The 72,089-nt window shown below is 37.4% G+C and overlaps 1 protein-coding gene across 1 annotated transcript; it reads left to right on the forward strand.

The window, feature by feature from the left end:
* Window positions 1-5,617: 5,617 nt before the first annotated feature.
* On the forward strand, window positions 5,618-32,347 carry CALCRL (calcitonin receptor like receptor; the record flags this gene model as incomplete). The annotated part of the gene is made up of 12 exons (XM_082001414.1): window positions 5,618-5,668; window positions 6,693-6,837; window positions 7,984-8,094; window positions 9,045-9,157; window positions 12,151-12,242; window positions 17,646-17,772; window positions 19,378-19,531; window positions 20,774-20,834; window positions 20,960-21,026; window positions 25,570-25,788; window positions 26,156-26,197; window positions 32,126-32,347. 12 exons carry the CDS (start codon window positions 5,618-5,620, stop codon window positions 32,345-32,347), a joined length of 1,404 nt encoding a protein of 467 aa, XP_081857540.1.
* Between the last annotated feature and the right edge of the window lie 39,742 nt (window positions 32,348-72,089).

A 72,089-nucleotide genomic window follows, 5' to 3' on the forward strand; every position in this document is an offset into this window, starting at 1 on the left:
TTGTGGAGGTCTTTATGCGCCTTATAAGCCTCTTTGTTCTGCAGCACAAGAAGGGATCTCAGTTGATCCTTTTGTAGGGCACCACATTTCTCAGACAAGCTCTTTACAGTGTTCTGTCTTTATGATCCTGCTTGCTACGAGTTGGTAATACACCCAACAATATATCATAGTACTCCTAATGAGTTCAAAATAGTATTAGGAGCATTTTATTAATTTCTGTCACTCTGTTTTTTCCTGACGTGTGCCCCATCTGATTAGAAAAGAGGACGTCACACTGAGGGTTTGAAAGAATAACTGCAATGAGGATAGCAATGCCTTCTTATAGCAGTTTGATTAGCATCACAATTGAATTGCACCAGTGTTTTAAACCGGTATAGCAAGTTAAATTTTCTTTATTGTAAAATCCAGCAACATACAGATCTGACATATTTGGGTAATATATCAGTTCCTTCAAGTGAAGGAGAATACATTTGTAAAAAACCAAGCCCTGTCACTAACTGAATGAAGAGGATAGTGTAATGAAATCTGTTGGAAGATGCGAAGAGCTTATGCTTCTGTACTGTAAAAATTGTCTCAGGGAGGATCAAACCCTTTTGATCTCTGGTCTCACCTGTTTTAGAAGTCTGTAACTGCTGATGCCTGGGTCTTAATTAAGGGTGGCGGTGAGTAGGGAATTCTAGTGGTATGAAACTGTGCTACCCAGAGTTCATTAGATTTGTTCCATAGCTATTATTTTTGAGCCTTCTTAATTCCATAAGTTTTAGGAGGATGGAGTAATTCCACACGTACAGCTGTGAGCTGTTGTGTGTGTGATACCATCAGAGGAGTTTGGTCCAAATCCCAGCAAAAGTGGTTCCCTCAGAAATGAGGGCATTTTACCCAATTAGGAAGATTTCCAGATTGCCCTCCATTGCTCTCTAAGATAAGTGGGGAGATCCACTTTCAGGAGTAAATGGATCTGGTGTGTATTAATGTTTGGCTGGTACTGCCCACTTGCAAAGCCTTTTTAGTCAGAAGAGAATCTGCCCCTCTGTGGGCAGAGTATTTCCCAGAATGTTTATGTGAGTGGAAATGTAAGTGAAGGCCCTATCTGTCATTCTGTTCGGGACTACTTTTTTTTTCTAATGGTATACTACAGGAATTCAAATTAGGGACGCCTCAAAAGGGTTGGGCATTTTCCAACTTGTTGCTTTTGCCTGTGTCTTGGGCTGAAACAACCAAACATTGCCTGGGGTTTTAAATACTTCAAGTTGTATGCCTCCCTCTAAAAAGAACTGGAAATAACAAAATGGAATGTATAGCTATTTCTGAGAGATATTGCTACAAAACAAAATCAGGGAGTGCTAGAACAACAGCAAGGGGGCGGGGCTGGCCAAGAATATAGCCATTCTGACCCTCATTTTCAGTCAGAGAGGAAGGCTATACATCTATATTTGCACATGTTCAACTTCAGTGTTTCAAGATTACAGCACACTGCAAGATGTGTCATTTATTCTGAAAATGTTTTGCGTTTTTGTGTCTGATTTTTTGTTTGTTTGTTTTGTTGTTGTGGTTTTTTTTTTCTTTTCCTGAGAAAATCAAAGCTTACCACTTAGTGTAAAATGTTTGTGTATGTGTATGAATGTACATGCAATGGTATAAGTAGAATCTCCCTCCTATCCCACTCCTACAGAGTTGCATTCTGACTTAAAGTCAGACTTAAGGACAACTGCTTAAAACAGAAGCTGCCTGTGTTTTTTCTTTTGTACTAAATACAGTCAGGTGATTGAGGTTCAAAAAATTATTTTTCTTGCTGACTAGTTTTTTTTAACCCTTTTGCTGTATTGTTGAAATGGGAAGTGCCTGGAGCTCAGCAAGGATGACATTTATTCTTGGGAGGATGGGAAAAGGTTAAAAGTAGAAACAGCTGATGAGGCAGGATGGCTCTGTAGAGAAAGCAGGAGGAAGAGAAATGTGAACATCTGTTAAAGCTATACCAGTGACTATTTTGGCTAAGTTCAGCTTGCAGTTCCTTTTGAATTCCATCTTCTTCAGTAGATATCACTGCTATCGGTGACAAACATGATACAGGCCTTTGGAGTATCATTAATTTGGGTAACAGAGAATGTAATAAAGAAGAAAAACAGGCAGCTGTTATGCCAGTCTTCACTACAACATGCAGTAAATATAAAAATGAGGTTTTGAAGATCTAATTTGCTATTGCAATTCCCCATTCTCTTCCCACTTAAGTTCCCTTTTCAGTAAAAGAAAAATACTTAAGCCAGAGGTAGTTGTGGTGTTGTGTCCGCTGACTTACAGTGTCATCCAATACCTATCATGTAAATCATGGTCCTGTTGGCTTCTGTTCAGATCCCCACTGCCACAGAGTGGAGTCAGGGGATTCTGTCTAAGCTTCAACCATTTTTTCCCTCAAGGTAACATTCAATACACTCAAATTAATCTCAGCCCAATACAGTTGTCCTTTCTTCCCCACAGTATTGGGGAATATACCCATAAATTGTCCAAGATGTTTAATAGCAGAACAATTTGGGAAGCATGATTATTTAAAGAAACCTAAGAAGGGGTCTCTGTCATTACTAATTTCTTTTCCTCGTGTGTCTAATACCTCCCAGCTCTGAGAGGGAGAGAACTTTCTGTGAATTATATTTGGTTCGCATCTCATCAGAACAGATGATTAATAAAAGCAGCCTGACTTTCTCAGCAGTAGTGGCTTCCTATCTCAATCAATGGACTATATTGCTGCCCATTCTTAAGAAAGTTTTTAATCTTCCTGTGAAAGTTCTTGTCCAAACTAACTGGAATAAATGCTGAGTGAACGAATTCATGTAGTGATGCAAGAAATGCTTTCCTGAAGCCCAATCAGGCATCTGAATGATCTTCATGCTGTATTTTGTAACTAAGTCCAGAAATAGTGATGTTTAGAAACATGATTTTTTTTCCTCTATATATAATTTTTTTGCAGTTTGTGAGAAATGAGTGGAAGACATAGAGCGAATTATAGACTTAATCTCTTACCTCCTGGGAATAGTTAATAATTTAGCACTGAATACTGGAACAGTTCATAGGAAATATCTACAAAACCACTAGATATGAAAAGATTTGGACCAGTAAAGGAACTAAGCTACGGAGTGAGTTTTGGTATTGTGAAACAGAAATAATCATGGACTATGAATCAAAGCAGATAAATTCTGCCTTTTTTTATACGATATTGTATCTTTTAGATAAACAAAAATTTGTAGGGCTATGTGAGGGCAATATTTGAATATGCATTTAAAAGTTGCCATCCAGCATTTGTTCTAACAAAAGAATTTTTGGAACTATTGTGGAGAAAATAATTTTGAACTCTTGTATACATCTACAGAAAAACATAACTAAATTATGGTTGCTATGTTCTACTTGATTGGTCTCTTTGCTTGTCCTGCGTACATCATTAATGGGTTTTATACCTGTGCAGATGTGCTTTAGTATACTTTGGAGAAAGAAAATTCCTCAATTACTTTACAACCAAGTAGTTAATTCCTTTTTCTTTAGAAGGCCAGTGGGTTTTCCCCTTCTTAGGTGAACGGATACAACTATATATGAATTAAACTTCTAAAAGCTTTGAACTAATCTCCCTTGCCCCCAATTACCACGCATAATTGAAATCACATTGCCTTTTTGCTAATTTATGTTTCTCCATTTATATTTGGTTGTCAATCAATCTTTAGTCATTATACATAATATTTAGATTTTTCTTTAGTTAAAAGATAGTGATTTTAGAAATATCTACTCACTGTAGTTCTCAGCATGGTTGGAATTTCCAGAGAAGTATTAGCTCAAACTGAGAATATATTTCATGTATGCTAATTGATCTTCCTGTTAGTGTTTTAAGAGCCTTCAGAACAGCATATTTCAATTTCAGTGTCTGGCTGAATTATCTGTGCAATTTCCAGCAATCACTGTTAGAGGATTGCATGCCAGTGGTCAAAATAGGGGGAGATTACTGATACAGTTTTAGTCTGGGTTAAACAGGCACAACAGTAACTGATTCTACAACACATTACTTATGTTTGCAGAAGTACTTCTGTACAATGAACAGCAGTGATCTCCCATTTTGTAGTCAGTATATTCTACAAAATGCTGTTTATTGTATTATAGTTGTGTTAAGAGGACCCAGTCTCAGTGTAAAAGCAGAAAAGAAGTAGATATAGAATGCCTGCTTTTTGTGAATAAGACAGATTTTTTTTTTTAAAGGATGGGCTTTTTGTAAAACTACCTCTGCTGGCCAATGTACTATCAGCTGTTTGTCATCCATCAGTCTCTTGTAGGACGTGACTGCTGGATAAGAAAAACTTCCAAAGACAGGAACAAGTGTGATCCAAGGGAGAACGTGGCTTGGGTCAGGAGGCAGATTTGTGTGTAGGCACTCTGCTCCCAACAGCCCTCTTGAGTTGATAGCAGTGGGATCTTTATGCTAGGTATATGAGGGACCTTTGGGGTATGTGAGTTTGGTATCTTAAGTAGCAGCGTATTATTTGTACTTAATTAATCTGTATGAGGGAGCTAAACTGTGGTTCCCTTTATTTTGGCTGATAATATCTTCATTAATGCTTGTACAGCGAGATACTTAGAATTTGAAGGGTTGTTTAGTTGTAATAACTTAATCTAATTTTGGAGAGGTCTTTTTCTACTATGCGAGCAGAAGAGAAGCCCTTATCTCAATTGGAGGCTCAGCCTTGTGGTCTTCTCAGGATACTTCAGGACACGGTGAAATACTGCGTAAGTCTCTGACACGTTTCCCTTCCTTTTGAGGGAGTTGTCAGAACAGGATTATGCTTAATAGATGGTCTAGGTCCTTAATAAATAATTCTGTATATTTTATGTGTTAGGTGCATTTTACACTTCAAGAATCAATTGCAAGAATAGTCTGCACTGCAAGACAATTATAGTTGGTTTGAGTAGTTCTGTTTTCTTCAAACTACAGATACAGTAACTAGTTTACAGCTACTGCAAATACACAATTTTACAGCTCACAATTAATTCTTGTGTTGCCCTTGTCATCCTTGCAAAGTTGTAACTTCAAGGTAAAGTGGCTACTTACCAGATCAGTTTTTCCAGAAATGGCAAAATCAAGTGTTAGCTGGCATGAAGAGAACAGGAAATAATTGTGTGTTTGTGAAAGCCTAAGTCTACTTTAGAGGAAACTGCACTGCTGTTTGCTGTGGTTGCCCAAAGGCAGATATGTCAAGGAGTCAACTCGTATCTTAGGGACAATTGCTGCATATCTGTTAGAGTTGATACCAGCTACCTGGCTGAGGCAAACCCTCTGGAGAATTGGTGTTAGTGGAGGCAATGGACGCAGCAGTGCAGGAAGAAACCTGCTGCTGGAATTCACTGCTGGTGAATTGAGTGGAGCTTTTTCATGTCATATTGTACATCTACATGTATATCACATGGCATCAATATGCACGAATAAAAATTGAGAGGACCTCCATTGATTTGTTTTAATTCAGAAAGAAAATATGAAGTCTTTCATCAGTTTTGTCTTTCATGAATCACTAAATTTCTTCGTACTTTTCTTTCCATTGCAGTCTGAGTTCATTGCACCACAACAGAATTCATTGCACCAGATATAAAAATGACAAAAAATTGGATTGTATTTTTGCTGCTGTTCTTATCGATGACTATGGTGAGTCTTATGAATTTTTTTCACCACTTCCTGTTTTAACAAGTGTGTACAGCATACTATAGAAATTATTAATATGGAAAGGGAGAAACAACTAATCTTGTGTTCAGATGTAGTTTCTGCACAGGGGGATCTTTATCTATCTTCTGTTCTCCTTTTAATTCCTGTGGTAAAGGAACAGAAATAGTATTTACCTCTGCTGAACCCAGCATATCCTTTGCTAGCAGAGAACTTTACAGTAACAGTTGAAAAGTGTTGTACAAGCAGTACTATGCAGACCCTAGGAAGAACGGAGGAGGCATCCAGCTCAGATTCAGAGGACATCCTCGGAACTTGTCATTTCACCCCTTGTACGACAGTGGTACAGTATTTCAATTTGCAGCTTTGTTTTTCTATGAAGTTTAGTGGCTTCCTATAAAATAATTAACTTCTTTTAAAAATGCAGTTAAAAGGTTAGGTTTTGATCAAGATCCACTTTATAAAGTTGTTTGGTTGGGTTATTTTTAGATTTTAATAACCATAAAAGTGGATGTCATCTCTTTTGAATACCTTTTTGTATTCTGACGGTTCACTTTATGGTTCACAAGACTATAGAGAAAACAAATAGCTCTGAAGAAGCCAAAAGCTTCTGTGCATACGGTATAAGCAAAGTCTCTTTTCATAAAGGGTCATTTTGGGCCTCACTCAAATGCCTTTTAGACTAATGTAACATTGATATTTTTTACTGGATTTTGCAGAAACTGTTTATATGCTTTTGACTGTCTCAGTGCTTTCTACGCATTTTTCTCTTATTATTTATAAATCTTGCTGATTCGTACTCCCCCAGGCTCATTCAGGAGGTATTTGTCAAGATTCAGTAGTAAGAAGAATTGCCAAATTAACCAGAAAACCACAAAATCATATTGTCAGTAATAAGATTTGAAGATCATTTTCCTTCAACAAAATAATACCAAAAATATAATATTTAAAAAGATAAACATTTAAGAAGTTTATATTGACTTGCTAAAAGTAGTCTTTTTCCTCTTAGTTTTTTGCCACTGCTATACCATCTGAAGGGCATCAGAACATGACAGAGGACTTCAGCCAACTGAGCGTTACACGGAATAAAATTATGACAGCACAGTATGAATGCTACCAGAAAATTATGCAAGATCCTATTCATAGGAAAGAAGGTAGAGATTATTTTCTTATAAGGTTTTACAAAGGCAAATGGTCAACAGATATGATCACAGTAAATCAGGATCCTTTACTTGTATTAATTTCTTGCCTTGGTAGCAATCATTTTTCAGGCTGTAACTGTTATTCGCATAATTTTTTTGCAACCATCGCTTTGGGATTCGTGAAGATAACATAACCTCTGTATTACCTGCCCCCAGTAATCTGCTGTATTACATGCCCATAGCACCACTGCTTATATAACACAAAGCACTTATTTCTGATGAGATTAGAAAATGTTAATTTAAATAGATTTAAGTAGGAAAATGAGTTCTTCAGATGAGAAGAGGAGGAATTACATGATGTTTGAAAAATGCAAAATGCAGCCAGCCTTGGACATGGTGGGGGCATTATTAAGTCTTAAAAAGAAAACTGAAGGAAGATGCTACAAACGTCTTCAGATTTGTAGAGAGGGTCAGTCATTCTGCCTGCCTCATGGAAAAAGATTTTTTATAAAACTCCAGTTCATTCTCAAGGGAGATTTATTTTAGATGTTAAAATTTGTATGAGTGCAGTGAGGCATTGAAACAGGCTCTTGAGGGACACTGGGTTCACTGTCCCTGGAGTGCTTGGAGAAGTGTCTGTCCACAGTGACTGCTGCAGGCTCAGCTCTCCCTGAGGCAGAGGAGCTGTGGCTGCCCCCCAGCCAGGCTTTCTAATGGCTTCTAGGATACCACTGTGTTTTCAACGAACCAGTCAACGTGTGTATAGGCTTGGTATACATCCAAAATGTAAATAAATTCAGTAAAATGGTATTTGCAAACTTAAGGCTCTTTGTTAAAAAGTGCATTAATTGGTCTGAAGTGATCTAGGCTTTTTTGCCTACTGTGCTTTAGATCTGTGGTTTGTAAATTGTAGACGTAGACAATTTCAAGGGGAATGATGATGGATTTTAAAAATCTGTTTGAGGAAATGTACATATAGGGAACTATTTCTATTAGTGGAGTTTTAAATAACTATTGCTAAATCTTATGTTTCTGTTTTCTTTTTTTCTCATTGCTGCAAGTGAGAAACTTACCTTAGATAGTCTTACATTTTGCTTTTGAAAGACTATTTTGAAAGAAGGGTGGTTGTTTTATTATCAGGTCTCTACTTGTTTGCAGGTCCTTACTGTAATAGGACATGGGATGGCTGGTTGTGCTGGAGTGATGTTGCTGCTGGAACTGTGTCAGTACAGCGTTGTCCTGACTACTTTCAGGATTTCAACCCATCAGGTAAGTGTGCATGAGCTTCTATATCAGCATATTTCTTAATAAAATGAGGTTTTGGGTGCCTGGTGCCTCCTGTTTGCCCCACTCAAATCACTAATGCTCAAGAATTTCAGTAACTCCAAACCCATTATTTGCATTTTCCCTTTTTCACGTAGAAAACTAAGTTACTTATTTTCTTTTCTGAAATATGTCCTTGAGGGACTCTGTAGACTAGGAAATACAAATTGAAGTTAGATCACATTTTTTTCCTCTTGGAGATGAGCTTTTCACTCTGACAAACAAGCAGAAATATGACTTACTCTTTTACCTCAATTTAGCAGTTGAAGTCCACACGAGTTTCTCCAACAAGTGAATCTTTTCCTGTTTCGGTAGGCTACGCTTGGCATCTGTGAGCATATGGAAAATGTCATAGACTTCTACTCTTGTCTCTTTCTGCTGCATTTGGTATTTCCCAGGGTCCTTTCATGCCTCTTTCTATTTGACAATAGAAATCACGTGGTCCCAGAAATCTTCCAGTTTGGTTCTTGAGCAGTTTCTCTATTGATATTTTTTTGCCTCTCTAATCCTTATTTACAGTGGTAGGATGTTAGACTTCAGTTTGCATCTTGTGTGTTAAACAAGTCATTTAAACATTCTTGTCACTTTGTTTGGTAGTTCTCTAACACTTAGTTTGATAGGTTTTGATACTTACTGGATTGGAGGAGGGAAATGTATTTGTATTCTTAAGAAAATCACATTATCAGTTGCTCTTGCCAAGCAAAAGCAATGCCCTCTGGTTTCTCAGAATTCATAGTAACAAGCAATGTCTCTCTAGTCATATTAATAAAGCTGTCATTTGTTTGCCAATATTTTTTTCATTAAATACTAGGCATCAGAAAGTAGAACTTCAGTGTTGACTGTTGTGGTTTTCTTTTTTTCTTTTTTGTTTTTCTTTCCATCTACTTTGACTGTAGAAAAAGTTACAAAGATCTGTGATCCGAGTGGGAATTGGTTTAGACACCCAGAAAGCAACAGGACGTGGACAAACTACACCCAGTGTAATATCTATACGCATGAAAAAGTGAAGGTAGGAAAGGAATGAATGCATGTTACCAGTGTCAAGAAACTGATCTGAAAAATTTCACAAGCTTCAGAACTCAAATGGCAGCAGAGTTGATGCCACATCAAAATGCAAAAAGAAGAAAACATGTTGAATAAAAAGGATGAATTGTGCAAAACAGACTTGAAAAACCCCAACCCACCTGCTTTGCCTTTTACAGCTGATTTCAACTGCTTGAATAACACGATCGTATTTTGGTTTATGGGTATTTTAAATGTGTAGGTACTAGTACTTGGCTAGGGCATCCACAGTCATTTACTGGTAAGCAAAGTGTATGCCTTATTAAAGCACACCTTTACGTTTTGATCTGTCATTTTGAAGTGGGGTCCAAGTTTAGCAGAACTGCAGGAGGTTTGCACATCTCAGGAAGACGTGCTGAGTGCATGGGTTTATCCAATTAACTCATAGTGACAGATTTTCAGCAGGTGCACAACCAAAGTTTTACTTGGGATTAATACATATCCAAGGCAGCTTTAAGTAGGGTTTGGATGTTTTGTTTGGTGGGTTTTTTTCCCCAGTGTGAAAAGCAGAGCTAATCTTTCCTTTTTTAAAAAAGTGTAGGCAAGCTGTAGTTGAGTGGATTCACCACAGGATCTTTGGAGGCTCAAGGGAAGTAGATGATGAGAAGTGTTAGATAGGGTTTGTTTCCCCTTGTGAACATTTCCTTATGTATATCATGTGTCCTGTCTCCCAAGAGCTATTTTTTCACTTTCTGAGATACTAAGCTGCTCACATAAATGGAAAACCTATACTTTGAGTTTAATTAAGTGAAATTTTATGAGCGTCCAAAATCATCTAAGGCCAGGCAGCAAAATGCTTTGAGAGAGGTATTATCTGTATATCAAAGGTAGACTCTACGCACACACACCATGTCCATGTGGGTATATGTATAGATGGTATTTTTAAAGACTTCAGTTTATCTTGAAGATGCCCATCCATTGACAGATTTACAAAAATAAAGTAAAAAAATCTCGTAAACCTCCAAATGCCCTCTTTATGAGATACTCTGTGATATGTGAGGATATAATGGGCAAAATTGCCTGTTTTGGAAGCAGTAAATGGAAACTGTAAATGCCCAAGAACTAAGAATATAAAATGCAGATCAGGTTAGACTGTAAATTAATTTGGACCTCATGGAAAAGAGCTCAGTAATGGCAGATTGTATCAAGAATACTGATACCTATTAGAGATCTTAACTGCCTGCATCATTGCTGTCAAGATTGCTTTAGGGTTATTACCTAGAAACCATGTTGAGAAAAGATGGTAATAGGTGGTAAGGCGCTTTTGTATTGCTTTTTCTCAAATCATGAGACACGGAATACAATAATGGCAGTTTAGTTCTACTAGCAGAGATGCTAGAATTCATTGATTCTTGCTAATATTTGGAAACTGCAAGAATATTATTCAGACAGGAGCAGACTCATGCGGGTCCTTCTTTATGAATAATGAGCTAGTTTCCCTCAGGCTGTTTTCCCAGCATATTTCAACTCTGTCATGCATCAGAAGCTACTGTTTAAATGGAATAACAGCTCCAAAGAAAGACTTACCGCTTGCTACAGTTCTCTGTGTTGTTATATGAAACAACGTTATCTTTCCGCTTTGTTCAGAAGGCAGGTTGGATAATGCACAATAAATGTGACTTCTGTCCATTGTTTAATTCTTAGTGTTACTGCCCTCACCAGAAGTCCCTGCTGTACCACTGTACCAGTGCTAAATTGTGCAGAAAGCTTCTAAATCCTTAGCGTGCTCCTTTGCCTACATCAGTCACTGAGTGAGGTGAGGATACGGGATACGGATCTGTCACAGAAAGGCTGTCCTGTATACGTAGACGAGCTTTAGCATTTCAGGGGTAACCCTTGTTTTCTCTCACTCCCAAATTTTTATGCGAGTTTCACTTAAACCTATTGTATTTCTTCTTTTTTTTTTTTTTTTTTAAAGCTATCTAATTTTTAAAAATTATGATAACTTGGAGAATTCTAGCACGGACAAAGAGGTACCCTTGTCTCATCTTATAACCTTCATAAAGCTTTTACCTGGAATATTTTTATCTTATTTCTAAAGTCAATATATGTAGCAGGCTGCACTTAGACTATCTTAAATTGGAATAATAAGTTCAGAGGATACATACAGTTTGGCGTACGTGAGTATTTGTATGTATGCTCTAAGGCTTCTTACGGAAACCAGATAGTTATGCTTTATTGTGACAGTATAAGGTTCAACCTGAAATATGTCACATGAGAAATTTTGTGAGGCAGATTCCATGCCTGAAACCAGGGATTTGTTACTAGTGGAATTTAATATACTTAGTAATACAAAGAATTAACAGTAACATGTTGTATATATTCCAAATATTATTTTACTAGTTCCTCATTTTTACCTTTTGTATCTACCCAGCTTTTCACAATTCTGTAATTTGGCTGTAGGCTTATTTAACAAGACTGTTTAGTCTTCACTATTTTTGAGTGATTGTTAATTTTTTTTCTCCCTTTCCTTAAATGCCAAATGAAAGCTAAATTTCCAATATCATAATCACAGCTTGCTTTGAAGGAAGTCACTTTAAATTATAAGAAAAAAAACTATGACGAAAAAATACATAAATTCATCTAGGAAGCACGTATTTCACTTAAGAGTTGTGTTAATAGATGAATCAAGCCTCAGGCAGGAATGCACCCAGTGCAGTAGCATAAATAGCCAGTTTTTTGTAAATACTCAGGAGAAAAATAACGGTATACAATATAAACCTAACGTTTTAACTGGTAAGAGGTAAGTTCTAGTAATGATTTCCGTTAGTAAGATGTTGATTTGCAGAATTCTGGACTTGATTCATCACTATCCATTATGTTTTTATTTTCTTAATCCTCGCATAGTCATTTTCTACGCAGAAGAGATGTAAAAGTATGTGCTTTATCAACAGTAGTTCTGTATGCATCACAGGTGCTTGGTTTGTTCTTGTATTGCAGACTGCTCTGAATTTGTATTATTTGGCCATCATCGGACATGGTCTTTCAATTGCATCACTTCTGATTTCTCTTGGCATATTCTTTTATTTTAAGTAAGTATATTTAAAATCCTTTACCTAAGTATCAGTGTTTGCAAACAATTGTAGTTCCAATACTTTGAAACACCAGCATACCAATGGAATTAGATGGAGCAAGAAAGTCAGTTTATTGGTTTGGCATTGAACATTATATTCCAGTAAAATTTTAGGTTTCTTTTCTCAGAAACCTAAAATCCTAAATCTGCAAAGCAAAAACTGTAGGGTATATTGAAAATAGGACAAATTTTGTTTGTTTGTTTGTTTGTTTGTTTTGGATTTTTGGTTGTGGTTTTGTTTTTTTTTTTAAATAATAAGCTACAGTGTGGCTATGCCAAGCATCAGCCAAACTAAAGAGCAAATGGAAACCAAAATACTGATGACATGTGATAGATGCAGTAACATTACAAAGTAGGTTGCCAGAAAATATGATAAACTGTAAAGAAAGTAAGGCTAAGAGCTACAGTAGGAATGGGAATAACAAAAATCTTTTTTTATTCACTGTATTATGTCTATGATAGTTATGTCATATCCACTAACAGCTGTTATGTTACCTTTTTGAAAGAAAGTTTGAGCAGTGTATCACCACTGTCACAACTTGTAATATAATGTACAGGTCTTTTAAAATTAGTCTTCTTATTACTTCACTTACTTTTCTTCCCTGTGACAGACTTTTTTTTTTAAGAATTTGAGACTTAGTAGAAAGGTGAAACCAGGAGTGTTGCCGTATGAGCAGAGCTGAGAGAGACGAGTTGTTATCTCCACCAAATGCTGCACTGTACAGCGTTGGCTTTCCTTGTTAGCTGGCACTAGTTTAATCATTTCTGCATACTTTTTCATTGGATAATACAGATCTGCTCTACTGTCTTACCTATTTCTTACCACTATACCCTACTGTCTCACTCCATCTTTTATTTTTTCCTAACACTTAAATACGAATAGCACATGCACCAGAAACTGTGGGGCTAGCTCAGATTTTGCTTTTCTCATGACTGGGACTTTGATTAGGTAGGGGTAGCAGGTATGTGATTAAAAATTACCTTTTTTGGACACATCTGGCTGAATATAGTGTTTCCAATTATTGTCCCAGGTTCTGGACCAACATTTCCCAAATCCCCAACAAACCAGTGTGTTTCAACTTTGTTGCCTCTCTTTATGAAATCTAATATTCAAGATGACTTTTCATCTTTTCCTGACTTCTTTTCATGAGGACAAACCAAAACATTTGTGTTTTTTAATCAATTTATTTGCATATGACTTGTAAAAACAATGCTTACCATTTCCATATTCACTTTCCCTCCACAAAATCAACATGTGAAATGGCTCTGAGGCCTTATAAGAAGCTTGGTTATGCATAAAAAAGGGCCATGCTGTTGCTTTAATTGTCACAAAATTTTAACAGACTAAATAACTAATGTGATCGGAAAAATGCTTTGACCTAGACTTCTCAGCAGAAAACAAAAAGATTTGGAATACAACATGGTTTTAAAAGTTCAGAGACAGTACAGCGGGATTTTTCTATACTATAATACGAAAACCAAGCCAATTTCATCCCGGCTTGTAGCATTTACTGCAAAAGCAGGTGATCTGCTTTGCTACCATTGTAACTATGTCATGTTTGTTTAACCCTCCAGGAATTTTTTTCTTCCTCTGGTAGAAGGATCATCTCTCCTTGGACAACCACATGGAATTAATCCAGACCCACAAACCACAATTTCTAGAATGTGGTTATGTTGGGATATAAAAGGAAATTACAAAATTTAAAGGAAGCTAAAGAAAGTCCTCTACAAGTTCTTCTCTTGGGATGTACAGTTCCTCTAAAGTATTTTTAGTACCAGAAGGGTATTTAAGGATCTAGATTAATACCAGGATGTATTATGTATCGGCTGAAGCTTGTATAATTATTCATAGCTTTAACAGGTGTACCTTTTTTTTTTTTTTTGCTATTGTGTGGGGGTGCCTTTGAATTCATCATCTTTCCAAAGAATTTATTCTGTTAGTTGATCGATAGTTTCCAGATGACGTTTGCTGCATTGCTGACCATTAGAATATCTTTAGGTTTGCCTAGGAAGGTGTTACTTCTCTCCATTTTTTTCCAAATGTCTCCTTTTTTTTTTTTTTTAAGTATCTTCAACTTTTCATGATTAAAATGTTTTTGTGCATTCTATTTTTTCATTTGAAATTCTTTTTTTTCTTCAGAAAATTGGAAATACTTGTCCAGTTTGTGTCTTGTGTTCCCCAAGTGGATTGGAGTTCTTGGTTTAATAGCATAAAATGGGCTATAAACTTGGAACTCCCATCTTCCTCTCTGAAAAGTCATCTATGACACATGGAAGTAACTTCTTGCAGTTGCTCTGCTTTCTCTCATTCTGCTACATAGTCTAAGTCATGCATGTGTTTATTATAAATCTTCTGTTAAAATAGTTGTACGGTTTTCATAAAGAAAAACAAGGCAAGAAAAAACTTAAAAGAACAGTGAATTCTGAGAAAGAGGAGCTATAATTTGGAAGATGCACCTCAACTCCAAACAAAAACATCCCCCACCTGAAATAAAGAGGTTGTTGATGAAGCATCATGTCAAATCACACGACAGCACTCACAGAGGATGGCACTATGCTTAAAGAGTGGGCAAACAACTGGTTGATAGATTGATAGAGAGATAGGAGGCTCCTAAATAGCTTTAAGTGAATTTCAGCTGAATAGATAATTCCCCTTAGATACATATATGCATCTCACTGGTTGAATTTTGCAGTATTTAATACCTTAAAAGATTAGATGCCAAACACATCTGGGGTCTTTTGAAAATGTTACCTTTTTTCTTTTTGAGATATATTGGAGAAATGAGTTTTTCCCCTAATGCGCAAGACATACAGGAGTCAAAATAGGAAGGGAAATAGGTAATTTAGCAGGAAGTCTGTTTTTATTTTACTGCATATGGTTTAATCCAGGGTAGGTCATTCAAATGTTCTTAGATCATAATTATGAGAATTAAGCGATTAAAGGATATTATGTCATTAAGAAAAACAGTCAGAAAAAGGAATAAAGGAAGGGTAACAGAAGCGGGAGGGTGGGGAGGCTTAGGAAAAAATCCTTTTATTGCCAAAAGCAGTCTTCATTTTTAAATGTCATCAGTCGTGCTTTCTTGTTTCTTGTCTGGTGATCCCTGCAATGCTTTTATGCATGGATGGAGGTGGGTGTGGATGGGTGTGTTGAATATTCAACAGGAACAGCTGCTGGATGACCCTGAGAGATGGCCCCATTAGCTGAACGTGCTCTTCCTTGCCTGTGCATTGAATCTTAACAATAAGCAGACAAAATTCCAGAGTTCTTCAGGGCTTGTTTACACAAAGCCCCTAGCAGGAATGTATTGTTGCTTCTCTTTTCATATATAAACTATCCAGGAAAAAAAACCAACAGCCATATTCAAAGAACATAGAAAGGCATATTATAATAATCAAAGCTTTATATGTTTTGGGCATTAAAGACAAAAATAAAATAATTTTCAAAGGCCTAATGGAATATACTTTAACACTTTTGATTCATATCCAAAGTTGTGGTCTGTGTTTTGGACACTTGCTCTTTTCTATGTTCTTAAGGCAAATAACACTTGGCAACCAGAGGTTCACGTAGGGTAGTTCCTTGTGCTGCATGGCAGCACTGGTTTCTAGAGTGGTTTTCTTCCCTCATATTTAGTGACATGAGGCTTAGAATGGAGCTCAGGGCTCCAAGGCTTGAACTGGAGAAACTCTGCCCGATTCCTGGAATTGCTCTATGCATATCTGAGCCTATTAACTTATTCCATGTATCTGTGGGATGCTTCATACGCTCTTCTTGTGATAGTTGCAAAGAATGCAACCAAGAAGTGCAGTCTCCTCTGTAACCAATCTTTTTTGATGGTCTCTGATGTTCAGTGGGCTCATTTCGTTTCTTGTTTCATCTATCGCATTCTCCACAGATTTCAATATACTCCTCCAGCTTTTGTGACTATTCCATATCTGCATTTCTGTGTTAATATATGAAGTTCTTCTCTTTCCTGCCCTCTCAAATTAAAAATTCATCAACAACGCCCATACTTTATCTTTTCTTCCAGGCATGCTATTTTAAAGGGCTAGAAAACTTGATTTTTTCCACCTGTGTGACAATCTAGGCTTGTCCCCCGCTGACCTTGTCAATATATTTCTGATTTCTTTAACAGTGAAGAGCGGTTGCATGTGTAAGTGATAGATTTTCCTCCTCCAGTTAGTGATTTCATTTTGTCAATCAACTGCACTCCATATTGCTGGCTATGAAATGGAGGTAGGTAGGTGTGGTTATAAAACACAGACTCTTTATAGCACAGGCTTCAGTAGATGCTTTCTCTGAACTAAGCAAAGAGCGTTTCCAGAGAGTGACCACAGTACCACAGTCTTTATCACATCTCTCTGCGTGTGGGAAATGTTTCTCTGAGCAATGCTCACCCTGCAAAACCGGGCTCTGTTCCTGACTGCAGGCACTGATGTGCTGTATGACTGATCGGGTCAGTTTTTACCCGACTTTGTGAACTGATCATCTGCTTTTATAATAAAATGGATGTTACTTGCTCTTTCAGGAATTTTGAGCATTAAGCCTCAATATCCCAATGATCTGAATTGTTTATATATTCAACAAGCTTTCTGTCGTCTTTTGTGTTTGTCTGTAAAGCTGCATTTCTTTGGAAAAACTTGAATGATAAGCAGTCCTGCCTCTTAGAACGGCACTAAGTTAGACCTGCTTTCTCTAGCGTGGCAGAAAAACAGAAATTTGCTGTGACTACGTTCAGCTTCTAGTATTATTTAGTATTATTGAATCTCTGATTAAAAGCAAACCTTGACAATTAACACAATAAAATGCAGTTATATATTGCATTTTATAATTGTATTCTATATACTGTTTATAACTTAGTTGTATACAAAAGTCAAGACTTGTGGTTTTTTACTTATTTGGGTATTTCTCTAGCTATAGCATTAAGGAAGAAAAATGACAAGAATATGAGTAAAAGAGAATTACACTCAAAAAATTTTAGCAGGTTTAGGTAAATGGAAACATAGGCTAAGAACTTCTCCAAGCTCAGGTATGATAGCTAATTGGGAAATACTTAAGGTACTAACAAAAACAAAGGTTATATTATTGCTATTCAAACCTTTTAAATAGTTTTTTACAAACCAGGTCTTTCACTGTAAACATATTGGAACTGAATGTACTTGCTTTGCCTCCTGTTGGCCTTGAAGGGAAGGTGTTACCTTTCACATCATTCTATTAAATCTGGACTGGAGCTGAAGAAAGGGTTGATGTAAGAATTCTTAATAAAATAAAGAGCTCTAGTATTTCAAAATTTCAGAGTTGTCCCCAAGTACATGCAATTGTCCCCCCGTGTATTCATTTGTTCTTGTTTCTCTTCTCTAGGAGCCTGAGTTGCCAAAGGATTACTCTGCATAAAAATCTATTTTTCTCTTTTGTTTGCAACTCTGTTGTAACAATAATTTCACTGACTGCAGTTGCCAACAATCAGGAACTAGTTGCAACTAATCCAGTAAGTGAAAGTATATTTGGTGGCTTCATTGATTTGTATGTGAAAAATTTCATCAACGCAGAAGAGACATGCAACATGAATAGTAGTTGATAAGTTGTATGTAGCGAGGTTAAAATGTTCAGTAATGACGTCTCCATGTTAGGTATTAAAACAGATGTCTACCAACAATTTGGGCATTTCATAGCTGAGGTTTCGAAATTGCAAAAACATTCTAAGAGACAGAGCATGCTGAACTGCTCTTGTACAAATCACTTTTGCACTGAAACAACTGCGAGAAAGTAGCCTGTTCTAGATGATGTCAGTGAGGTTAAGACACTTGAATTCACCAAGGAAGGGCAGCAAATGAAGCTCTGGAGTGTGTTTTGGACGTCAGCTACTTTCCTCTGGCTTTAACTTTGTCATCTTCAGTTGAAATAAGAAGAATTGATATTTTTTTTTTTTTTTTTTGTGAAGGGTGATAAAGCTGACACTTATATTCCAAAAGTAAAAAGCTGTCCATTTGGGTCTGATTTTTTTCTCTTTCTCATTTCCTGATAATACTGGGGTAAGTGTGAATCACTAAGTGTGAAAGCTTCTCCCCAAAGGCTAGGAGTTATAGCAACAGAAGAGCCTAAAAATGAAAGACATAAACAAACAAATCCCTAACTATGGCTTTATTTTTATTGAGACCTGGAAGATAAATTTAAATTCTGTGAAAGTTAGGGCAAAACTCCAGAGGCTGAATCACGTAAAAAGATAAATCCTTTTTCTCCTGTAAAAGCTCATCAAAGTGCTGGAAAATAGGCTTGAGATAGCTGCTGGTAATCATTACCAAGTGAGTTAGGTAGCAGAACATGGTAAAAAAATATTGATTTTTCAGTTTGTTTTAAGTCAAGTGCCAGAAATCGATCAATCACACAGCAATCTCGGGAGGAAAAAAAAAATAATCTACTCCGCCCAAAGTTACCTATTGCTCCTTTTTCACAGCCTCACATTTTAGCCTGGACTGTTATATTAGTTACAATATAACATTTCAACTGAAGAATATCTTTTGAATGAAGCCAAGTAAAAATATATGCCAACAAGAGAGCTTCCTTCCAGAACCTACTATGCAAGTTCTCAGCTGGCCCTAAATGCATTTATGACTAGGCTGAAATTGGAGGTATTGTAAGCATTTTAAAAACATAAATCGTTCCCTGGAGTAGTTATATGTTGTGACTAGTAGAACTGAGAGGGGATTACCCTCATCAAAGTACATTTTCTTGTGTGGTTACTATCAGATAATTTAAGGATTCCCTATGGATTGGAGTGGTCAAATGTGTCAGTGTTTGCAGTAAGGGAAAATATCATTACAGCTTTGTGCTATCATGTCTGAGGATCTCGAGGGCCTCATGTTTGAATAATAAAAATACAGAGTCAGTTACCAACTTTTTGGTAATCCAAATTGCCATCAAGTATGGCATTGTAATTCCACGAAAATTCCAGTTTAAAAAAATCTGTAACTGTACTGAAAAATGGAATAAACATTAACATTTGCCTCGAGCAGTACTTTTTTCCATTTTGCAAGTAAAGCTCTGAGATTTTTGCAACTTAAAAATTTATATTGTACTCTGCTTTTTTCTACAGGTTAGTTGCAAAGTGTCACAGTTCATCTATCTGTACCTAATGGGTTGCAACTACTTTTGGATGCTGTGTGAAGGCATTTACCTGCATACTCTCATTGTGGTGGCTGTTTTTGCTGAGAAACAACACTTGATGTGGTATTACCTTCTTGGCTGGGGTATGCAGTTTCACATTCTGTATTTTCAGGCCAATGCAATCTCTTACTTCTTTCCATGAGAATTTGAACATCTGTTCCTTTGCCTCTCTGAGCTGGTAGCTTTGAACAACGATGACACACCCCTCTTCTTTGTCTGTAGTGTTTTATCAGGCTTAGAAATATTAATGTAGGAAGTTGTATGTACCTCTATCTTTGCTGAAAGAGAGATTATGCACTTCTGGAGTCAGGAAGCGACTCCTCCTTTGTATAGAGAAAATAGTCTCCTATTATAAAAAAAGACATTAAGAAGTAATTATTCATTGTTCCTCATCTCAAAGATGTTTATTCAGGAATGAATGTTTGTTTTCAGAGAAGTCTCGCCATGTCTAGGGTGGAGGGTCAGAACTGAGTTAGAGATGGCCAAGGATTTATTTTTCCAGGAGTTCCATTTGACCTGTATTGTTCGCTAAGCAAATAGAGAGTAGCTGTAGCTGAAGATCTCAATATCAGTATCAAAACTAAGGAGCCAAAGCTGGGCATTTCAGATAATGCACTATAGCATATTCATAAAGTGCAAGTGAGGGCTTTCTCCTCAGCTTCAGTGTATTGGCCCACTCGGCTATAACATGACTTGGTACCCGGGTCGCCAGCTGACCCCTACAGACACAGCTGAAGATGTGGTTAAAGATCACAGGTGCTCAGCTGCTTCTGAAAATTAGGTACCACCAGAGTGTCAAGAACCCCAGATACCTAATTTGCTTATTCTTTTTAAATTTTTACTTCAGCCTGATTTCCAGAATCTGATTTCAAATTTGTTTTGCAGGTGACCTTGTTTTCTGAATACCCAGCAAGTATCAGTGAGGACAGGATCAACATTGTTAATCATACTGTTAAAGCTATGGTTATATATACAATTACCTTTTTAATATTACTAACCTATTTGGTGTTAGTGCACATTGCAGTCTGAAAAACACTTATGTCAATGAAGATTGACTGTTGCGTTCTAAAAAGTCATAATTTGATTTGCTGTTTCTTTCTGTGTGTTGGTATGGATTTCCTGGCAAGACAGTGGGAATAAGGTTTCATACACCCCCAAAAAGAAATCTGAGAAAACAGAAACAAATTTTTCCCTGTAACTTTATTTGCTCTGCAGGTATATAGTTTGGATGAGGTAAAAACACAGAAGATTCCTGCAAGAGATGCAGCTTTCCTTTGTTATTAGCTAGGTTTACATATGAAGAAAACATTGGTTTTTCTTCACAGGTTTTCCACTGATCCCTGCCTGCATACATGCTGTTGCTAGAAGTTTATATTATAATGACAAGTAAGTAGCATCTCAACTTGCTTTGCAAAACTTTTATACTTTCTTTAAGGGGAAAAAAAAGGAATACAAGAGATAATAAAATGCCAAATGTTTTTTTTTTTTCTTTTCCTGTTTGTTTTCTCTAGTTGTTGGATCAGCTCTGATACTCATCTGCTGTACATCATCCATGGCCCCATTTGTGCTGCTCTCTTGGTAAGCATTTTTCAGATAATAATTTGTTTCTGTTTTCAGTATCTGATCTGCCTGAACTTCCTCTTCTGTTAAATTGTTAAAGAATATTTGCAGAGGGCATTCTGTGTGTGGAGAATTCTCTCTGAAGACCGTTGCATAAATCCTCAAGTTCTTGTGATTTCCATTTTCATTCACAGTGAAATTAGCTGGTGAGCTGAGATTTTGAAGACTGTTGATACTGTGATGCGCCTGAGGACCTCTGCATGGGAAGCCAGAGGCAGTCCCCACGAAATTGTTGAGATCCATGGCCCTTGGGGTGTGATTTATTACTGATAATCCCTTGTCCTGTTAGTCAGGTCTGCTGTAGAGGTTCATGATAAGACACTTGAACTAATGCTCTAATCTGTAAACTTAAAACCCGTTCTAAATCATTGCAACTTTTCTTCTCTCTGACCTAATTTTAGAATGAAAGATCATTTTTTCCTTCCCAGCAGTGGCCTCCACAAAGTCACACTGAAAACAGTGGCAAGACTGGTTTCAGCTGTACTGGATCAGTCCCAAACTGTCAAGTGTCCTTTCCATTCAAGGCAACACTGAGAATGTCCTTTGATTTTACCAGAGGCACAATAATCACCTCTGTGGGATTGGTTTGGGCAGAATCTTTGTCCATTCTCCTTGCAATTTACAGATATGTATACCTTTGATATTTCTATATTTTTCATGAGCTGACTGAAGGTGTTCCTCTCACATTTTTCTTGCCGCAGTACAATCAGTAAATCTATTTGAAAACCATGTAGGAATAACAAAGATTAAACACAACTACATGTCTTGCCTGTGATGTGGAAGTACCTTAAAGGAGTTGCTTTCCTTTCTGGTACCAAAAAAAAAGGTAATATGTAAATTTAGAAAAGACAAGGCAGCGATAAAGACATTAGATGAAATGCATGTGTTTAGGCTTTGTGAACAGAACCCTCATTTGCTTAAGCAGCTTGCTTGCCAGATACAATTTTCACACTTTACTAAGCATGACCTGCTTTAGTAGATGTTTAAGCAACAATATTAAACTGCAAATTAGATAACAAGGGAGAAGACACTGTTTCTACTTGCAGGAGCGAGATCTCAAAGAACATGAAGTGGACTGTCAAGTGGGTGCCAGGGAGAACTGGCAGAAGCCAATGGGAATGTAACTTGTACATCACTGAAAAATCCTACAATTACATGAAGTTAACAATAACGCTGCTTTTATGGTCCCTGTTATTACATAACTGTGGTCAGATTCCTGCCAAAGAAACTGGGAATGGGAGCAGACATAGGTTGCATTTTGATTGGGATTGTATTCAGTTGACCGTTTAATTACAACAGTTTGCCTAAGCAACCACAATTAAAGAAATAGTGCAGGAATGAAACAGTGGAGGGTGATGTTGGTTTTTACACTAGACAAATATGGATCAAAATGGAGCGGGGGTGAAAAAGCAATGGGCTTGAACTTCAGTGAAAGCAGCAGTGACTTCAGTGTAGATTTCAGATGTGCCAGCGCACTTGCGATTTTGCACTGGTGCCACTGGAAGAGCAGATTTTGATTTAGTTTTGCCATTATTTATATGAATAATACTACAGGGATGTTTATTTTGCCGTATAATAATGTTAGGTATCGGTGTCTTAGACTGACAGCCTATGCAAATTCTTTTAGCAGAAGTTCGTGCACTCAGTGAACATGTTCTAGAAGGAATTTCAGGAGCTTCTAGCTTTGTCACTGACCTATTTACTGCCTTTAAGCTGGACTCAGTACAAGACTTAGGAGTTTAAAAGTTGACTGCTTAGCATTCATATACCCAGACTTGGAAATGTCCATGGGCCAGGTATAAAACATGTCTTTCTGAGCACAAACAGGTGTTCTGCCCAAGCAAGCCAGGCTCAAGCAGGCTAAGACCTGAAGCTGCATAGCTATTAAAAGCCAAGCAATGGTTGTATCTAGTATCTAAGAATACCAGAGTTTCCTGAGCTGAGAACGGTTTGTTTATATCATTCTATGGAGGAATTTAAACAAACATACTAATAATGGTCACCACACTGCTTAGCACAAACTCAGCCCGGAGAGAAAGTAGAAATATCAGGGACCTGAGGAGAGTTTAATTCAAGAACTGCAGTACCTATTGACTTACAAGCTCAGCTAAGTTCACAGCCGCTCTTAAGGCAGAACTTAAATTCTACTAAGTTCCCGGTATAGGTACCAACATTTCTTTTTACTTAGGATTTCCTTCTCTGCCTTTGTTTCTATTTTTTTTTCATTCGCCCAGTTCAATTTTCAGGTCACTGTGGAGCTGCCGGTACTTTACTAAGCATTCATACTGCAGCTAGCACAACAGGACTCCTTTGGGGCTTTCCAAACCATCGCGGTCAATTTGATGATAATATCTATGCGAGTAGTTCCACTGGCCTACTTTTGCTTAAATGTAAAAATCTCCTCACTACCTTGCTAAAATCAAGACCTGTTTTCATCACTTTAATTAAGAATTCAGTTCATCTTGATTTCACCGTATTTTCCGTCAGAAGAGATATTCATCAAAAATTGGTGCTGCAGAATTCTACTGACACTCATGCTGTTCTTCTGAACTCTGTCCTCTGCTTTGCCTTATTCATCTTTTCAGTTTGGCCTAGTAGCTATTTGCAAACTCTTTGCATGCTTGTTTTTGTGCTTTTTGATTTTGGTGGGTAAGTGGAACAATTAGAAAAATTCTGTGCATTTCAGCATGTTGTAAATGAAATAGTTGGCTGGGTGGTATTCTATTCCCGGCTGCTGCAACTTTCATCAAATTTAGAAATGGAGGAAGGACTTATTGCCTATGTGTACTCTAGGAATTTGGATGGGGATCGTGGACTGCATAAAATCTAGATAAATCCCTTGAGAAAGAATCAGAAGACCTTGGTTGCTTAAACAAAGCTTAAAGGTAGCTGTAGACTTCCAGGAGAAATTCATGCAGTAGTTTCCTATGTAAAACAATTTCCTGTTAAAATGATTTAAATAGCATGTAAGCAGAATATAAATAACACCACATATCTGTCAAGGGCCATGTTGCTATAACAATACATAGCTGTTTATTGTGAAAACCTTAGCTGCCATGAAAGAATTCTGCCGGGGTTGTGCAGGACCTGGTAACACATGTGGTCTGAAATGGCTTCCCTGTTTGCACTAGTCCTGCAGGAAGACAGATGCCTGTCTTGCTGTAGAAGATGCCTCTCTTCCTAGAGCAAGAGTTCCTGGTCTTTTGAGAAGGGAGTTGTCTGTCTGTCTGTCTGCTGGTTTCTTCCCCCGCCCCACGCTTTTGCCTCTAGGTAGCTGTTGACAAGGACAGGCAGTTATCTGGAAGAAGAGAAAAGAGGACCAGACTCTAGGTCTCTCCCTTCCGTGGTGGGTTCCCCAAGCAGCATTGTCTTGCCTCTGTGCCCTTGGGCAAGGTGACGGGACCGGCTCAGCTCTCAAGGTCTCTTCTAGCTCTAAGGGGCTGCCATTATTGCACAATAAGTGAAAACACGGTGTAATCATCCCTAACATCGCAGTTGCTTTGGCTACTCACATCCTTGGGCTGTTGGGGGCGTGGAGGTCTGTGTGTGCACACTCATGCACATACAGGTTTGTGTGTGTGTGTGTACACACGCATACACAAAGGTCCCTTCCCACCCAAAGATTCTGTGATTCTATGATATACGTACACGTGTGTGTGTATATATACATATATATACACACATACATATGCGTGTGTATCAGTTTTGTGGTTGCTTACAATGAGTGCTCACATGTTGAGAGATCCAGTCTGTATAGTTGTGATTTCAGGTTTTTTGGGGTTTTTTTCGTGAAACTGAACGAGTAGATATATGCCACCATTAACAAGAAAAGCCTTAATAGCTACGGAAATAATCAAGTTTGGTGTGTATGGTATGATGTAGAGCATCATCTCAGTGCTTGCCTCGTTCGGAGTTCCGCTGAATGATTCAAAAATCAACCATTGGCCACCGTGAGAATGTTAAATCTGATATTTGTCTACAGGAGTATACAGTTCCCTGTTAGCAGCATTTTGCCTGCTATTTTATTTCTTTTAATTTTTAAAATTTTTTAAGTGGTATTTTTTTCTTCTCCATAAACTTTTCAAATTCATATTTAAAAAATTAAAAAGCAGCTTTTTGAAAGAACATATTTAAATACAATGAGGGAAGAGTGTCATCCTCTTTCCTGACCTACCGAAGAAGACATAATAATTTTTAAAAAACTAATCACTCACCTGTGTGCTGTTATGGTGATAGTACAGAGGAAGATGCGTAGACTGGTAACGCTGGGAGACCAACGGTTACCTGCATGGACACTCGCTTAGTAAGTTAGAGGAATGGATGTGGATATTGGATGTTGGAGCCCCATCTCAGTTAATTAAAGGTGTTTTTAAAGAGTTTTAATTGTACAATCACACTGCAATCCATGTAGTGTGAGTTTTCTTGAGTTGTCTGGTTTTTAGTGTCACAAAACAGTGTGTGGGATTATTTTTCAGAGCAGTGTCATTTTCTTCTCTGACAGGTGAATCTTTTCTTCCTGCTAAATATCGTTCGTGTTCTCATAACCAAGCTGAAGGACACCCACAAGGCAGAATCCAACCTGTACATGAAAGCAGTGAGAGCTACCCTGATTCTTGTTCCACTACTTGGCATCGAATTTGTGCTGTTTCCATGGCGACCAGAAGGACGGATCGCTGAGGAGGTCTATGACTATGTGATGCACATCCTTATGCACTACCAGGTAGGAAGCGTTAAACAGTTTTTTGCTTACTTGAGCTAGATAGTAGTTGGCATGTGAAGCAAATAAAGGAGAAATGATTGTGTTATTTTAATTTTTCATGAACTTCATGCAATTTTCTTAGAAGTTACTTCAACTTTCTCATTATACTGAATTTTCATTTCTTAAAGGAAAGAAACATCATGGTAGATAGCTGGCCTAATACTCTTTAGTAAAGTATTTTTAGAAATAATTCACCAAGTTTAGGTTTGTACTACATTTTCTTTGTTATCTATATCTGAATTTTACCAGGAACCTCTAATTGTCTCAAACCTGGAAAAATCCATAAGCATGTGAAATAAAGCAGAATCTTTTCCTTTTGGTTTTACAGGGTCTACTGGTGGCTACAATTTTCTGCTTCTTTAATGGAGAGGTAGAGTAACAGTTTTTAATATCTTTATAATACTTTTCCTACCTTATATATTTTTCCTTTTTTTCAGCAATTGAAGAGACAGTAATTTTAAAATAATTAAAAAAAATTCAAAATATAAATTTGTCAGGTAAAAAAATAATTTGAAAAAAATGTCTTGCTGCCAAGAGCAGGGCAATATACATGTCACTTGATTATGTAAGGAACTGAAAATATTTGTCGCTTTGATATAAATTCTTAATAGATATCATATAACAGTAAAATGTAACTCAATATCCAGAAGGTATATTTGTCTATATTAGAAGCTGTATAGCATCTGTTATCCTGGAGAATCACTGTATTTGGTCTTTCTGAGGCAGGAACGGAGCATATCACATACGTGTTGCTGTGCTGGGGTACTGCTGTGTTACGACAGCAGTTTGGGAAAATTTTAGGCTGAAGCTTGGAAAACGTTTTTTTAGCACTGCTGAAAAATATCATTCCAAAAAACAGAACTTAATAGCTTATTCTGCTTGGGTCAGAAATATGTGTTGAATAATGTCATCTGTCAATTCCAAGAACTTCTTTATTTTTATGTCAGAAGATTGTGCCGTATTTCAGTATTGACCCTGTTGAAGCTAACAAGCTTTGATGTTCCCTTGCATAGATCGAAGCCCCATACCTCTGGAGTGCACACAGTGACTTTTGTCTAGAGACTGTGGCGCCCAAGCTGCGGAGAGTACAGTTCCAGGGCCTTACAGTGTCAGAGATCGAAGTGGTAGAAAGGCTAAAAAGTATATATGCAAAATAGTTAATATGGCTCTTGCTTGCAAAAAAGCCCAACAACCCCAAAACAAATCAACAAAAACACACCGCCAAAAAACTAGCTGGTAGTTTTCCAAGACTTTTGGCAGAAAAACAATTACAATCCTACACTTATTCCTACACATCTGTTTGTTCTACATTTAGTGCAGTTGCAGTATATGGCTGTAAGCAGATGTGTGGGAGTAGCCAGATGTTTTCATGTGACTGACCCCTTGGTCTCTTGTATCTGATGTTATCAGATTCTATCACTGTGCTTACATAATGTTACTGGACCATGATATTTATTTACAGGTAAATGTTTGGCTAATACTAGGGTAGATTCATGCAGATCGCCCTTTCTCCTCTTCCTAAGTCCAAAAGCTGACCGAACGGCACTGAAACTACCACGGAGTTTCAAGGTTTTACCGCCCTAAATTTGTGAGTCTCAATTATTTTTTTGCCAAGGAGGCAGAAAAGATGAAGATAGGCTCTCTCACAGTTTAGGGGGCATGGAGCAGTGGATTTGATCTGAGTTTAACATAAAGTAGATCCAGGCTCCAGTCCCTGCTTTTATATATTTGATTCAAAGCAGAACACATCATTAAGCATTCTGGATCCGATTTGATCCCTTGTCCACATTCAGCATTGATATTTCACACACTCTTTACTTTCTAAATTTTATACTTCAGAATGCCTTTTAAAAACAGATATTTGGAAAAAATCAAATAGATAATTCGTTCTGCTCCAGTGCAAAATGGGTCGGGGGGAACCTTGGAATCTCCGCAGTTTCTATGAAACAACATCGTCCACTGCTCAGCTCTGCCTTTTAATCCTTGTGGATCTTCTGAGGCTACTTTATTACTTAAACAATTTGAAACCCTAATTTTAAAACATGACATAATCAGTAAGAATTCTATCCGTTTGTATTCCATTGTTACAAACTCCTATTTTTTTACACGTTCTCTTCTGCTGTGTAAGGAAAGCAAACCGGCGTCATCCCACTGATTCAGTATCCAAATTCACCACGGGCTCATCAGTGGTAAAAGATGAGCTCTTCCACAACTCCTACAAATGGTGACAGATGAATCACTTCTGGAACATCTGCTGGCAGGATAATGTTAAAAGGAGGACTTGGGCATTTTAACATTTATTAATTTAGGCATTTAATTTGTAGACCCTATGCCTTGACTTTGTCAGTGAAACACACTGGTCTGTGTTTGCTCTCTCTAGAGTGGGACCAGTTTTGGGTTCAGTGCTTCAGTGACTAGTATTCACCTTTTCTTTTTTTCATTGCACCTTGTTCAAGAAGGGACCTACCGCTTTATAAACTACTGTATCAGTAAGGGAATCCATGGGGAGAATGACAGGGTGGTTAGGAAAAAATGTCTGCACAGAAAAAAAAGTGTTTCTTTTGCCTAGTAAAAGATTCTGCTTCTGGCATGCGAGCCTGCAGGCACATGTGCATTCTCTTGCCATTATAGTCTCTTGCTGTCACAACAATGCCTGAACAAAGCCTGTGACTGCGGCTTAGCTGTTGCGTACAAGATGCTTCTTGATCATCACCTGTCACAGCAACCCCTCGTTAGAGACTGTAGAAATGAGAGGCACCAGAGAGCGGTGTCGACGCTTGTCTGCAGCAGGTCAGTGGTTTACAGGTGAATGCAGATACTGGAATCGACACGTTGAGTGATAATGGGGCAAAGGTTTTCCAGTAGGATATCAGCAACTAAAAATACTAAAAGCACTGATTTTTTTCTGTCTAAATCTTAGCATCTCCCAACTGCTACTGTACCTTTTAATGTTTTCTATGCCAAATATCAGGAACCAAACTCTGTGCGAGTAGTGACTCACAGGCCACCTCTGTCCAAAAAGGGAATAAGTGGCCTGCTAGCAGAGAGTTCTGGTGAAAAGAAACTAAGAAATGTCAGAAAAATAGCTGGTGTGTCATGCTGACTGTAGCCAAGGAGTATCTCCAAACTTCTTGAGCAGCACAGCCAGGGATGTCCTGTCAAATCCAGTTCTAACATACACCGCAGCCGCTTGTCACAAACCTCCTACAGACAAGGGCATACATGCAAACCCTTCGCCTTTTATCTTCTGTGGCAGGGCTTCCCTAAGGACACTCACGCTCTGCTTCCATCCCGGCATTGCACACAGTAAGATGCTTCTTGACTGCCTCATCATGTTTTCCAGTTTGAGTTGGCCTAGAGTGGCCTTTGGGGTGACACAGGCTCCAGTCAGAGGACGAGCTTGTCCCAGACCGCTGACAGATCAGTAGCAAGATTCCTACTGAGCTGTTAATAACAGGTGATAGTAATGGCCTACATTACCCATGTAAGGTTTGTGAGCTTTGGGTTTTTTCCTTCACTTCCACTGGTCTGTAGGAATGTCACAGTAAAGATTAGTCTCAGGTCTATACAGTCAGGATTATACAGTCTCTCTCTCAGTAGGCGAGATTGTCTTGTGGGGTTTTTTTGGGTTTTTTTTTTTTTACCTTGTTGGCTACTGAGCTGTTTCATTTGTGCTATATTGAACATCAAGCCACTAGTATGTTCAAGAGCTCACTGGAAGCCCTTCAGGAAAACTCATCAAAGCAACTCATTACTGACTAATAAGGTAAGAAAGCAAGAATCTTCCAGCTGGAACTGGCATCTCTGTTAATGACTGAGAAACACACTTATATTTATTACATTACTTTCTCTCACTAAATGCGTTGCTTAATATCCTTTCTTATAATGAAGTAATGAAGTGCTGAACTTACAGCTGTGTGCAACTGCTCATTGCTGAGGACAGTGGTAAAAGTTCTGTTTTCACTTCATGGGTGGACACATGTTGTTAAACAGAGTATAATTAGTGGTGAAAATTAGTTGTCTCATGGATTTTTCACAGCCCCTTCTAAAAGTGATTGATTGGACAGTTTAGAGAAGACTGAAAGACAGTAATAATAAATGAAAGGATGTAATGTCCTACAAGAATAGACATGTAGTAGGACAGAGGTGAAACACTGATTCAGCAGTAACAGAGAGGCTTTGGGAAGAATGCCAGAAACACATGGCTTGGTTAGAAATACACCGAGAGCGGCGGGCGGGCACAGAGGAAACACTGTTTGCCCATACAGGAAACATGAGTTACAGCAATCTGTCGCTGGCCAGCAAGCAAGCTAAACAGCTGGTGCTCTCCCTAGAAGTAGCCCGAAGGCACTTCTCTTGCAGGGATACTGTTGGCTCTCTTGAGCTACGGGGGCTGGTATCCTTTAAGACTGGTTTACAGGTACTATTAACAACTATTAACAAACAAGTGTTACTGAAGCAACCAGGAGGAAGTGGGGAAAGGTCCTGGGTGTAAGGCTTTTTGGCAACTTGGCAAGTCTAGTTTATTCCCCAGCTCTGCCGACAGAATTCTTTGGCCTTGGTTAAGCCATTTAGTTGCTGTTGCTGATGTTTTCCCATCTCATGCCTGTTGCCTGTCTTGTCTAAGGTGAAAATTGCTCAGCCTGTAATTTTCTGAGCGTGTGACTACAGTAAAACACTAATCTTATTGAGGAAATGGACCATGGAAAGGAGAACAAATGGAACATAGCTTAGTGATAGGCACAGATTGATTGATGTGATTTAGGAATAGATTCCAAGCTTCCTTCTCAGAAATCTTGGCTTTATGAGGAATTAGAGGAAATGGATTCAGCCGGTGTGAAGATTTAAGACTATATATTGCTATGCAATGCAAAATAATGAAAAACTTCCTGTGATGAAACAAGAACTCTTCCTTTAGACTCAGGAGAAATACAGAATTTTGATATGAAGAGGGATAAGATCAGATACTCGGAAGTATTAAGACACTTGATTTCTCTTCAATGTTTGTAGATTTGTGTTTAGATGATTTGAGTGGATTGGAGTGGTTTTCTGAACAGTGAAAGAGCATCTCCTTTGCCCTAAAATACTCATTTCTTATGTTACTTGGTTGATACTTCTTCCCTTATGCTTTTACATTTTCTTTGTAAGGATTTTGAGGAATATGAAGTCCTCCTTTACACAGAGGATTCTGATACCAGACTGCAGGAAGTCTAAAAATTGCATATCTTTTCTTCTATTTATTTTTATTTTTCATAATTAAAGCCAGAGTAAAATCAGGTGAAAGAAGCCATTGTGTTAGGGAAATGTAAAACAAACCCAAAAGAAACCCTGAAGACATGTGGAAAACCCTAAAAATATTTACCCACAATATCAACATTTAATGGGGGGAAGCAGTGTTCACTGTTTAGTTCTAATGTGTCAGTGTACCCCTGCCATTTCTTGAAAGTCAGTGCCTTGCCAGTCGATGCAGGAATACTTTGTGTACGAAGGAAATGAAACAGTCATGATCTGTGCGCAATTTTTTCAACATAAAAAGCAAAATCTCTTGAGAAAGCAACAACAACAGATATTGCCATTCTTAGCATTCCTCACTCGGCATCTTCACTGAAAAACTAATGCCAGGTTGAGTTTCACAAATGTGACGCTTCATCAATCCAGTATGCTATAGGTGGTTAACCGGACTGTAGGGGAGGAAGGCTATTTAACATCCTTTCAGTGGAGTCATGTACATAAGCTGGGGCCTTCGGCTATTTTATCAGCTTTGTTTTTAACCCTGGTAGAAATATGGAGTTTGGGAAGTTGTCCTTCCATTCAGGTGATAAAGGTATGGTCAGAAATTAAGAAAGGCTTTCTTGTGCCAGAACCATAGCCAATGTAAATTATGGTTTGTTGAGAGTATAAGAATTTTCAGCTGCTGCTGATGTGGCAGCCTTTGAATAATAAGGGTGAATAGAAATGACTTTTTGCACCTGTAAATCTGATCTGTCCATGCTGGATGTCTGTCCAGAGGGGAGAAAGCAGGGAATTGTCTTGCTGCTGCTCCCCCTGTAATCTCTGTTTTTCCTGAGACACTAGTACGTGACAATTTGATGAAGAATAATGCCTCCTTGAGTTGTAAATCTTTCAGACCATCTCACGTGACAGATCACATGTAGGCGTCTCCAATTTCCAGGATTATTCAGCCTTACTACCTAATTTGCTTAGCCATGTTTAGTGTGGCACTTGTTTGTCAAAGAATGAAGTCCTGTGACATCTCTCCAAATGTTTTATGTGCATTTCTTGTTGTTCTCTGGCGTAGGTCCAAGCTGTTTTGAGAAGACACTGGAATCAGTACAAAATCCAATTTGAGCACAGCTTCAGCCACTCGGATGCTATGCGCACCGCTTCCTACACCGTATCGTCCATCAGCGATGTTCAAGGCTACAGCTACAGTCACGACTGCACCAGTGAACATTTAAATGGGAAGGGCTACCATGACATGGAGAGCGTTGTTTTAAAAACTGAAAAGCTCTATGGTTGACTGCCAAAGGCCCGGCCTATGCCAGTGCGCTTACCCTCGTAGCTCATGAACCCCAAGTTGGATTTAATGACTTTGCGGCCAGAAGATTTTACCTAACTTGGAATATGTTTTTCTCCTGAATGATGCAAACTAAACCAACACATTCGTATGTATGTATATATATGCATATATACCTATGTTTGTGTTTCTGTGTATCTATATAGTATGGACATCTGTACATATATATATCTATATATGTATGTGCATTGATAGGATACAAACTTTGCCTCTTCAGTTTCTACTGTGTAGACAAAGTTGGCAATTCTTTGTACAAAGGGAATCAATGAAGGATTTCTTATTTTCTTGGCAGTCTGTGGAAGACTCTGTTGTGTTGAAGCCACTTCATTTGTCTATAGAATCTTAGAGTGTAAATACCATACTGTATTGTCTTAATCCTAACACAGAACAAAGGAAAGTGGTTAAAGTAGGTGCAATAATAACAATAGAGGTTAATTTTGTGTCCAGCATTTGACTGTCAAAAAAGCCCAGCAGATAGTCTGAGATAACAGACTCACAGATACTGATGGTTTGGCTTGGCCAGTTTGCTTTTTCCAGTACTTAAAATCAAGCATAGGGACACTAGTGCAAGCCTGAGACTCTGCTTACTTCTGTACTGCAATGTAATGTTTTACAGCAAGTTTTGAGCAATTTTATGTAAACTATTTATGCATGTACAGGAGTGTCTGTACATAGGAGAGTAGTGTCCTGAATGACTGTAAATTGTTCCAGACACTAACACCTAACTGAAGCTGATGGAACTTCACTGTGTGCTTAAGGAATTTACTCAACTGGGAAAAGACTGGGTACAGAATTTGTTGTAGTCATGGTGTTGTTTTGCTTTATTTTTAAGTATTCCCTTGGTCATATGCTTGATAATTTATTCCTTTGTTCATGGGGCAAAGATTTAATTAATTCTGTGGCTTTTTTTGGACTGAGAAAAGCATGCAAGACCAAACACAGTGCAAATGACATACTACCTTCAAAGCCAGGGTTTGAGGTTCAGACTAATCAAGCAAACTAATGTTAGTAACTGTCATTATTTGGAAAATCCAGTATAAAGTTTGTCTTATAAAGGTTCGAAACGTTATGGATTGAGAATGTTGATATTATTTTGGAGTGCTTGATTCTGAATCTTTACCTCAGCTACTTAGCTTAGAACAGTACTTTGTAAGTTGTTTCTTTGGTTCTACTGGTGAGTGAAGGTCTTGCTGAAAATGAGGAGGATGCCAGGAAGGTCTTGAGAAAACATGTGTTTTAAGGCAATCTATGTTTTTGTAAATCTTTATGTTTTAAAGAAAGAGTAGTTTTCTTAAGTGAAATGACAAAAATGCTCAAGAATGAGGGCAGGATATGAGGTGAGTTTAGAAAAGTCTTACTAAAAAATCACAAGTAGAAGAAGGTTTTATTTGTTTATTTTACAGGTAAGTCTACTTCAAGCGGGGAAAAAAACAAAACGAAGTAGAGGAAAAGTAGATGCTGGAGTTGATAGACTATTATGCTAACTAACTAATGTATATCTGGTGCATGTCAACCAGGCAAAAAAATGAAAGACACTTCTTTCTGAGGCCACTTCAGTTTTAAATACTTAATTTTGTATATGAACAACTTGACTTTAACATTTAAACATTTCTGTAAGCTTCATTAGCATCTAGTTAATTTGCTGTCACAGTGTTTATTGGTTTGTGACTTCATAAGGCTTTAAACGCTTTGTATGTAGAAGGAGAACATTAGGAGGACGAGGTAAGTTCACGCCACTTGCACTTTTCCATAGTTTTTTGCAGTTCTTATGTCTGGAGCTTGAATTTAGAAAGGGTTTTATTAATGACTTAGTTTTATAATATAGAATCGCAGCTAGGATGCACAAGTAAGATTTCTGTTCTTCTGCAAAGCTGTCTGGTTGATTGATGGGAATGATTTGAAAATCAGTTGGGTTCTGTACTCAAGGATAGTGTGAAATTTGGCAATCAGATGTCACAATCTCTTAAATAGTAAGAACACAGTAACGGTATCTGCTACAACATGATTAGAGGCAACTTGCAACTCTGCTTGCTGATCTATGTAGTGTTACTTAGAATCTGTGCAATGTTCTAAAAATATTAGTGGTGCAGAACATCCCTGCTGTGGTATAGCAGCTTTGCACTTGAGGGACCAGATCATCAACTGATATAAATCTGTCTGGAGTTCCAGTTTCAGAATCAAGGGGTACCAGCTGAGAATTAAAGCCCAGACAGATACATGTCCATTTAAAAGTCCTTTGAAGTTCTTTATGGCACATTATAAGACAATTATTTCAAGGGCACCTGGTGGGTTGTTATAATTAAAACATATGTGATGGTTTAGAGTGTGATACGATATTAGATTTTTAAATCAAGCTTCCTTCTCAGCTAGGCAGTTCAAATTTAATAACCTATAAATTTTTATCATTTAATGCAAAGTTCTAGTTGCTAATTGTTCCCTGTTGTCTGTTGGAGAAACTTGTAATGGTAATTTAGGAGGGAAGAATGTTTTTCCACAGAAATGATCCTCTTTGAGGTGGACAATCACAGCGTGCTTCTAGGCACACTTCTATCTTCGCTTTGGAAAAGAAACACACCCAACTGGATGTGCAAGAAGATGTTTGTGGCTCGGGAGGCCTACAAGGCATAGGAGAGCTACATTTCCCCCTCCTCATGCAGTTAACTAACCTATTTCCTATTTTGCATTGGAAACTACAAACTCTCTATTTTGTCTTCCTACCTCACCTTTTTCAGTTCCTATGAGAGAAGGGTCTGCTGCTTAAAATGGTTTTCTGCCACAATAAATTAAAATCAAATCATGCTGATTTCTCATGGCTTATTTTCCACTTTACAGAATGTTGTAGTCCTTGTCTGTATTCTCTGGGATGGAAGTGAACTCCGTTTTGGCAGGGTCTGTGAGATTCCTTTGGACATGCAAACAGTTACCTGTTGCTAGTTGCTCTTTATTTTTTTGTTATTTCGTGAGGATTTATCATACCAATCTGCAGGGGCTACAGAAATACTTGGTTTATGTTTGGTATCTGTAATACCAGCATGTTAGTATTCTGTGAGAGGGAATGTCCATTTTTAATGCTACTGTCTTCAATTAATAAAACACTCCATGGCAGGGTCCCCTCAGTTGTTGGGTTTTTGTTGTTGTTTGTTTTAACGTTAGCATTTTTGCTATGTGTTTTTTCATTGTGATGATCTACTAGAGTATGTGGCTGTAGAACTGCTGCAACACGTACTCCTTTTCATGTCATGAAACATTTGGGCTGGAAACCAGGCACCATTCGAGTATTGTACTATGTAAATAAGATTAATAGAAGCTATAGCATTGTATTTATTGCTTACACTAAGAATGAAACAGAAAAAATGTGAAGTTATTTTTTGGTTGTGCTTTATTTTCACTTTGTGCATATGAATCTTCATGCATTTTAACTGCTGAAAGAAGTATTATGTTTGTGATCAATAAAATGTTACGTGTATTCAGATCTCTTGTGCTGTAATACGGAAATAATAGAGCTGCTCTAAACTAGGCTTTCACAGATGTCTTAGCTGTGCGTTAAATATTAACCCAGGGAGAAAGTCGTTACATAGAGTTACTAACAATTATTCATTGTTGAAGTGTTAGTTTATTTAGTGCTTACATTTTTAATACTTAGCAGAGTGTTGCATTTCTGAAGGAAGCTTGCGTAGGTGACTTAAATGTGAGATGGCTGCATTTAAAATTATTTTATCAGAAGCTTCATATTCCTATTTCTTGGTCTCCTGAATCTGCCTTTTAATGAAAAGTTTTTAATATTTACTTACGTTAAGAAGCCAAATTTTCTGTTCCGTCATGAGCTGGTAGCAGAGTAGAGGCTAAAGTAAATATGTATCTTCTTCATTCCATCAGTCTAGGTGGAGTTAGTCTCAGCGTGGCATTCAATCAAACCTCAGCCAGAGAGACTTAGTGGTGCAGAAGCTGTTTTGTTCTAAGACCTACAAGAAGCAAAGCAATGACTGAGACTTCCCTCACGCCTCACCCCCCAATAGAATTAATGGTGTCTGTGCAAAAGCTATGAATGACAGGTATGTTTTAAACCTGTAGAATTGAGTCTGTTCTTTGAATTCTCAAGCCTGTCTGACTTGAGAGAGATGCCTACTGGCCTGTAAATTGCTGAGCTTTCAAATGGTATCAGCCAGTGATCAAACCACTCTAATCCAGATAGGGGAAATGCCAAAGTAGATGGGCACTTAATCTACAACTTGAGTTAGCGCTCACCTGACGTGTGCTTCCACACAGGCACTAGCCCCAGCACGGGCTGGGTGTAGCAGCTCGAGTGGGGAGCATTAGAACTGTAGTTACACTGGGCCAGCTCTGCTCTCCTCACACTGTTTCATGTCTTGAGTTTCATAAACTAACCGGGTTAAGTGTGCTGCTACCTGCAGTGACAACACCTGAAATTTAGGCATCTCTTTTCAAGTGCAATCTGCAGGAATTCTGTTAAACCTGCACAGTCATCTGAAAAAGTCTTCTTTTTGTAGTCTTTTGTGCAACTCCCACGAAATTCAGAGCTGGAATGCTTACCTCCTTCCAGAGTGAAACATACCGCTTCAATTTTTTTTTTTTAATTAACTTATTTAACTCATTTGAGTGAGTTTATGCCATAGCTGCTAAAAAAGTCTGTCAAAACAACTTGAGAATAACCCATACATAACGTGTCTGTATTGTTTTTTGTCTCAGACTGCCACTCCTAGACTTTATGTCTGGGTGAAAGCAAACTCCCCTCCTTCAGCAAAGGAGACCCAAAAAAGCCCCCAAACTAATACCCGGTAATTTGCTTGCTGTTGCGGTTAATGGCCTTGCTACAGTAAGCGTTGCCATGAGCCTACACCCTGAACTTGTTTCCAAATGGGAGGTAAATCTTACCTTAGTTGATAATTAAACCACTTCTGTTGAGCTGCGATACAATAGTTATAACTGGAATAACCTAGGACTGACTAGTTCAATTCTTTTAACATACTTTTAAGTTGCATAAATCACTTCAGTATATATTATACACCAAAAGAGCAAAAAAATGCTGCTAAGTACACTGCACCTTTTTTTTTTTTCTTTCCAAATTCTTTACGCATAGTGGTAAGAACTCATACCTCATTGTCCATGTGGAAAAGCTGAAAGATGGATTACTGGAGTACTTTCACCAGTGATAATGTTGGGATGTAGTCTGTGTCCCATTGATGGATTAAAGTTGTGCTCAGGACACAGAATGATGGAGGACCTCATCTCTTTGGAGGCTTTGGAAAAAAAAGAAAAGAAAAAAAAAAAAGCTACTTTTTTTCCTGCATTTACTTTTGGGGGAAAATTAAAGTATGGGAGTGAATAAGTACTCAAACAGAAGAATAGGTAAATGGGTTATTACCCTTTTTTTTATAAAAAAGGGGATTTATGGGGTAGTGTTTTTAGGAGACAAAGAAAATAACAGAAAGGAGAATATATTTTCATTGCACACAGACTTAAAAAAACCGCTCAAAATACGGTGGAAAAGGAAGTGGGGAAGGTTGTATTGGACTCAATTGCTTAGCCTAGCTCTGTTTATTTCTTGGCAAGCTAAAGAATAGTATTTTTTAAAACCTTTATAAAACAAACAAACAAACAAAAAAAATAAAACCCACAAAAATGGTGCCCCTGCTTCAAGAGGGGCAGAATCCTTTCGAGGCTGGATGTCAGGAAAGGAGGGGGGGTAGTGTTTGGGAGTGGAGAAGGAAGAGGAAGAAACCATTGTCCTGGGGCTTTAAAACAACTTCACTCCGAAATCTCATTTCGGCTAAGGTATAAAAGGAATCCTGAGCTAAAGTAATGTACTCAAGACAAAAAGAAAATAAGACCACCTACTTAAGCAGAGCAATGTTTGAACACATAGGGATCTTAATACTACTGCATGCATGATGCCCTTATTTGAAGGGTGCTAATCTCCCATCAACAAACGTACCAACTCCCATTCCTGTCTTTTGAGCAGGAGCCTGTACTTTCGGGTTATTTTTCAATCTCTAGCTGCAAGGACCAAATGTCAGTCAGTGCAAAGCATTACAGACTCTACTAATACTAATTCACCTCCATCACTCCAGCTACGACTATGGCTTACTGTTTTCTACCACTGCCCACTAATACCACTTCCTGCTTCAGTGATACAGATACTCTGTATCGGCAGATACAGAGTTCAAAATCTGTTACATTTAACCACTTCTGTATTAAACTATAGAGAAAAAGAAGTAAAGCCAAGCCCCCAAATCCAGACGTGACCACCTCTATTTCGTCCTTAGGCCGAGCAGTAGAAAACTAACACAAATGATATCCACATTAGCATTCGAAGCGTATGCGCCTAAAAGCATGTAAACACAGTATTTTGCTCATGAAAGAAAAACAAAACATAGCCTCCTAACCTCCGCAGAGAAGAGTAAACAGCGATTCTTACATTTTATACATAATTGTAAAAGAGAAAATGCTCTTACAGTACAGGTACCCTTTTAATATTTAGACGTGCCAACAAATACACTGGAACATAAAAAAAAACACCCAACCAATTTCATATCCCCTGTTGCCTCAGAATTATTCAACCATGATAACCATTCCACACTCTGCAAGACACAAAGATTACTTCCTTTGAAACTATGCCCAGTGCTCTACTAGTATATCTTGCACGGTCTTGTCATGGCAGTCACCATCAAAGCAAAAGTTCTAAGCCAAAGTTTTAGCTTTTTGGAGTTATCTGATTCATAAGAGATATGTGCAGAGAAAATACAAAATTCACTTTGAACTAGTGGACCAAATGCATGCCAAAGTGAATAATTCCCATTGTTAACACTAAGCCTGCAAACTGATCTACTGTACATTGAAGATAAAGTAACAGAATTAAAATTAAAACCCTCATGACCATGAGTAAGCTTCTTTATAGCTAGAGTGGGACTACAGTTTGGGCTCTCTATTCATTGAGAGCCATTATTAACCGTCTGAGAAAGGACAAGCTGAAACTAAACACAAAAGCCTGCATCGTATCACATTTTGTCTGGGGCAACAGTTTGCGTTCAAACCCATACTTGAAACCAGAACAGGCAAGTGGAGGACGGGGGGAACGCAGGTGGATGTGCCGACACACACACTCCAGAGTCCCCAGGCCTGTGACTGCTGAAGGCTGTGATGAAGATGAGCTAGACCTACAACACCAGCTATCGCAACAAGTAATAGAGTTTAGGAACCCTTTAGGAAGAGCAGGACAATTATTAATTACATTGAAATAGCAATAACACAAAAAGCAAACAGAGGTCTGACCACAAAACCAGTTAACCTTTTTCAAATCCCACAGAAAAGCCTGAGGAAGGTCTATTTCTACATATGCTACTCCTATAACTAGTAATCAATGAACAAAGTTTTTTTCCCTGTGACTTCATCCTTATACACTGCGATCATCCTCTTTTTCAGGAGCTCATCTCTAAACCGTAACAAAGGCCTGACTGGAAGTTCAGAGCTGACAGGCCCCTGTTTATAATTAGAATTATTATCTGTCATCCCCCAGCTTTACGTTTTCAATAACTTTTAAAACATACTGCCTAAATGAAGAATTTAGATTCATCCACATGGAGTTCATACTTCATTTGAGACAAATGACATGTATGATTGCTTTTTAGATTAAACTCATTTTTTATCACTACCCAGAATAAAAATGTGCACACTAATTATAAACATATTTGCAACTACAATTCCTAATGACTATTTCAAAGTTTTTCCTCCCCTCAACAAAATGAAAACCACTTTCTAAATGAAAACTGTTACAAAGGGAAAACATCTTCTAATTAGTGCTAACACACATAAAGCTTAATACATTACTTCACGTGAATTTAACAGAATACAGAAAAATAAAGGTCTTTAACGCATGTTTTCTGGAAAAGTGCTTACACATTATTGTTAATTCCTGACTTAAGACAACCAAGCCTTTCTGGAAATTCAGGTTGCACAACCCGTGACAAACCAAAAGATGCCACAAAGGGGTGAACACGGGTGCTAGGGTCGCTGGTGCCATCGGACCAAAGCAAGTTTTAACAGTAAGTGCAGTCACCGGAGACGCAGGCAATTTCGACCAAGTTTTTCACTGTGAGCTAGACTGGACCAAGAACGCAAGCTGCCTGCTTCGTAGCATAAAGTAACTGTGCTCCCTTCTCTGTGACCTAGAAGAGCGTACTCTTTTATGGAGGGAAATGGCTTGAAGTTGCCAGTGGACCTACAGGCAGAATTTAGAAATGAACCCTGAAGTTCTACAGCATATATATACACATAAGGACTGCACAAATTAAAAGTAGAAAATAAGCCTGAATACAACGATGGATTTGCTTAGCTCCTTACCTTGATATTTACAAATGACACCTGACAACTGTGTGCCTGTAGCAGAGAAAGTGCTTCTGAAGGTCCTCCGTGCTCTGGATAGGGATCGCTGTTAAACCAGCGGTGTCCGGGATCATCAGTTCTATTCCTTCTGAAGAAGTGTAGCCACAGACTGTTGCTCCACATTGTGACAGTCCATTGTACATGCAATAGTTTTGCATATAAATACGTAAGAAAACAAAATATTGAATTAGTAGGAAACAAGTGTCTCTTGATTCTACAAAAAGTATATTGCACTGAACAGAAATACCTGTCAAAGAGTTTTGTTATTTTAAACACAACGATAAACATGGTGATAAACACACTGCTGGGTATATTGGATTTAAAGTTAAAAAAAAGAGCAGAATAAAATATGTTGTGCCTATTTTTACAAATGAGCTATGGAAAGGTTTAAAATCAGAGTATTTTTACCTTTCATACCACATACTCGTAGACTTACACAAATGATGTCGACTTTGGCCCCTAAGTTCCACTGAATGTAAGATCACATCAGTGAAGAGACAGAAACACAAATACTTCATCACATTTTACTTATCTAACCTCAAACATAAGCCAAATCCATGCGTTTAACAGAGTTGAAAAGCACGTTTGGCTAGGTTTCCCAGAAGGATCTGTGGCCATATATTCCAGAGAACAGTGTCCATAGCCCAATTTGTTTCTGCTACTCACAAGGGACTCCGATCTTGCGACTCCCAACGGACTCCAGGAGCTGTCTTCAAGCACCAGCTCCTTCCATCACGTTTCAGGCAGATGATGACAATAGGAGTTTTCCTGTTCAAGGGTCTCTTTCAATAGTCTGTGGGCAGATGGTCACCATGGATACTTCAGAATCTGCCACAAGAACAAAGGTCACAGTGAGTGATCTCAGATGACTTGAAAAATCATGATAAAGTTCTATTACTATTCTGTGGTTTGTAATATGGTACGGCGATACTGCCTTGTTCTTTCATATTCACAAATCTCTTTCTTACAAAAAGCATCCCAGTTTAACATAATTGTGATACACTTTATCCAGCTGATGCAATGGACTAACTACAAGAATTTAGAAAGTTGGAATGTCCATTTCTTCAAAATCTTCATAGTATATACCAGTGGTAAAACAAATTCAGTTTCAGATGTTTTACGGGTTTGGACCCAAACAATCCTTTCCAGTCCGGGTCTGTATTTTCTGTGAAGTACAGAAAATGTTTCCCTTTATTTTTCATTTTCATTTAAATCTAATCACCGTTTTTTTTTTTTTTTATTTTTCCTCACAGTGCCTTGTTTAGAAGAGACAGGAGTGCTCTGAATAGCCTGCTCTAGCTGTAACTGAAAAGCTGATTAGAATGATCCATAATTGAAATATAAGAAATTCTTAATGAAGAGAGTTGAATCAGGAAGCTTTCACAGCAATAAGAAAACCATTGAAAGCAAAAATGGAAACACGTTCGCACCAGAATTCGGGAAATGTGTTTGTGTTGCAGACAATAACAGCACTACATACAGCTATGTTATTTCATTAGACAATGGGAAAAGATGTTTTTAGAAGTCATGTAATGTGTTCTTTTTAGCAATAAGAGTACTTAAAGTGAAAAGATACCCTTTTTATAGAAGTTCTAGCAGAATATTTTGAATTTTACACCTTACTGTCTGTGCCACCACCTCAGACCTCAGTACCTTTGCTGGCATTGACATTTTTTTTTCTTCCCCTCATTTCTTAGTATTCACCAAAGACCAGCACCCAGCAGGTATCTGCATCCCTGCAAGATACTTGACCTTCCAGCACCTGCGTCCAAAGGTCTTGGGAGCTGGAGGTAATACTGCTCCAGTCTAGCATCCTTTTCCCAACCCCAACAGCTGTGCAGGGACCACAGGAGGCCAGTCACTCGCACCCACTGACTTTCCGTTTCAGCTGAGGTACACTTGGCACAGGAAAGAAGGAAGCGAAGCCTCAGAGAGTCTTTAACTCACACCCATTTCCTCAGTAAAGTCTTCTGGCACTGGGGAATAACTGGCATTGCGCCTTCCTGCAAGGAAGAACGCACTGACCTCGTTTTCTGGCTGTGCTCTTCTTGCTGTGCTGTGGAATCTCTGGCTTTCTCCTCAATCACTCCCCATTTATGCCTTTTTAATGCTCTTAAAACAACTGACCAGAGAAGGAATCCCCATCAGTTTCCACATGCAGAGGCAGCTGCAAGTTGAAAGCCAGACAAATTTATGAATTCATCATATTTCTAATCCAGCAGAAGCATAAAACAAAGCATAAAATTACTCAACATACATAGACAGTATGAACACGCTGCAAGCCACCGGCAATACCGCAAATACACAAAGGCAATACTAGCATGCAAAGCTCATGGAGCAGTGTTACCAAAAAAAACCAAAACCAAAAAGGACAAAAGATACTTGTACAGATATGGACTGCCAGGGATTTAAGAAGTCTCTCTTCTATCATTGCAAAAGAATCACACTTTAGAATAGAGAAAAATTGCACATCCCTCTGTTTACAAACATTCTCCACTTTTTTCCACACGCAGGCATGCTGATGAGAGGAAAAGTTAAAAGGGACCCTGAGGCTTCTTCCATCAGCCTCAGTGGGCATGGCCCATATGCTTAAGAGAAAGGATAGGGTAGCAACTTTACACATTCTTCTCTTTCTTTATGTTTTTTCTTCCTTTACTCCCCTGCTCCTTCTTTTATTTACAACATAATCATCATCTGGCTTTAACTACAGTGATTCTACATGATGAACTCCTTAGCCATCCAGCCCAGCTCCCAACAATGGGTGCCAAGATAAAGAAATTGGTCCTATTTGTGTTAACACAATATTTACTGTTGAAGGTATTTACTGTAGAGTTTAAATACTATCTCCTGTTTCTAGACTAGATAAGAAAGTTCCTATAGACTTAAGTAAAGCAGTTGAAATAAAATGTCTAGACCAAGCTAACTGTCTAGAAGTGACCACAATCTTTTTAAAGGTTGAAAATACATTCTTGTTTGATAACATCTACTTTGGTTGCAGCTGAAAACAGCAATATATGAAAATAATGAGAACAACTAGTCTAGCAATGGTTCGCTCTGAACTCTAACTAACCAAATTGTACAGAGCTAGCACGGATTCGGATTAAATACATGTGGATGTGCATCATTAAATAAAAAAAAAAAATTCAAGTGTGCCCTGATTGCTTCCACCTAACCCTTGAATTAGTATTGCCATCACATTCACAAATCAGCAGGATCTATATGGTCCCCCCCATGGAACAACTTTTTGGCATGTTCCATTCACCACCTTCTTAACAACCGCTGTGAGACCACAGATTTCAACTAATGATGTGCTCGACTGCATTTGACCAGCTGACCCTGCAGCCTCTGTGTTCATCATAACTCTCCTATAGGTTCTGCACTCCCTTTGTTTGAAGTCCTATACATATCTCTCAAAGTATTTATTTGAAGTATCCTCTGAAAGCTTAACAAAAGATTTTAAAACCGACAATACGGAGGTGTTCTCTAATCAAGGTCATGACGGTTGTCTGTGCATACTGATGGAGAGGCTGTACGGTTAGCAAGATAGATACACTTAAAGAATCATCGCTTTCTTCAAGTTGCAAATAATAGACGTTTACTGGAGAAAGTGAGTTACCACAAAGGGAGAGAATATACTCTGAATTACATTAAAATACACAATGGAAAATCAAATTAGCAGTGCTTTTAGAAAACTCTTAACATCTTTTTCAGGCCTATTGTATTATGTTTCCAGGCCCACAATGACCTGAATGATGTGATATATTAAAATCCCTATATGTACACCTGGCTTCAGGGTGCAACTGGAAACAACAGAGGGGTATCTGGCAAAGATGTGTTCCACTGCTGGTAAAATTAGAGGGTTTTCATCACTGCTGCCTCATCTTCAGGATACTGTAGTGCATGGACCCAGTGTGACTTTGAAAATGCACTGCTGCTTGATAATTACAGGTCCAAGATTACACTTCACTGCATAAGAGTGATGTTTAAAGGCCAATCCTGGCAGATATTACTGTATCATCATCTACATACTCTATTTTTCAAACAACGCAGCTCAAGGGATATACTAAAGATACATGAAATATGATCCAGTATGTTCTTTTGAAAGCAGAAAAGTGCCAGACCTTTTCTGATGCATAGTAGTACATTTCAGTATAAATTGCTGTTTAAAATTTGAGAACATGAGATCCCCTCAGTAACAAACAGACAGTGTCAGCAGCGCGTTCTCATGTCAGTGATGACAGAAAGCACAATTCAGCAAAAACGATCTTGCTTCTCCCCACTTGCTTTGAACTTGTCTCTTTTTTTTTTGCTAGCTTTCCTCATCATCTGTAAATACTTAGCATGGCCATGTGATAGGGGATTACAATATTATATCCCCTCCAACTATGTGTCATTAAAATTATTCCATTTTGCTTTGAGATTCAGAGTCAATTCATCTGCAGATCAGTTTCCCTGCCTCTAAAGTCTGCAATCACCAGAAGATGTGAGCCTCAGACCTACTGAAGCCTGCAATGGGAGCACAACAGAGGTGCACCTGACCTGCCACAGCTCCAGAAAGCCATAGGCAGGACCTGAACTCTCAGAGCTAAATACTTACAACAAGATCCATTGTCACCTGTCAGTTCAGTGAAGGTCTGTGACCGCCCAGCCATCTTGACAGTAAACTAGTTCAGGTATCCTTTTTAGTTGGCATTGTCTGGTGCTGGATTATTCTCTTATTCTTTCCTGTAAGCCATATAGAAAGATCTGTAAGAGAAGAGCTCCTTGAGACTTCTACTTCATGTGAATTTGAACAGAGCCAAACATATTCTGGTCCTCTTTTGTCTAAATATTTAGTTTATTTAGTTTTCTTGTCTCCTTTGAGTCTCTCTTGGCTCTGTTTGAAGAGCCAAGATGTTCTTTTCAACATCTTTATTTAAAAGTTTTTTTTAAAAAGCCGCTACAGTATCCATCAGTAAGTGCTTCATACACTGGCAGTTTACCACAATAGCTATTCCAGATTAGTTATTCCAGAACTCCCCTTTGTGGACGCTGTTCCTCCAGAATAAAAGACAGTTGTGTGTTTTGATTCAAAATTTGCTTTATTCATGTTGGAACAAAACATTTCAACCATAGCTGATTTTTCTGGAATATCTACTCTGGCAAATTTCCAAGCACAGTCATCCCGTCAGTAGCTAATGGGGAAGAAAACATAAGGCTCTCCATGACTCCAGGGCATATTTTTGATCTATAAATCAGCATCCCCTATATTAGGACTTTGAGGAACCTTTGTTTAATAATTTTGTGCTAAAAATTATTGTTCTTGTACAGTTGCCCCATGACTCCATATCTGGTATGGCCTACCATTCAGCAAATAGTCATGATAGTAAAAATGTACTGCACTACCTTACCATTTTTCTAGACAAAAAAAGTTAAGATATCTGGGTTTGCTGAAAGACACAATGAAAAAAATGTTGTAGAAAGCTTGTATTTAAGCCTTCAAGAATTGTGTCACTAAAAATCTGTGTGTGGGTGTATGTATATTTTACAAATGCACAAAAGCACAGAAATTGCAACCAGTGTTTGCAAGAGCATTAAAGAAGGCTATATACTTAAGCCAATTCCCTAGTAACTTTGGCTTTATTCCCGTGTAACCCTTCTGAACTCAGTACACTTCAGCATATCTGACATCAGAATCTTCACCCAAGAGGCAGTCTATTTGGAGACAAAGAAACAAACCCATTCTTTTCTCAATTTAGGTCATACTCATTCAATGTGATTTTCTATAACAGCGACTGAATGCATTAATCAACAAGCTTTCAATCAGCAAAAAACTCTAAGCAATCAAATCTGTTGACATTTTCAAGACTGTCTTACCTGGGCAAGCTTCTGGTATGTGATGCTTTGCTGTTTGCCAGGCTACATCCAAACGAGAGAAATTCATCATGTAAGAAGTCTGACAGAAATTCGTCAGACCTACACTCTTTCGTGGAAATCAGCGCCCTTCATATGGAACAGGATGCAGAATTGCTGCTGTTTGTTCATTTTGCCGCTGGTGTCTCCATCAGTGGTGGTTTGTTGGTACACGAAAGATCAGGTTCTAAATCGAATGGCAGTAAAACAGATGTTACAGATTAAACTCCATTTCCATCACCCCAGAAGAAATACAGTAACTAAATTCCCCTCTGAGAAATTAATCCTTTTTGTTATATATATATATATATATATATAAAAAAAAGTTACTTACTGCATGATAGTTTCCAAATATTGAGAAAACAGCAAAGGAAAGAATTGTCTATTTTTAGAACAACTTGAAGTTACCCGTTAAAAAATTATTTTGCCAGGAGAGAAGGTCATTATTTTTAAGAGGCTACAATAAAATATGGAACACAATCAAAATACGCGACACTCCTCAAAAAAGATGGAACACATAAGAAAAATTCTGAAATGCTAAAATTTCCCCTATTCCTTTCTCTGGTCTTTTGTCATTACAGCCAACATACGTTGGGTTTATTTTGCCCTGACATTTTCCTTTTGTCAACGTGCGGTATCATTTCAAACTCGGTAGATTAAAGCTATTCTCATCAGAGATGCTTTAATTGCTGGCACAGATCCCTGATTTTAAAACCCTGATTGCAGCGTAGGTCTATTTTATAAATAACATGGTCCTACCCACCCTTCAGATCTGCTCTAAATGCAAACTCCTACTTTCCTACCAGCTGTTTTCTTCAGGTTCTAGAGCCGTCTTTCAAAGGCTCTGGATAGGTTTGTTTTCCTTAACTCCCTTCAAAAACACCATTTAAGCTGTATGATGAGTCTGTAACACCGATGTTGAATGAACTCTAAAGAATTACGCCTTGGTAGTTTATGTTACTGCCCACAGCTCCAGCCCCAGCTGCCCTCACAGTGTTGACTGTCCTCCCACAACACTGGCCCCTCAGTGGTGCAACCCTATTATCGGTGTTTCTGTACTAATCAGTTCACACACTGGATATAACAAGGCAGATCTACTGTGTCAGTTAACCCCTTCTCAAAGACATCCTGCCCCACTTCAGCTGAAAAGTAGCTAATACCTACTTCATAGTTCTTGTCATGTATTTTAGCATTACACAGTACACAGCCTTGCAATTAAGCAGGTTATTTAAATGTATCTAATTTCTGGTATTAAGGAAGATACAGACTTCCTCAATGGCTTTCAACAAACACCTCCCCCAATTTATATAGTACTCTTCCTCTGAAAACAGTTAACATATATAATGAATGATATGCCTGTAACACCCTTCAAGATAAACTGTCTTAACATCTTTAATAACATTTTGGAGTTTCTTAATTTGAGCAATAGTTTGAGCTTTTATAAAAAAAAAATCTTGAATATAGCATTCATATTTTAGGCAAAATAAGAAAACTGTGGGTTTGTTCTGTGTTTTCTGATGTCACCCAAAGCAAACAGATACTTTGGGCTTTGTCGCTTTAGCCACTGCACTCAAACCCTTAAACCATTTCAGCTTTATATTTAATTTGCAAATCATGCTTTTGCATCTAAAACACTCATCTGTCTACTCTTAGAAAGGAGAAGAATTTGCATGGGTAATTGTTGCAATAGAATTTTTTTTTCCTTTCAGACAGTTTCAAACAACATGGCTCTTCCATGAGTCCAGACTTATTTTTTCCCAGCCTAACCCAATTAGATTACAAATATTTTTCTTTATCTGATCACAATAGCAGCAAGATTTGTCTGTGATGCACAAGCTGCACAACTTCAGCTTTGCTTATAGCAGGACTGTGCCAGTATTCTTCTTGGAAAGGTCTCCAAACAGCTGAAGTTTACTCTTGTTGTCCCAGTAACATAACTAGTCAGACTAGTCACTAAGACCTCGGTCCAGCTCCCATCCCATTGCAAAGCAGCAGTGTCAGATTGCTGATTCATGCAGCTAGGTTAGGCAAAAATGTCTCCGTAAAGGCACCGTTCCAAAGGAATCAATACACTCAGTCAGCTGAGACAGGCAGGACGCTTACTTTGACCTACTTAGAAATCTTTGCACATTCACCTCTTTCCCAAGATTATTATACCCAGTAGCATAAATTACATTATCCTTTAGCTATAGGCTTACATTCCTGTTTCTTTCCAATGTTGTTCTGAGCCTCTGTGATGATCTCCTGTTTTCTCTTTTAGGTTTCTAACTAAATCTCTATACTGTTACATTTCTTTTCTGTTCAGCAACGTATCTGAAGTCCCAAGAAGCAAAATTGCAGCCTCCTGCAAACGGAGAGACCAAAAGGCTGCAAGTTTGTCTTCTGCCTGTTTCTTTAAATTACTACAGAAAAGTAGCAACTGTTGGAAAAATATCTGACATAGCTATCTTTCATATTATATTTTTTTAAAGAAGTGAAAAATCTTCCCTTTCTTACATATTTATTAATTACTTTGAGCCTGTTCGTACAATAAGGCCCTTTGGATGTTTTTGTTTTCCCCTCCAACAAAGTACCTATTATTATTTCTCTGTATTTCTCCCCAAAATGATAAACACCCAGCTATGGACACAGGAGTGCTAGGCTCTTCTTACAGCTTTTTTCATGTTACCTGCAGAATGGCTATACGAGTACTTAACAAATCCTGCTGACCACACATGAAAAGCATATTGGAGAGGTTAGGTATTCTTAGTCACAGAAACCCATATGGTCCCTATACTTCATACCGATATAAAAAAAAAATTATTTCTTTCCAAATCCATCAATATACAATAAGCTTTTCTGTCACGTTATTCATAGTGGCTAGGTAGTTGTATGTTGAAGCCATGCATGGTAATACTGAAAGTGAAGATGACTGGTCTACCAAAATGAAAATACAGATGAATATGACACTGGGGTTTTTTTTTTAAGCACGTAGCATGGGTAATTATTTTTTGTAAATTCATGTATGCAAAGTAAAGAAAGCAAAAACTGGTAAAAAAAACCCCAAACCCACAGACATCAGAAGCTTTCTTCAAAGCTGTATTTCCTCTCAAGGAAGATACTTCTGCTGCCTGTCATGTATTTTTGTGAATTTACTCTTATATGGCTGTTTTCCTTCTCACTGACAGCAGGAGACTGTGAACTTTGAGCAGTGACTGTGAATTGCTCTGAATGTTCTCCAATTTTTATCATTATTTCAGTTCCTTCAGATGTATTAACAGCAATCTTCAGAAGACACATTGCGATTTCAGCTATCCAAAGTCATTATCTGACAAAAAGCAACAGCAGCCCTGGGAGCAATACAGGGCTCACCAAGCTAGAGATTTCCTGATAGCTTGTCTCAAGACGATCACCTGGAAATAGTAACACTGCCTGTAACAGAATGATATATTTTAGGTGCTATTAGAATTATTCATTCTTCCCCTTGCCCCCTCCATGACAGATAAACCTTCTAGGGTGAATCATGCTGCATGTAACATACTGAGTTATTGAAATCAAGAAGCTGCAAATAAACGTTTTTCTTCCAATTGCGTTCATATGCATTTTGTTGGAAGAGTTAGAAAAAGCAGTATTTGACAATTGAATTACTGTGCTTCCTTACTGAAGTCACTTCCTGCTAAGCAGCCAGACTAATTTTCTAAAATAAATAAGTGAGAGAGCTTAAATAATCCAGTCATCTTGGCTGGTCACAACTGGTGCAGTATTATTCTGGCCAAGACAACCTGTGTTATTACTTTACTCCTAAACAGTATGTACGAGCCAACGAAAAACCTTACGCATTTATTGTAGCATTCAGATGTCTACATTCAAAGAGGCAAAACCATTTACAGCAAACCATTGTCAAAGATACTAACACCATCTTAAACCCTAGCCTTTGTTTTTATTTTCCTCCACAAAGTGAAGTCCTGCTCAGGTTTGGCAGGTAATAAATTGTATTTTCATAAAATAGGTTTAAAATACATAAACATATAATTAAAAAAACCCCAACCAACCAACCAAATCCCCCACAACTTCCATCTGAAATGCACAATGAAATAAACATAAGACTGGTCCCACAGAATTTAAAAACAGGCTAAATGACGATATGTGTAGAATATAAGGCTAACTAGTGCCGAATATGTGGGTAGGACTTTTTAATATACCTGAAATCAAAGAGAACATGCAAACTCCAAACATCTCAAAAAGCTTTTTGGAAGTTCTATTAAAGCCGTTCCTGGTGTTTTATTGGAAGTAGTTCCCATCCTCAATAAACTTCTTTCATGTTCTGCCATCATGTCAATGAACCTTTGTAGTCATGCTTTGGTTTCTATGAGAAACCAAGCCAGAGGAAGTAGCTTGCTTTTTTTCACTTTTATAGTAACTACTTTTTCAGTGTTATGACCTTAATTCAAAACATTTGGTTGCATTTTAAAAATGCTCATTGAATTTAGAACAATTACAAGCTTGAAAACCTTCTCAAAAGTTCTGCTGACTAGAAAGCATTCTGTTTCTGCATATTGAAGTGCTTGGCTACACAAATAGGATGGATAATCAATCTAATGCTTAAAAGCTATCAATCCTTTATGGGAACACTCTCAAGCTAGTTTGAAAACTTCTGTGTTACTTGAGATGATAGACTCTCAAGCTTAAGGACTAAGTTTTACAACTGTTCTTTACCCCATCTACCACCCTCGTGGCCCTCTCCTACTGAAGAAAGGCATAATGGCCTTTCTAGGCATACCTCAGTCACTTTGGCACAAAGTCTGAGCCTGGTTACACAGCTTAGGCTACTTTAAACTTACCTTTGTTGAACAAGTGACCAGACTTTGTAATGAAGTGCTTAAAGAGAGTATCCACATGAGCAGAATGCTCCACAGAGGGGCTGCAACAACAGTGATAGCTTTCTTAGCAAATGTGTGTTTGAGATAGTGCACCATCATATGATTGCTCAGCATATTTCATTGTTGCATTCTAAAAGGCTGGAAATCCTCACTGTGTAAAGGCAGGGCTTTATTAGTGAGAATACATAAACATTACAGGAGGCTGTCTGCAGCATCGAGCACAGTATAAGACCACAGTGAAGTCAACAAGAGGTCACCCCAAGCCCTCAACTGATTTTTGACTCAAGAAAATGGCAGAATAACTGTTTTCATAAAAATTATTCCCTAGGAAACAACAAGTGTTTCCCTGAACTAATAGAAGTGATACTCCAAGAAGAAGCTGGTTCCAAAGTTTTAGGCAGAAAACTATTTTTAATTCCAAAATATTCATGCTGTTTGGTTTAGTGGACCTGATCTCAAACTGTGCATGGAAGCAAACACAGATACTGAGTTTCGTACTGGAAAATTAACTATAAAAGAGGCAGCAGTATCCAGACTCAAATTTGTTAGCACTTACTTTTGAGGATTACTTGAAACCGGCAAAAGGCTGTGTTCCCAGCTTCATCACAGTCTGTATACTGAACCTGACAAGTTCTGTACTGGAAGCAGGAGGCATTGGGTATTGCAGCACCTCCACCGTTGACACTAATTTCAGGTTGTTCCCAGCTGACTTGTCCTGGATGTGTCTTGGTGGTTTTTTATGGTGATAGCCTGTGGACAGTTTGTAATGGCTGGAGGAATGGTGTTAGTGGAGTTTAAGGGAGATATGACGAGCATGTTACAATGCTGCAAAACAATAAAGCATATTTCAGAAAGTATAAGGTAATGAACAAAACCACTGACAGATTTCATGTACAAATCTCTCTAAAGGAAAATATTTCCTACCTAACCCAATTTGAAAGCAGTAACTATTTCACTTTGTATGAAACAGTTGTGGCATTGCCAGTCATGAAACAGGATGTAAAAAGCCTGACAGTGAATACCAACAACCTGCATCAATAGCATCCCAGATGTATAGGGAGTTCTAGAACATCAAAAATGAAAATATACTGCAACTAAGTTCACTCTTTAAAGTAGAGCAGCACTTAACATTACTGCATAGCAAAGTGATCACCCTTAAATACATTGTTTTCTCACATAAATTTTAGACTACACTAAGACACCTTCACAAACACTATGAATTTAATTGATTCAGACTTCAAAGCAGAAGATTTAACAAGATAAAAAGCACAGACTCTTTATTTCAAATTTTAAATGATTTTTCAGTTCAGTTGAAAGTACAGGGTGTAAATTTCTGTTTATAGAATGTCATTTAATCTATGACATCATTAAAAGTCTAGCACACCACTCCGTCACTCTGTTTACTGTGGCTAAGAAAAAGGAACCAACCCAACAACTATACAAACACCTAATGCCAATTTTCAAAATGACATCTACCTGCTGTATCTGAATTACTCTGCGACTATTTTGAGAGATTTATCACACACGTGCCTGAATGAAACAACAATGGCAAGGTAATACTGTGCAATAAGTAATAAGTACTGAACATTTCCCCTATTTTGTCCTCCCTCTTTTTCCTTTACTCTCTTGCTTCCTAGGGCAAAAGTTCACAAACACGGGGCTGTCCCATCTGTTTGCAAGATGACTGTTACCACTTAGGCTCTCAGCAACTTCAGTTTACAAATATTTGGCTGCAGTAAGAGATGATGTGCTTTTTATTGTTAGGGGTTTTTTTCACCCAGAATGAACTCTCACACAAAACTGTTATTAACTCCACCTTAATAGTGACAATCGGTGCTCAAATGCGTAGATTATTATTTATTATCAACATTTATTTGTGTTCTGTAATATTCAAAACTCCATAAAGGATCAGGACTACATGCTGTAGCAATCTGGAGAGACATTGCCTTTACACTGGAGCATTTACAGTTTTACCAGAAAACAAACAAGCAAACACACCACCCCTGGCCCCAACCAACCAACCAAAAAACACCCCATCCCCAAAAAAGTCCCAAACCAAACTGAAAAAAAATCAGGAAAGTCAGAAGATTCTAGCTGATAATAAGGTAACTCGGTTTTGTTACTGTATTCAAGTGAATAGTAATTAGTTGATAATGTGCCTTACGGGAAAAGCCTGTAGGTATGTTAGCCAAATATATGGAAACACAGTGTCATTCAAGAGGTTAGAAAGAAAGAAGTGAAAAGAAGGATACTGTCTGAGTGATAGGCATAGTAAAAGATCTTACTGGCAATATTCTGCACAAATTGGACTAGGGTGGCTAGGGCAGCCAGAGTAATCTGTCTACAGGTTTGCATAGCCAGTGCCTCACAAAGCCTGTGAAACCAATAGAGCAGTACAAAGTAACAGCACTGAATGGTGGTGAGTTACTTTAACTAGAGTCTTAAAAAACTCATCTGAGTTAGAAAGGTAAACACTCAATTATTGAATTAATGATGGAGCATGTTAACATGAGGATATTTAAGAACATACATTATTCATTTCTTCCACATTTAGTGGAAACATCATTCGGTGCAGAAATTATCACAGTGTTTATAAATACCAGGATATGAGTCACACCAAAATAGCTTCTTTGGTATAAAATGTCAGTGCAAAGATAGGTCGCTTTGAAATGTTCAGGAAAGTGTCTTTAAAAGATCTGGATCGAATTTACCGATCAGCTGATCTTACCAACTGGCATATTGTGAAAGGCCAGAGTTTGTGCCTTTACATCAACCTTGTTACATTTGCATGTTGATTCCAACGGATTTGATTCTAAATACATGTAGTGCTCAATATGTCATAAGAGATCCAAAATTAGCGTGGAACATTTCTGTCAAAGAACGGCACAGAACTGTACATACAATTCTGAACATCAGCTTCAAAACTGTGTCCCTTGTTGTAACCTTGTTGTGGATAGAATTACCGAACATTCACAGGCTCTTCGTGACTTTATGGGAAACTCACCAAGTTACCTGATGTAAAAATAGAGCTTTATGTGCCATATAAAAATCCCAGCCTATTTTTTGACAAAAGGCAGTAGAGTTTGCTAAGTGGACCTTTTAGCAACTGAATTCCAAATTTTTAAAGGTCAAGTGCTGTAGATGAATTTTTCCCACGACATATGTCTAATTGAACAAAAGTCAAAGTGAATTTTCATTTGTTATCCTACTTAAACAGGAAAATACCATTTTATGTGCTACCATTTCTGTTTTTGAATATTTAACACGGAACATTTTGATATGGTAATGAAATTCTACTCTATCAGCCAATACCTGTATTTCAGAAAGCACCAAACTCAAGCTTTTTTTCCATTTATTCAGGGCATCCGAGATTGATCTTCCACCATCTGACAATTCCCAAGTCATTCTTCAGAATTCATTTTTAAATGCACTTGATGTCAAATACTAAACCAACTGGAAGCCAGCTGTAGAGAAAAAGAGAAGCCAGGAAGGCGGTGAAAAAAAATGTGATTTCTAAACTACCACTTCGCTATTTGCTTTAAAAGCAGAATTGTTATAGTAATAACATGTACTTCTCAGGCTCTGCAATTTAACTTTGGGACTCATTTCTCTTTGTCAAAAGCATTTTTATTTTGTTCCAACTTTGCCTGTTTGCTGAATAAGAAATTTGCACTGCCTCAATATTTTTTTCCAGGAACCAGATGAGACTCCTGGTTTTGGACATTCACAATTGTCCAACATATCACTCTCGGAAAAAAGAGATTCTTTTCACTGATTCTCCTGAGTATTCTCCTGCAATAAATTCCCCAGATGAAATAAAATTTTTTTACTGATAACAATGAAAGAAGAATTTATAGTCTTAGCTGATAAGTGATCCAATGAATAAAAACTAAGTACAAGAACAACAGCGGTCCGAAAAAGAATTACAGGACCTCATGCACTGTTACCAAGGCATGTCATATAAATATATGTGTTAATTTACTGTTTAATTAGTTATCATAGATGTAGGGAGAACAGGACGCAGATAAGTAATCTGACCATAAGGGTAACTGATGAAAATGGCTCCAAATGCTGTAAGGAAGAAAAGATGGGGTTTGTCTGGGAGACAATGCTGGATGGCAAACAAGAGGCTGCAGTTAAAGCTGATGTCATGCTTTGACAGGAGGGACGGGAGCTGTGCTCTGAAATACAAAAAAAAAAAAAAAGTACAATGGGTGATTTCTTGTATTGTTCTATTTATGTTACCCATTGTCAGACTTATTGATACACCAGAATAAGAAAACTGTTAACAACATCATCTTGAAAAATCACAGAATTAATCATCAATTACAGATTTAAATGATAAGCACAACAATTTCCTTTGAAACATTTACCAAAAAGATTGGGAATTCTATCAGGAAGAAAAATTATACCAGTTCAACTTCTGTAATTTTTCACCTTTTGCTAAATAAGTCATTTACATTCCTTTTTATTTTTCCATATTATGAGATCATTTCCAAAGCTTAAAATAACTTGGCAGTTCTACAAACATTTTTCTGTTTTCTTAACATTTCCTTGTTTACTTATTACATGCATTAGGTTTTTGAACAGTGGTTTCCCAGCAAATTAGTAAAAGCTGGCTATGTTCTTTAAACTGAAGATAAGAGAGCTCCCTAGTCACACACAGTGCAAGCCCAAGGGCTCAATTTTGGAACTCTTTATTGAGCATATCCTTAAAATGATTAATCCTATTGATTCCAGCAACAAAACTACTTGCTAAAGTCACTGCTCATTAGTGTGGAAAAGTTTACAAAACTGGGTCCAAAATGCTGAAGATCAAAAAATGTGAACTACTACTAGGATAACAGTGAAAGATGAAATTAAACCAAATTAAGGCTCATCAATCCTATTATTTATATAGTTATCGAACTATTTATATTTATCAAACACTGCCAATACATGCATGACAAAGTGCCATTGTTTTTAAAAAAAAAATAGAAATGTACTCAGTCACACCAATCCTTCTTCTGTTTTCTTACTCGTTAATTTACAATTCATTTATGTTTTTGAACCTTTTCCTTACAATCCTGATGTTTACCGCAACTATTACAGCAGGTTCATAATAGAACTTTGGTAAAGCAAGTCAGATGCATAAATGCTTCTCTAATGAAATTTCTGACTATCTCTGATCACAGATGAACCAATTTTTTTATCAGCAAACCCCTGCTTCTTTCTGCTATAATCTATAATACCTTGATTAAATCTCAAGGTATTTTCCACTTTTAAGAAATGTACAGAGCTCTCAGAAGATGTTTTGGGAGTGACAAGAGTTTATGATGCCATCTCTTAGAACAGCCAAAACTCACTGGTTGGGCTTTGATTCATAAAACTAAAAACAGGATTGTTTGGAAGCCAGGGCCTAAGATATGGAAATCACCAAAGGCTTTATAGCTCGTTTGGGTCAGCGTAGCTCCATCACATTTATCTGATTTATATCAGATTAAGAACTTAATCACAAAAACGGTGGATAAAAACAGCGATGTATTGCAATTAAACCTTTGTCAGTATAAGATAGCATTTATCTGGCTGTTTTCATTTCTTCAGCTCTTCAACTTTTGCAGCAGCAGCTCGATGTCCCATTGCATGGGCAGTGTATATCCCAGGATCCTTCTCCACATCATCTTTAAGAAAAGTTAAAGTTTTAAAATTACTGCAAAACTCAAAGGACTTCATATGCTGCTGAAAACAAGATAATCGCTTAATTTAAAAAAAGGAATAAAAAAAAAGTCAAAGGTGACTCCTCCTGCTCATAGGTAGTTATATATGCATAAGAGGTGAATATAACTTGGAACAGCAGATAGGAACTCTGAAGTTTTGATCACCACTGACATATAGTAGAGAAATGAATACAGAATCTATGAGGTCTCTTACAACCACTCCAAAAACTTGAATGAACAATAGGAACAGTTGAACTACTCTGATTTTTTTCATGGCATTGGAAGTAATTTTAAGTATCGTAATTTAGGGGGTCTCTCTCTCAGGTGCTGTGAGAAGGCCTGTTGTTTTTTTTTAAGGGGGCTTAGGACATACTTTCAGAATTTTGTAATTCTCTGCAGTAGACACTGATTGTCAGTGGTTGTACTATATTCAGCACAGCACACTCACAAATTGGCTGAGGACTGTGTGTGCAACCATAATGGAAATGTAAAGTAATGATAGGCTTCAGGTTGGATACACTACAAAGAATGCACGCAGGGTAATTAGTCAATTGTTGAAATATCAACTGCAGCAGAAACATGTCTTTGGCATCTACCAGAACAACTATGGTTTAAAACCTCATTGAAGTGTGAAAAGGAAAATAAAAACACCTACTGTTTCATCAATATTAGCAATCATCTCTGGATAGACTTCAAACTCAGTGGGGATCTTTGAAATTCTTCTGGAATTCAGCACATCTTTCCAGCTCCTTGGAAATGTCTAAAATATTTTGGCTATGTTTTTTAATGAAATCTCAGACAGTGGCAGACATCTAAAAAAGAAACTAGACACCCCAAGTCAGAGTTTTATAAAGTTATAAGCAGCAGAAAATGCAATCTTATACAGAAAAGTTATCAAGAAACTTTAGTATGATGAGTGGTTCTATCTACCCTTCCTCTAGTGCAAATATATCTACATTTCTGCCTTGCAATGAAACCACATATGTACTATTTGTAACAGATTAATTTTATAAGACTCGACTAGCACCAAAAAAACCCTATAGTAGCAAGTCTATTTTTAATAAAGGAAACAACAAGCTAGACTGGAGTAATAGGTTGTGTGAAAAAGAGAAAATGCAAAGGAGATGTAAGCATTTGCAGAGTAATTTTGTCTACTCAAGAGAGTAATATTCAAGGCATGACTGGGGGGGGCGGGGTGTGGAGAAAGGTATACCTGTAAAGGTTTGTGTTCATTTTTACCATTTTCAGGACATATAAATATAGAGAAGGTTTTCGTGAATAATCCTAAACAACAAAAATACCTATTATTGAACAATAGAGAAAGCCTCTTTGAAAAAGAACTGGTCGACCAGCGGAGAAACTGGACTTGCATAGCAACTTCATCAAAATTCAACTACTGCAAAGAGGTTTCTATGGTCTAATTTCTATATAGTCTGCATGCATGAGGGAGCTACTAACTAGTAGCATTCTGGCTAATGTCATTAGGAAGACGACAGAGAGTGGTTTGCAAAATAGTCTTTACACCTGTTCTCCAAAGAAATACCCCACATCCTCCCTCTCCAATTCGTGAGGACAAAGTGGCCAGCACATCAAGGCCTCAGCTTTAACAACCTGATTGCCTTCTCCCTCCTGTTAGCTGGTTGAGAACCTTGTACCACATCTGGTTTTTCATTGCTTCCACAACCAAGTATCCAACTAAACACTGAGTGAAACTTCTGCTGCTACAGGATGACTCCTCCTCTCTCAAAGCCAACGAACGTCACAAGGGATGGCCAGTGGTACGCTTTAAGTAGATCATTTCATTGCAGTAACATTAAATAACACACAAAGATATCTCTCCTCTTCATTATTATCGTGGTGTAAGTAAAACCTTTGCAGTCATATTTAAAATTTATTTATAATGTTCAAAGTTGTACCCGCCTGCATATGCACGTACTCTTGCCTGAGAACAGCTGATGAACCAGATTCCTAAGAAAAACCAGACCGTTCAAAAACAGATTTAGGTATAAAGAACTATGTTCCAATACCATATTAAACACTGAATTATTTGCATGAGACAGATATGGTCACACAAGGCCTGGCTGGAGGCCAGGTTTGCTGAAATTCAGTTACTTTACAAAAAGTAAACTATAAACAACTCTTTTTCCTGTCTTGTTACAAAAACAGACTATAAATGTTTGGGGATTTTTGTTTTTAAAGCAAAGAAATTCCGGGTTTCTTCTAATTTTAAACATCCTGAAAGAGCTCGCTACGTTACTGATTTTGACACACGGAGGTAGAAATCCATTATCAGATATTACTTGTTCACATCACTTATAACAAGGGCTTCTTCTGCTAAATATGTCAAAATGAGGAATTTAATGCTTCCTCTGTAAGATTGACATAAAATGCCACAAAAACCAAACCAGGTAAGTTCCAGCTTATATTGGAAGAAATTCTAATCTTGGGTTCATAAAGCTTTGGAGCAAACTCCAGTAAGGGAGCAGACAGGTTTGGTGGTTTCATATAGAAGCCTGAGACCTTCTCTACATCTAAAAGTTTTTGCATGATAATGGTGAAAAAAAACTATTTCAGCAGAAGTTGCTTTGCAATGCTAGGTCACTCAGTCATAACGTTTAAACGGGAATTAGAGGCAATTGAAAGCAAACTCTGGAATGAACCCAGGGAAAACTAGTCAAATGAATGAGAAGAGAGGTAACCCTTTGCACAAAACTAATTTTGGGATGGCTGGTGTCCTGGCAACAAATACAGAAAGTTCCTGAACTCAGCAGTAGCAGAAAGCAGGATTTTTCTCTTTTGATATAATATCCTTGAAAGGATATATTAGCTCCATACATGTTATAGTCTGCCCAATGTTCTTCCCAGTGAATTACTATTATCCCACATTTTTATTGCTACAACACTCCAGAACTTTGCTACACTTAGTGCTGTGCGAGTGCAAAACAAAAGGAGAGCTCCTGTCCCAAAAGTTTTAGTTACCATGCAGATGGAGTCTCTGCTGGAAGTCAGTAGGTCTTAGGAAAATAAATTTATAATCCTTCAAAACCAGGGTCATTTTCCTCATTTTCAGAACAGTGAGGATTTCTCCTCACTGAAAATTCAGATCTCTGTCCTGATTTTAACAATTTATAGCTCTACTAGTTCATGTGGAATAACCATATAAACTGCTTCTAAATTAAGTTCTTCAACTATCTTATTGCTATCCACATGTAAGTCACATTTAAATCAATGAGAATGGCATTCATTAGAGACAGCTTAAGGACACATCTGGGAATATGCAGTATGCGTACGCCAATTTCTGTCATAGTTATTGTACCAAGTAAAGAAAATGCCTCTTAAACCCCCCTCTCTACATACCTCACAGCCTACCTTTCTATACACTTTCTACGGCATTAGGTAACAAATTTCTTCTCTTCTGGGAGTTCCAGTGTGTTCTAAACATTGTTTAGTTTAATTCTAGGCAATTTTTTTTTGTTTCTGCCTCGGACATCCCTTCCTCACTGGCAATTGAAAGAGACAGTACAGCAGACAGGTTTTTCCAAGGTTTTTTTGTTTTGTATCTCTCAAGTAAAATACTACCCAATTCAGCCTCCAGCAGGGCTGGAATTATACTTCCAATTAATCACTGGAGAATTTATTTTATGGCAGTAAATCGTAGGAACATTTCCTTAGGACATATATTGCTATATCACCATGACTGGTTTTAAAGGATGACTTCTCTGCAGTACACACTAGACAAATACTAATTAAAAAAAAAAAAAAAGGGGGGGACTTTTGCATCTATATTCTAAACTGTATTAGAGGTGACAGATTTATTTTCACTCCTTCAGCCTGAGACCATGTCTTTCAGGAGTAAATGTTAACAAGGGCTGCACAGGAAAGAACATCCTGTGCAGCATTTTCTGGTACTTATTCCCTGAAAAATAAACACCAGTGTCTTCTGACATGATCGAGTCACTTTGATTAGGAAGAAGTATCATTCCAGTAGTGACACAGTGAGCCCATAAATAATTTATCATTAACGAGTTACAACATTAATTCGTTAAAAAAAGATCCCCACTGTGATAAAACACAATTCATTAAGCAAAATATACAGTGTATATTTCATCAAATCCAGGCTGTTAAACAGGCAGCCCGCACTTATTGCTAACAGAGGACAGAAGGGCAATCTGTTTTAATGCCCTGCCTGGGGAGTCAGGCAGTCTGGATTCTATTCCTAGCTCAAACCTAAAGCGTTAGGCAAGTCACTTGATTGCTCTGTTCTTCATCCCACATTCTTGAATAAGATAGTAACATTTTTCTTATTATTTGGTCTCTTCAAAATACAAATTCTTCATGGCAGAAGCACTTTCTTACTATGTACGTCTAGCTCTGCGATGGCTTGGATTTTGTTTGGGTTTTCTAAATGTTTGTTTTACCAGTAACAATGGAAATATTCATCAGAGTATCCATTTTTTAAGGCTACAACCTAGAACATATGAAGTTCCTAAATCCTTATTGAAGCACCTAAATAAGGAAGAAACGGAGACCCATGTAAGAGGTAAGCAAAAAAAAAGACGACAATTGAAAATCAGAGGAAAATGACCCTGTCGTTGTCAAAATGAATCACCGCCAGTTGCTACTAGAAGCATCAAAGAGGAGAGGAGTACATCAGTGTAAATTATGTTCTGGTTCTTCAGAACAATAAGGAAGCAGAGATTTACTTTTAAATCTTTACTTTTTTACTTAAATCTTTACTTTATAACTGTTTTTTAAAAAGAAAAAAAATGAAGTTTATTTAAATTTTTTAAAATTTAAAACCAGAGATTTACTTTGAAAACTCTGTTTTTAAATTTTAAGAAGTTTAAATAAACTTCAATTTTTTCATTTTTCCAAGTTCTGCACCTGCTCACCCTTTGTTTCTTGGTTTGTTTTAGTTCTTCAGCTGTGTCTTCCTTTTCTGCAGTGGGTTTTGCTTTTCCTAACAATAGTTCTCATTCAGGCACTGCCTTTTATCCCTTCATGTTTACACGTATTACAAACAAGCACTGAGTCAAATTTCAGTCAAGAATACATTCTCAGAATTGTCTTCATTATTTGGTTTTCTTCAGAGCATGTCTACTTTTGCTTCACGTGAACCCTAGAGAAGACCTTCCTGCCTACACTGAGAACTTGTAAAGGATTATGGACCACTCAGACTTAACAGCTACCTGGGAATCCTGTTTGCTGTTAACGTATTTCCATTATGGATCCTGTTAGTAGCTTTAAGAAACGTCGGAATGAGCACATTAAAAATATTTGTGTCTTCTGGAGCTAACACTCCCAATGGGAGATGCCATTAAACTTCATGGAAGTTCCAATTAACATCTTCCATTAAATCCTTCCTCAGGGGATTAATAGAGGCGTTAAGAGCAGCTTTTCTTACAATTGACATACTATTCACAATGAAATCCAAAGCCGTGGCATGTTACCTCATATTTTCTCTGGGCCAGATATTCCCATTAAGGACTAGCCTTGCAGGGGTTCAGCACAAAGCCACTTCTACCTCGGAAGTACTGTGGCTTTCAGGCAGGAAACATAGCTCTTGTTGGTCCCTCTCTGTTGACAGAATATTGACTCAGTTTTCTTAGGCTGCAAGAGCATGTAGAAAGGAGTTTTTCTTTTGTGCTGACACAGAGCCAAAGAAAATAGGGTCAATCCTCATTCACAACAGGGGTTCTCAGGTTGCAGTTAGACTGACCTTTGCATACATCTTATCACTTGTTCTGCTCTCCTACTGATCCAGCTGCTTTCTCACCTGCACCTGCTTGACTCTACAAGGTTCCTGCATCAGAGGGCACAGGATTCCTCTCTTTAGAAAGTATACCTTGGAGTGGGGAAGAATAGACTTATGCCCTCCCCTGCAAATTTAAGTACTGCCAATGCGACTTCATTGCCACGCATAAAAACTGAATAGAAATCGATGACAGATCACCATGTAAAATTCCAGGACAGGGCCCAATTGCTAGAAACTGATTTTAAACATATGCACCACAAAATTTCTCTGTCAAATATTGATCTAGGAGAACTTTCCCCCCTCCCCCTCACAAAGCATTGTTTCCCAACAGGATACTGGGTTCATCCTATACTACCCCTGCCTTTCCATAGGATTCGTAATTATAGCGACTGTACAGTCCCCCTCACCCCCGCTGTGAAAACTCCATAACAAAGGAAAAAAAAACGATAAAAGCTTAAAACAGCCACATCAAAGCCAAACATTATTGTTGCATAAAGGTTGTTGCAGTTTGTTTTCTGTAGCAATAGAATCATTAGTTCCTCCTCCAAAACTCAGAAAAGAAATATACAAACACAAAAGCACAAAGAGAGTAAAATAAAGACTGCAGAAGAATTACATTTCTGGAAAGAAGTATTAATTCTACCTAATGCAACGAAGAGTTTGAAAGCAGCACTTTTTTTAATGAAAGGATGTACCTCAGGGTAGCTTGGTCAAACTCTAGTAAAGATTCCAAATTTAATGCCATTTTTAGCCATGGTTAGTCTGGTCTAGTAAATCTTCAGAGTGAAGAAATGGAGCCATAAAAATGTGGAACTTTTCCCCTAGTAGAACAAATTCTGTGCCGACAATTAGAAAGAAGATTTATCTCTCTCTCCACCTTTTGGACTGCCCTTTCTCCCATCCCACAACCAGGTGAAAATAAAGAGGGAGGAAAAAATGCCATATTTGCAAAAATACATGCAATATCCAAAAAAGGAAAGAAAGAAAAGTGATGTTACTCATGAAACTTGGTCTGTTCTACTTAGGAAGTTTCAGTCAATGTGTAAAGATTGGTTTAGTGTACAGAATCACTCAGACACTTCAGACAATTAGCATCACTGACATTTCACTGTAATTACAACTTAAAAGCATATTTTCGTATCTGTCATAGGAAAGGGCAGCTTTTTTTTCTTTGTCTTCTTTCTAGCAATATTATTTGAATTTAAACCTAGATTATAAATTCAAATTAATTTTCTCAGCTTTCTGAATGAAGGCAAAGGTGCAAATTTTCAATATATATGATGTTTTAATGGAAAATTACAGTATCCCAATATGAACTATGTTATGTTATTTTTAAGGTTGTAGGACATGTTAAACATTTAATTCACTGACGGGAAAACAATGTAGTACAAAATTCTGAACAAATCAGATTTCCCTTTTTTTTAGTCACAAGTCAGTCTAAACCTGCTTCCTCTGAAAGTTGTATTTATTTTGAGTAAGTTCATTAATATTAGGAAATTTTGCTCAAATAGTAATATTTGAGCAATAGCAAAGAAAGCATCAAATATTGCTATATTTTCAAATACTTTCCTGCCATAAATATGTTTGGTTAGCCATGGTTTTTTCATAACCTTTAATGTCCACAATGCCTTTAACATTGAAATGACACAAAGACTCAAACGAAGTCCTAATAAACCTATGAAAAATTTACATTGCTAATACGTAACTTACAACAAGAGAAAAAGGAGATTTGCTGAAACTAGAGTTCAAAGTCATTCTCTGTAGATCAATGGAGTTCCATGGGGGAAATACTTCTTCCCTTGTTTTTAGCACAAGCTCTATACCTACTGTGGGCAATCTGAACAATTATTCTTTGACAATAATTTATGCTAAAAGTACTAGCGGTATGGAAAACTATGCTTCTATACACGTATTTTGTAATTAAAGAAATTACAAAAAGCATTTTAAGAAGAGGCAAGTCATATATGGAGGATGGAGAAAGAGAGAGCGAGCATGGGGCAGCATGCAGAAGAAACTTGCTTGAGAAATTACTTGAAAAATAAGTTTTTATTAGAGGAACTCGGTACATTTGAAACTCAGGCATGTCCTGAATCAAATGCAGTTGAGCTTAACAAGAAGTTAAGTCCAGATGTAATAACAACGGCTAGAAGCAGAGGCATACAAAATCCCAGAAAGCGACTATGAAAAATCGTAATGGTGTGCATTCCGGTAAACACAGGGAATTGTTAATACCACTGAAAGAGTACTGTACAACTGAAAGTGCAGGAAAGGAACTGGCACAGGAGGAAAAATAAATCAAAGGCTAAACAAAACCTTTACATAAAAGAAAAAAAGAAATGAATCTAGAAGCTGTCAAGGAACTTGGAGGGTGTAATGTACTGAATGAGGCAATGCCGCAAGGAAACAAATGTGGAAAGAGATAAGAAAAGTGATGAGAATGCAATAGGAAAAGCGTCAAAGGATGACATAACTGATGAAGTAAAACAAGAAAACATGAGCAATGGGATGAGACATATGTCACTTGTGAGATCACCAGTGAATGTTACAGATCTTTTATATATCAATGTGGAACCTGCCAAAAGAAAGGCCCAAAACTTTATAATCAAAAGCAAAGAATATTTCCATTGCTTTGCAACTGAGTGTCAGATATTCACATCCATTTTATCTGTTTGACAAAACATCTGAAAAGTGGCGTTCCTCAATTACATGACAATTCTAACATCTTAGTGGAAATGTCAGCATTCTGAATAAATGAATAAGTTAATTAGAATCAGAAATAACAAGGGGGAGGGAAATGTTAGGATCTGGATTGGGATGAAGAGGCGATATTAGTGTATTATAAAGCCAGGAACAAACCAAATAATGATCAAGGATGTTTCTTTGCCTTTTAAAAAAACATATTTATCAGCATATGAAAGGATTCCGGTGGGAAGAGATAGAGGAAGCAGAGGAATCTCTTCAAGGCATTATGTAGAAGTGAAGTCCCCCATTGTCCTGAATTGTATCTGTACCTGGAATAAAATACCCATCATATGACAACTTTGCCTTTTTAGGAAGGAAAGCTAAACTTAATAAATAACTAAGATTTTCTAGAGTCTTACAAAGGATTAAGGCTAAGCTCACAAAGGTGTAATGAACCCTGTGGAAGAACTGCATGAAACGAAGTAATTCAGATTTCAAACTGACATATCAGTCACTTTCGCTGCTGAAACTAGAGCGGTTTGTGTATTGACACAAGTGACAGATTTATGTCTCTGTCCAGCTCCAGAACATCACACAGTTCAGAGCAACTTCCTGTTCACTTCCAGTGCTCACCTATACCCAATTAGGAATCAGAAATTAAATGTTTGTCCTCTGCCCTTTGATGTTTGATTTGGTCATAAGATTCAGAACGCTGTCTAACATACACTAACAAGATCGGAGTCCTGCAAAATATGATTATTGCAACTTCCACTTTCAATTAAGGAAATATGAAGGTGATCAAATATACAATCTGTGTAACAACCAAGTCTCTCCTCCAACCATGTGAGTTCAAACATGCATCTCTTCCTTTCAGCTTCAGCTTTTACAGCAGCTAGTATGTCTCTACCTCTCTTTTTGAGTAAAAATAATATGTTTCGCATCGTGGAACAAGATGATAGCCGACTGATTGTTACAGCTCACTTACATAAACCTTTCACTCTGACCCTTCTTCAAGATGCGTGTATTTTACGGTAAATTATCCTTATGTCTAGAGCCTTCTTTGAGGATTTAATTCTTAGGCAAAACTAGCCCCTTAGTCTAGCCCTTCCACATGTAACTAACTTTAAAAGTGAAAAAATCTAAATACTTCATACCTTCTCAGAAATATCAACGTAAATTTTTGCTTTGAGCTGTTCAGACTGATGTAGAGGTGTGAAGACTTGCATTTTATTTTTTTTTTTATTTCCGGTAGGATTAACATTGGTGTGCATATGCACACACATAATCCTGCAGAATATAGCTTCAGATTAAGCCTGAAGCTTTTCTACCACATACAATAAATATACTGATAATCTTTTGGCAGCAGAAAGGCTACCATTTGCCTTTTTTAAAAGTTAGAGTTAATACCAGACAATTACCATTGTCTCTAAAGCAAGGAGAGCTCCTTCAGACAAAAGAGTTATGAATAGAAACAGTTGAACTGAGATCAGTAAAAAAGGCAGAGTAATGAAAAAAGTATTTTAAAAGTGCAAGTCAAGTACAACAGCAAATTATTTCATGTCACGGAAAACATTTTCTTTTCATAATTATTATTTTTTACATTAAGCATAAAAATAGTAGGCTGAACTGAATTCAGGTTTTTTTTAGTGAATGGAATTGCCTTGAAATTGTCTTGACAACATGCGCAAATGGTACATATATTCAAGTTGTCTGGTTTACTGGTGAAAGCAACACAACTTTTGTCCCATCACTGCCAACCTTACAAACACCACAAGATCTTAAATTCGAGTTGTGTGCAGTCTTACTTGTTTTGGCAGTAGTAAAGATGCTGAAGATAAAAGTCTTTCTCCTATAATTACATCCGTAGATTCTCAGTGTATTCTGATTATCCTGTAACTTGCAAACACTGTACATTTCAACAAAACCAGAAAAACCGTAAAAAAACCTATCAGCTAAAATTTGGCACTCGAGTGAGATACACTGGCTCAAATGTCACATTTGGTCCACCTTAGATTACCTTGGATATACATGACATACACTGGTCATCTAAGGATGAAACCAGGGAAAAGCCACAACACAGGCAAAGGTTTAATTCCTCATGCCTGTTTACCATCATTATGTTCCACCGGTTACAGTGGAGAAGGCATAATGGGTAAATTTGAAGGACCAAGATGTCAAGTTAAATAAGTCTTTTGAAAGTATAATTACTCTTACTCTCTCATCTTCAAGGGATGTGGGAGGAGGTCCTAGCGTTAGATCACCAGCAGATGTCTTCTTATATAGTTCTGCTGATTTACACCAGCAGAGGATCTATCACATGGACATTAAAGCACTGGTCTAAAAACAAGTCTCATAAAAAGGTCTTTATCCAAAAGACAGACTCTAAGTATGTGTCTTTTGAATAGAATATGTTTTGACCAATGATTAAAAGAAAAAAACAAGTATTTTACTACATTTATTAAAATTTATGCTAGAGAATAAATACCTATAGAGCATCTAAAAGAATATGTGATATTGGTGAAGAGAACAACAAAGTTAAAACTGAAAAATCTTAGTAAAGATTTTCAGTAAAATTAAAAAAAAAAAAAGCGCTTGAAAGCCTCACATCCATAGACTCATTTAAATGCCAGGGTAATTTACTCCAAGTTAAATGTACAATTTCATGTACAAACAATCAATACGATGGGAAAGTTACTGGGTAACAGCACATATAAGAAATGAAAGTAATATTCTAATATTCACTCCCACACACTTTAGTGCCTTTCAGAACTGAAATAACATAAAAACATTTTACATTTGCAAACTGAATCAGATACAGACTTAATCGTATTGCACTGGGTATAATAAATAAAATCCATACATTATCTAATTTCCTAGTAAGCTTCAGTGTGCAATAATGAAATAAAATGCTAGGATGACTACAGAAATCTGTAACAAGGCCAATTCCAAGATTCCCATCAGCAATTTTAGAACCTTATCCTGTTCCTTGTCTCAGCAAGAACTATTATTCCTGTAACAGTAGCTCTAATCATTGCACTGGATAAGACACAAAGCATATATTTCTAGATGCCATTTCTAGCCTCAAAGTCTCACAGGGTTCAAAATGGGATTTATTAAGTCATAGTCAAGTATATCATTAGCAAACCTGCCAGTGCTCCACTTCTGGCTGTGTGAGACAATGGTCTGGCAGCACAGCTGTGTGTCAGAGACTTGTAAAACATACAGCATCTTGTCTATTCACAGAAACACTTATCAAGAGGTTATACAACTTTTTTTTTTCTTTTTCAAAAAGAATAAGTACATCTTACTGCCTGAATAAATCTAGTCTTTTTTATTTCCTTACAATTTGTAAGGAAATTTATTTCCTTACAATCTGCACAAAGCTGATGGAATTGTCCTTAAGGACACTGGCAGAGTATCTCAACACTACATAGTAAGGACATAAGTATCCTTTTTCACACTGCATAGATGCAATGAAACAAAATCAAACCAAATAATCAGGTGATAACACTACTATTCTGGCTAGATCCAAAGTAACTTTGAATAAGGAAACGTTAAAAAAAAAAGTAGCACCTACAAGAAACTTGAAGGACATACTTTTCTGTAATGCATACCATAATACCAATCATTTGCCTGTAGTTCAGTTAAACAATTGATTATTTCTTATTTCTAGGGGTGGTCAAGTGAACTCTCCCTGCATTTTCTAGGAAAGATAACTGCTTTGGTAAAGAGAGACCAAATTTCAAATACTTGGTCAGTTTTCCTTGTTAAAAATGTATTGCAATGAGTATTAGATAATTTAAGATTCTTTTTTGTCTATACGTCTGAACTTCTAAATGTGGCTGCCATAAAGTAACAGGTTACAATAGTAATGGTATTATTTTAATCACCTTGGTAATTCTAAGATTTAGGACAAGGCTAGGGTATCAGTAGCTGTGAGTTTTAGGCCATATAATATTATCTTTTTCAGCAGAAATGTAATTTAGACGTCTAGTTAAGAAGAACTATGGCTGCATCTCTTGAATGGGATCTGGTCGCAAACAAAACCTGCGATTTTATCACCATTAAAAAAAAAAAGTATACAACAATATTTACTAGTGTGTCTCACAGGGAAAACAGCAATACAATACAATCCTTTCTTATCCTTAAGTTTACATTTGAAAAAATAAAAATGTTCTTGTATTCATTGTCCCATTGTATCTCTACTAGATCAGATAAAGCTGGTATGTTCTTGCTCTTATTGAAGTTGTTTCACTTACCTCAGTGACAGTGGGATTTGAGCTGCATATTTAAACAGCATCTAAACAAAAAGCTTGAAAGGCATTGTTTGTAGTTTATGCAGCAATATCCACCCTTCATTTAATAAGTACAAGATATCTTGTTCTGTTATGAAAGTACGTGAATTATTAGAAAAGCTGACAATCATAAGATCTTTACCATTAGAATACATTGTTTCTTATCAGTAGTTTTTTCCTATCCCATGGAAACACCGTTTAAATTTAAACAACTAGCCATTGAATAACAGCAGTATCCTTCAGGGTTTTTTAAGATATGCCAGAATTCCTTTTCTTCTTCAATGTGGTAAAATTTTGCTGAGACAGAGGACCCTGGAAAAAAACAAAACTGAATTACTTCATTAAAGAAAAGGCAAGGCTCCAGTGGCTCAATGAGTTATCTATCCCTGGTATCAACTTATTCTTAAGGGTTCTTCAAAAAAATATAACACAATTCTGGTGAAAAATAATGTGTGGGAACTTACTCATTTCATAAATATAAGGAAACAAACTATTTTGCTGTACACTTCCTACTGTTCTCCCTTTCTTTCTCTGTCCCATTTGCTTCTCCACCTCATGCACCACCGCCTAAAATAACTTTCCTATCTCTGCACATGCATTCTGCTGGAAGTTCAATGATGGAAAACTTGTAGGGCTCAAGCACCAGTGTTGATGCTGCCAGGACATGGAAAAAAAATACTGCACATCCAGGTGAAGAACAGCAGGGGAACTGGTCCTTGATTAACGCACATTTGGATGTTCTGTCAAATCTACTTCTGAACAGTATGAAGAGTCTTGGTGTACGTGACATGATCTCTCAAAATCCTCACTAAAGTCTGATTTTATTTCATAAAAATTTAAGTGAAAGTCCCAAGTATTTAGTATGTCCCTGTGGTCTAAATTATACTCCTGGATTTGTTGTATTTTGTACATACTAATGGGAAGTTTAAAAAATGTAAATGATAAAATGGTTAGTATAACTGCATATATACTCTCACCTGTTATGAAATGTGTCAGGGGATAATTATGTTTCTTCCCTTTAACAATCTTTATCATTCTAGCTTGAAATAGGTTTGGGCTCCCAAAGCATTTGAAATGCTGAACTTTGACCGTATACATCTAAGTACATTCCAAATATATTTCTATATTGCTGTTGAGGGAGAGAGGAGAGGAGAGTAAAGCTCCTCTGAAAGTTACAACATAAACCAATAAAAACAATTTAAGACAATAGTAAATCATAACGTACTTTGAAAAGCCTATCTAGCCAACGAAACCATCCACAAACACAGAAAGAAAATCTTTACGCAGTCTGACATAATATGAAATGCACCTGTATCCATTTTTATTTGCCTGTGTTTATTGACACCAGAAAAATGGCTATGCTTATCATAAGGAAACTAAAACTAGCTCTGTGGGCTTGGTCCTCATCTGACTTGGACTTGTATAAGCAGAAACAACTGTAATACATCTCTCCTATCTTAGGATTGTAAAGTCTCTAAATTACATCTTCCTCATGCCTTAGACTAAGGATTTTAGTTTAATAAAAAATAAGATTTCTCTTGGATAATGATTACATGAAGGTCTCGGGAGAGGGAGTGTTGTAAAAAAAAAAAAAAAAAAAATCTTTTTTCCCCCCTCCCTTTTCCTTTGAAATACTGGAAAATAATGGTATAATTGGAGTGAAATAACCATGATTTGTTATCAAGGACTATGGTTGCTTTCATCTTTATTAGTGAAGTGATTTACAGGAATAAATGAGTAACTGTAGACAGTAACCTAAAATAACGGAAGAAAACTCAGAGACACGCTTTAGCATTCCTGATATCTTGCAACAGTTTCTGTAACCTAATTTTATCCTGTGTGAATAAGCACCCTTGCTTTGAAATATTAACAAGCAAAACCGGTCTCAAATATGAATATAAAGTATCATCTTTAAAGAACATGGGTTAGAAGGCAGTCTTCAGGAGACATTTTCATTGTTCACTTGTGCTTTTTAGAAAAAGCTACCCCGTTATAAACATATAGCCTGGTTATACTCATTGCAGATCTAAACCTAAAGGCACCTTGAAATTCTGGTTTTATGTCTCTGAGCTGTGCTTGTGAATAGGACATCCATGATGTCCTACT

This window comes from Phaethon aethereus, assembly GCF_964289735.1.
Source record: "Phaethon aethereus genome assembly, chromosome: 6".
NCBI lineage: Eukaryota > Metazoa > Chordata > Aves > Phaethontiformes > Phaethontidae > Phaethon > Phaethon aethereus.